A 72,089-nucleotide genomic window follows, 5' to 3' on the forward strand; every position below is an offset into this window, starting at 1 on the left:
CAAGCTGGGTGATTTTCATAACCATGGTTACCCATGCAGTCTTCCCTTCTCTGAGGCCTCTCTACCTCAACTTTTCAGAGTGTCCTTCCTAGGACATGACTTCTAAACTCTTGTCCTGCCAATTTGCTCCTATTCAAAAAATTTGTATTCTCTTTAAAATACAAAAATTTTAAAAATATATCAATATCTCCCTCAAAATGCATAACCAGAAAAAAAAGAATAAGATTTATTCTAACAGAATCATAGCCAATAATACTGAAAACTATGGGAAATAATGTTACAAACAAATGGGGTTATTAACAACCGCATGCAGGTTTCCTTTTTGTTGCTAATTATTACTAATTATCCCAAAGTACACTTCCTGTATTGCATTTCTTGGAGGTGTTCAGGAATGGAGACGATGCAGGTTTCTTTTTCTAGTCAAAGATTTCTGTGCTGAAGATTAGTTAAGTTTTTTTAATTATGAAAAATATTTATGAAGATATCTGGAGACAGGATTGAGGAATTATGAAAGAGGTCTTAGAATTTGATGACGTGGGGGCTGTGGACAGCAAAGGAGGGGGCTGAAGAGCAAGTATAAGATGCTGGCTGCATGTGAGGCAGGTTCAGTGGGGAAGTCAGTGGGAATCCTGGTGAGAAAATGCCACAGGACAAGGGCACCGCAGGAGTGGAAGGAAGTGGTCAGGGGCAGGCAAACGCATCTGCCTAAGGTGAGGGAGCACATCACAGGTGTGTGACTTCATTACAGACCCATGTGAGAGAAGAGAACAAGCTGAAAATAAAGCTCAGAGACAGCTGCCGCTGAGACAGAGCACCTGCCAGAGTGGAGCAAGAAAAAGGCACAGCGTCAGGGCAGCCCAGGAAGGAGGAGGGATTGGCAAGAGTGCTGAGTGCTTCAAAGGGGTCAGAGAGGGGAAAGTCTAAGCAGAAATCACTAGGTGTGGCCTGTGTTAGCTCAGTGACAACCTTCACCCTAGATGAATTGGGTAGAACCCAGTGGTGACCTTCACATTATCTCAGGTAAAAATATGGTTGGACAGAGTAACAGAGACAAACAAGAATGGCCAAAGCTGTTAACATTTATGTCACATGGAGTGTGCATATGGTGAGCACTTACTGTGTGCTTGACATCCATGAAATGTGCTTTATACTATTTCTCCAAAAATGCCTTGATCTATTTGTTAATATGTCCACTGAGCAGAAGAGCACACAGGATTTAAAATCAGAGCACACTGATTTCCTAAAGACGGAAAGGTGCTTGCATTTCCAGGCAGCAAAAAGTAATGCTTCACTGTCTCTCTGGGTCCCTTTTTATACCTCAGTTCCAGGCCTCTCCCTCTGTCATACAGCCAAAGAAAAGATGTTTTAATGTTCTGCTGAGCCACCATCATGACCTGTATAGATCTGGGAATCAATAGGAAAATAAACTGGACTCCCCTATTTCCTCTTGTGTGAGCTTTCAAGTTATCTCCTGGCCCTGTTATGTCTATAGTATGCAGCTGGATCTTAGGTTATAGTTCCTTGTAGATATGCTGATTCCACATCCACACTCCAGTCCAGAAAGTAAATACTCCTGCTGTGGAACCAGACTTGTCAGGTGTTTCTTCTGTGCACATCTCCACCCTCCTTGGCTCAGGACAAAGACTTGTAAATGAGCCTCCCCCAACTCCCTTTAATTGTATTTCAGAAGCACTTACCCCAAGCTGTGCAAGTGGTGAGACAGGCCAAGACCAGAGCATAAAGCCACATCATGGAAGGACAGCAGCTCAAGGGTCAATGTGCTTTCCTCACTGTTCCAAGGGAATGCACAGTCCTGCCTGAGAGCTGGAGACCTGTCCCAGAACCCCACCTGCCTAATCTAAATAAATAGACTAAAATGACAAAAAGAAAGAAAGATTTTCCTCTTCCAAAGACCTCACCAGGCATCTCTTAAAACCCCCAAGCCACACCTACTAAGAGCTTATCCCCTCTTATTTGAATAGTCCATACCCAACTCTCAGATTACAGCCACAAATTCAGCCAAAAACTTGTTACATAAGATCTTTCTGTAGTACTTTAACTTCAGTGAACTTTGAGCTTCTCAAAGGTGGGCCCAGCTGGCAGATGCCTTCAGAGTGGAGAAAGATTTGGTGTTGAGAACAAGAGAGAAAGTTGTGTTTCTATGTTGAGGTTTTCATAACTGTTGGAGTGACTCCTGCTTTCACTATTGTGTGAGAGAATTCCCAGTAAGAATTCTTCTCTTGACAATCGGTCATGGGATCCATTTATTTTGTGGTGTTGATAAATCCAGTTGATCTCAATACTATAGCTTCTCTGGGACTTCTTTGGCTATTATAAGTGGCTTTTAATGCAAAATAATATATTGGAAAGTAAGGACCAACTTTCTCTGTAGGTCTTGTAAGATTGTGATCCTTCTGGTAGTTCAAAGTGGGTTTGGTTTAAACAGTGTATTATGTGGGAGATGAAAGTGCCTATAATGTAGAAGGGATTTCCTCAGACTACTGATATTGGCTCTGTTACTTGGAACAACTTTGCTGTTAGCTCTTTTGATAGGCCAGGACCTTTTATCCTTTTATCCTTTTATTAAGCACTAGTGTAGCTGCAGTTCTTTCATGGAAAGTGACGGGGCAGAGATCATAGATCTATGATGTGAAGTATGAGCATTTTCAGCTATGTATGATCTGATACCTTTTGGGAGCAAACAATGCTGAGATCCCTTATAGAAGTAGAGCCCACAAAATTTATGTTATTTCTGTTTGCTCTTCAGGGAGGGTAAGTGTCCAGGTGGATTTCAGGGCATCCTCCCCCACCCCATTTTTATGTCTGCTTTAGAAGAGGATGTCAACTGGAGCATGCCCCCATTTATATGCCGACTATCCTGCAAAAATTCAAGAGGAAGTATATCATGTGTGGAGCAAGATGTGATACCACTCAGATGTACTGGGAGTGCAGCCCAACATGTGAATACTCAAGATGATTAAAGGCTCAGTCCATAGCATCTTAAACAGAGAACGTGAAAAAAAGAAAGGAAAAAAGCAGACCAGATGAAGAAATAAAGTAATGACTAAACAAAAATAACTGTAACACTACCAATATCTCAAACAAAAGCAGAAAAATAATCTAGAATAAAATACAAAGTGAAAAAATAAAAATAAAATTTATAAAGAGAAAAACATGTAAGAATGTGAGAGAAGGGAATAAGAAAAGAATGTTATAGATATCAAGAAGAGGAGAAAAGACACATAAAAACAGCAACAACAAAAATGTATTAATGAAAATTTCCTTTCTGCAATGGTCCCCAAATTAGCAGGCAAGTGTTGATATTCATAGTCTTTGGCAATCAAAACAGAATAATAGGCATAGGCAAAGATTTCATAAATAAGACTCCAATAACATAGGAAATAATAGCAAGAATCAACAAATGGGAGTATATTAGAGCTTCTCAACAGCAGAGGAAAACAATTAAAAAGACAGCATACAGAATGGGAGAAATTCTTTGCCAATTGTTCTTCTGTTGGAAGTTTATTATCCAGAACATAGTTTTTAAACACAGGGCTGGGGATTTAGCTCAGCGGCAAAGCGCCTGCCTGGCAAGCGCATGGTCCTGAGTTCGGTTCCTGATACCGGAAAAAAAAAAAAAAAACACAAAAAAATGAACACTGAAGTTAAACTCCATGAACAAATTGGGCAAATGAATGTATACTTTTTCAAAAGAACAAATGATCAGTAAGTATATTTTAAAAATTATCAGCATCTTAGATGTCAGGGAAATGCAAATTAAAACTACTTTGAGATTACCTCTCCCCTAGTCAGACTGGCCAATTTTAAGAATATATAGGAGATCCAGTGCACCCTGCACCCCAGTGTAACAGGCCTAGTGCACCCAATGCCCCAATCCCCAGTGAAGCAGGCCCAGAACATGGCAGGACACCATTTCCCCAGAAGTCCCACAGAACCAGCAGTTGGTGAGTGAGGTGAGGGGTTCTGGCAAACCTCAGCAGCAGAACGGTCCTGGATTGCTTCACTGCCAATGTCCAGAAATGGAAGAATGGAAAAGCCTTCCAGGCACAATGGACTGCTAGAAGCTGGGAAGCAGACTAGGGGGAGTTCTGCTGACATGTAGGAGCTGGTACCACCCAGACACCTCTCTGGTGGTTGCCTTGACCCAGCAGCACAAGTAAGAAAGCAGACAAGCAGCCTTGGTCTGTGGAGGGACAAGGGTACTGCCCCGACCCTATGACCAGCAGGTCAAAGGAGCTAGTGGTGTGAAAAAGAGGAAATTGTGGAAAGTCTGGAAAGAGTCAGATGTACACAGGTCTGGGAGCAACCCTAGCTTCTTCCTAAGCAAGGGTGCCACTGCAACTGGGAGAGTGCCATAGAGATGATCACAATAAGGAGAAATGGACATTCAAAATGTTGTCAGCTGAAAACCAGTCCGAGCCCTCACATCCAGAGGCTAAGATCAGCTCCATACCCAGCACAAATCCTACTGCAAAATTGGAAGGATTGCACATCTCTGGGACCCAACATGGAAACTACCACAGAATTGTGAACATCAGAAGAAATTTATTATTTTTCCTTTTCTTTGTTTGTTTGACTGGTTTTCCTTTTTTAATCTTGTTGGGGTGTTTTGTTTTTGCCTTTGCTTGTATGTTTGGTTTGGTTTGGTTTGGTTTGTTATTTTTTTACTTTTTAGGCTTCTTACCTGGATTTTTGTTTTGTTCTGTTTGTCCTCTTTCTTACCTCAACAATCTGTCTTGATTTATGATACTTTTATGTGCATCAAAACAGTCTCTTCTCTTTCTATTTGCTTCAATATTCTTTTGCTTTCTCTTTCATTCTTTCTCTCCTGTGCTCCCCTTCAGTTTCCCAACACATGGGAAACATCCTTTGCCTTACAGCTTGCTTCTTCTATATTTCTCCTCATTCATCTCTCTGTTTGATCTCTTATCCCTGTTAAATATCCCAAAATCAGGATAAAATTAATCTACCAATGGGAAACTCATTCCATGTAATTTCCTGATATATGTTGAATTTTGTTATATAACTGGAGAGCTTGCTCCTTCAGTTTAAGGTGCCAAATTAACAGTTACCACAGTTTCTCAGTTGCTAAGCTGTGCTTGATGCTATTATGATTGCTAATTGTACTACTTTACCCAATATGTAATACACGTTGCAATCAGTTTTTCTCCTATGTATGACAACACTGTGATCATCTGGGGTGATAGCCATCATCATACTCTATCATCAAGGTTGGGATACTGAGGTAGCAACTTCTCATACTTAATAAATTGGGAAGGCAGGATCTTGCTATAGACACAAAAATCAAGAAACACTTACACATTTAAGACATCTCTGAGGAAGAGATATTTCCAAGGGAAGCATTGATATTAGTGATAAAGTTATGTATCATAAGAAATCTATAAGCAACAACATGGAAAACAAAAAAATTAAGACTAGAAAATACAAAATGACAAGATGTGGAAGCAAAATGCAACCTCAAACCTCCAGGCCACCTAGTACAACACCAGAGCACAACAAGATAGAAGAAATGAGAAGTCATACCTTGGAACTTTCTGATAGCAGCAGAAGTGAAAAAACAAATATAGGTAGCTATAGAAAAAATAATCTCCCAGGTTAAAAAAAAAAAATGATGATCAAAATGAAACACAATGAAGTTAGAATAGAAGCAGATAAAAAATACAGGAGCTTAGAAAAATGATGGAAACCATGAATGCCCAACATAGGAAGGAAATGGAAGCTATGAAATAGATCCAAACGTATAGCCAGGAGATTAAATATTCAAATTGAAAGTATATGCAAGAAACTGGATGAAGGTGAAGAGAGAATATCAGATCTAGAAGACAAGAATGCAGTTAATGACCAAAAAGGAAAGACATCTTAAATATAGCTAGGGAATATGACAAATCAATCCAATAGCTGCAATATGAAATAAAAAACAAGACTGCTTGGAGTCAATGAGAAAGCAGGAGGCAGCACAAAAGCCATAAAAAACCTCTTCACATAGGTTGCAACAGCAAGCAGAAACACAAAATGACATCCAGAATTTGGAGGCAGATTTATTTATGTTGATGAGCACTGATTGGGATCATGCCCAAAATATCAGGCCCTGATCTCTGGTAATCTAGGATTTATATAGGATGAGCAAGCAGGAAGTACAGAGGCAGAATGGCTTATCAATTGGGGATTGGTTTATACAATGTGCATCATGACCAGCTACCCATCACAGTTATCAGCCATTTCTAAAGTACAGAAGCATCTGGAACTAGAACAGGAACTATTACCTGGGCACCTAAGAAACTGAAGAATACTGGTAGAAAACTTCCCAAACATAAAAAATTTAACAGACAAATAAGTGAGGCACATAGAAATCCAAATAGCAATGACCAAAATAAACCTACATCAAGGCATATAATAATCAAAATTCCAGAAATGCAGCAGAAGAATAGAGGCAGCACATTAAAAGCAGTTAGACAAATCACCTATAAAAAGAAACTAATCAGAATCACAACAAATTTCTCAACACAAACCCTCAAGTCAAGGATATCTTAGAGTGAAGTATTTCAAGTGCTAAAAGAAAACAACTACCAACCCAAATTGATATACTCTGCAAAATTATCTTTCAAAATTAATGGAGAAATAAGATATTTCCATGACAAAGAACAACTAAAGAAGTTCATGACCACATAATCAGCTCTCCAAAATAATTTGAAGGATAATTTTACAAAAAGATAATGAAAACTACAGTTTCAAAAACAGCAATAGAAAAGAAGCCACCAGGCAAGGCAAGCAATTAAACAGAGGGAAAAGACAGAGTACCACCAAGAAGAAAATAATGTGAGAAGGATAAGCCAATGCATATGTTATAACCATCAATGTAAAGGTCTCAATTTACCAATAAAAAGAAGCAGACTGGAAGAATGGATCAATAAACAAGATCCACAAAATGATGCATACAAGAAACAAATTTAACTGAAAAAGAAATTAATTCATAGACTGAAAGTCAAAGGATGGGAAAACAATATGTGATGGCACAGGAACCCAGAAAAAAAAGCAGGGGTAGTTTTTCCATTTGTAGACAATATGAACTTCAAGCCAAGATTGATCAAAAGAGACAAAGAAGATCATTACATACTTATTAAGGGAAAACTTTAAGATGAGATAACAATCATAAATACATAGGCACCAAATTCTGGTGCAGCCAACTACATAAAACAAATATTAATGGACATTAAAAAATCAAATAAGCATTAACACAATTGTAATGGGGGACCTTAATACACAATGTCACAAATACACATATCACCTAGACATAAAGTCAACTAATAAATATCAGAACTAGATGAAACCTTTGAATAAACATACTTAGTAGATAGTTTCAGAGTGTTCCACCCCACAACATCAGAATACACATCTTCTCAACTACACATGGGATGTTCTCCAAAACAGAACACATATTAGTGCATAGAAGATGCTTAAATAAATACAAAGGAATTGAAATTATCCCATACATATTATCTGACCATAGTGCAAGAAAATTAGAACTCAACAAAAGAAACCACAAAAAAATACATAATCAACTACATAAAATTAAATAACACCTATCTGGACAACCAATGGGTCATATGTGAAATTAAAGAAGAAATTAAACAATATCTACATTTAAATGAAAGTGCCAGTACAATATATTGGAAATTATGGGACACAATGAAGGCAGTATTAACAGAGAAATTCAGGGATTCAGAAAAGCAGAATAGGCTCAAATAAATGGACACATCAGAAAAGCAGAATAGGTTCAAATAAACTTCTAGAAAAAGAAGAACAAATCAAACGAAAAACTTGAACAAAGGAGGAAATTGTAAAGATAAGAGCAGAAATTGATGCAATTGAGACTAACAAAACAATACAAAGAATCAAGGAATTAAAGAGTTGGTTCTTTGAAAGATTAAATAAAAGTAATAAACACTTACCCAACCTTATCAAAAAGAGGAAAGAAAAGACTCAAATTCAGGCAATTAGGAACAAAAAAGGTGAAATCACAATAGATAATGTGGAAATCCAGGAGATCATCAATACCTGCTTCAAGAATCTGTACTCTAATAAAATGGAAAACACAGAAGAAATGGGCAGACTCCCAAATACATCTGAATTGCCAACACTGAAGCAAGAAGATATAAAAATCCTAAATAAACCAGTATCAGTCAATTAAATTGAAAATGTAATTTAAAACTTTCCACCCAAAAAAACCAAGTCCTGATGGATTCACTGCTAAATTCCATAAGAAATTTAGAGGACATCTAATGCCAATGGCCTTCAAAGTTTTTAACAAAATTGAAAGGGAGGTAATACTACCAAAGTCATTCCTGGAAGCAAGTGTTATCTAGATAACAAAACAGGAGAAGAACCTAACTAAAAAAGGGAACTGCAGGACAACCTCCCTAATGAACATAGAAGCAAAAATCCCCAATAAGATACTGGCAAAAAGAATGCAGCAAATCATCAAGTAGATTATTCACTATGACCAAGTAGGATTCACCCAGGGATGCGGGAATTGTTCAACATACACAAATCAATAAATGTAATATACCATATCAACAGAGCCAAAGACAAAAATCACATGATCATCTCAATAGATGTAGAAAAAGAGTTTTACAAAGTCCAATACCCATTCATGAAAAAATTTCCTACAGAAAATTGGAACAGATGGTCTTTATCACAATCTGATAAAACCACCTATGACAAAATAACAGCCAACATCATATTAAATGGACAAAACCTGAAAGTTTTCACTCTAAAATCAGGAAAAACACAAATGTGTCCACTGTCACCACTGTTATTCAATATAGTCCTGGAAAAATTAGCCAGAGCAATTAGACAAGAGCAAGAAATAAAAGGAATGAGGATAGGAAAGAAAAAAGTTATCATTAGTTGCAGATGACATGATACTCTACATAGAAGACCTAAAAAACACCAAAAGACTTGAAGACGTTATAACTGAATTAAGTAGCGTAACTGGATACAAAGTCAATCCTGAAAAATCAGCAGCATTCCTGTACACAAACAACATCACACTGAAAAAAAAATTAAGGAAACAACACCTTTCACAATAGCATCAATAAAATAAAATAAAATACTTAGGAGTCAAGCTAACAAGGGAAATGAAAGATCTACATCAATAATTATTGTACTCTGAAAAACGAGGTTGAAGAGGATATCAGAAAATGGAAAGATATCCATTGTTCATGGGTGGGAAGAACCAACACAGTGAAAATGTCCATACCCCTAAAATTAATATACAGATTTAATGCAATCCCAATCAAAATACCATTAAACATACCTCACAGAACTAGAAGAAATATTCCTAAAATTCACTTGGAACAAGAAGATACCTAGAATAGCAATCCTAGGGAACAAAGGCAAGGCAGGGATTTCAGAATCTCTGAATTGAAATTATAATACAAAGCTACTACAATAATAACAGCATGGTACTGGGGGGAAAACAGACCTCAAGATCAATAGAACATGTTAGAACATGCAGACACAACTACAAAAACACTCAATCACCTTATCTTTGACAAAGGAACTAAGCATGCTCACTGGAAGAAAGATAGCCTCTTTAATCAATGGTGATGGAAAAACTGGCTTGCCATATGCTGAAGACTAAAATTAGACCTGTGTCAATCACTATGCATCAAACTAAAATCAAAATGCTTTAAAGATATAAACATTAAAACAGAAACACTAATTCTACTAGAAGAGACAATAGGTAGAACTTTTAAAGACATAGGTATAGGCAAAGATATCATTAAAAAAACCTCTGATCATACAGGAAATAATACAAAGAATCAACAACTGGGATCTCTTAAAAAGCTTTTGAACAGCAAAATAAATTACCCATAGAGTGAAAAGACAACCCACAGGGTAGGAAAAAATTGATCCAGTTGTCTCTAAGACAGGGACTAATATTTAGAACATATGAAGAATTGAAAAAAACCAGACCCCCCAAATTCAAAGACCCAATCCAAAAATGGGCATCAGCTATCCAATTCTCAGAGAAAGGAATTCAATCAACAAATAAATATATGAAATCATATTCAACATCACTAGTCATTTCATAAATACAAATTAAAACAACACTAAGATTTCATTTCACTCCAGAAAGAAAATGGCTATTATTAAGAAGTCACTCAATAACAAATGGTGGAGGGACTACTGGGGAAAAAGAGAGATTAGACTGGTTCAACCACTATGGAAATCATCGTGGAGGTTTCTCAAAAAAAAAATAATAATAAGATTGGGGTACCGTTTGATCCAGGTATTTCCCTTCTGGGTAGCTTCCTAGAAGAATTAACAACATCACACTACAGTGATATATATTCACCCATGTTTATAACAACACTGTTTGGAATAGCTAAATCTTGCAAACAACCCAAATGCCCATCAACTGAAGAATGAAAAAAAAGATATGTTTTTTAATACAATAGAATACTACTTTGCATAAAGAAGGATAAACTTGGGACATTTCTAGGTAAATAAATGCATTTTGACACCATATTCTTAAGTGAAATAAAACAGTCAGACCTGTGTAAATATAATCTTATTCCTCTGGTGTGAGAAACCTTAAGTGTAATTAAGGACCAACGTGTATAATAAGTATTGTGAAATAGTAATAAATGGTTCAGAAGAAAGGGGAACTAGGGAGGGGGAAGAGAAAGGAAGGAAGGAAAAAGAAAAATAATAAAGAAGGATAAAATGGAAACAAAGCTTTATAAATAAGGAGAGGAAGAGGGGTTGAATGTAAGGGAGGGGGTTGGGAAAAAGAAAGAAATCAAGATATATCATATATAGGTACAAATTCTCTATGAAGAATATGATCATTATATATTTCTAAATTGTGCCAATAAACTTAATAAAAAGAATACAAAGATAATTAGCATTGCTAAGAAAGTGTACCATTAGAATAAATGTGTATACTTTTAAAGTACATATCATCACTGCTAATGGTTTTAAATAAATTGATAGCCTTTCTTGACATAAATCAGAATTATGAAGTCTTTGGTATACTGTTTCTTTCAACCTTTTCCTACCACCATACTGAAATGCCAGTAAAAGTTTGAATTATGTTCTTTAAAAAACTATTAGCCAGTTATTTGGGGATATGCACAGTCGTAGAAAATGCCGAATTGAAATTCATGTTTGGTTGCTAAGATTTTCCTTATTTAAAAGTACATTTAAATAATTTCATTTTGTACCTTCTTGCTTTAATACATATAATTACTGCTGTTCAAAAACTAATTCAACATCTCTTCCATAGCTACTTCAGCAAACCTTAGTTTGGGCTTTCATTTTTGTATGTGGGATAAAATATACTTTTATCATTTCTGTTTCATTTTTTATAGCAGCCTTCCACATACCAAGGTTTCCATCAAAATGTAAAATTTCTATACTATATTAACCAAGGTTTTACAGAGTTTCAAGTGTAAAATGTGGTATGAATCCCTAGTAAATCTATAAAATTATGCTAGTACCGCCCAAAAAAAGAAGTTTAATTTTCATAACTTTATTTGTACTACGTACTTATCACTTCACTTATTTTGTGCCAGAAGAATACTTATGTCATAATTTTTTAAAAGAATAAAAAGAAACCATAAATACTAGGAAAGATGCAAGAAAAAAGTAACTGCTCTACATTGTTGATGAGCACGTAAATCAGTACTGGTATTAAGGAAATCACTATGGAGGTTCCTCAAACAACTAAAAATAGACATACCATTTGATCCACTGTAGGTATATTATAAAAATAGTTAAGATTAGCATAATATTATTAGCATAATATTTATTGCAGCACAATTCACAACAGCTACACTATGGAAACAACCCTTCAACAGATCAGTTGATAAAGAAAATCTAGCATTCAAAAATGCAGTATCTTTTAGTCAAAATGAAATCATGTCATGATAAGACTGGAGATGAACATGTTAAGTGAAATTAGCCAAGCTGAGAACATCAAGTCTCACAGGTTTATTCTCATCCAAAAAGCCTATAAAAAATTTTAAAGAGGGATGACATGAAAGTAGAAGTGAGATTATTAGACAAGAGGAGGACAATCAGGGGAGGGGAAACAAAAGGAGTAATAAATAGCGGATGGTGATGATTAAAATATGTTACATGAATGTACAAATATGCCAAAAGGAAACACTAGTCTGTTCAACTAATATACACTAAAAAACTATAAAAACAAAACAAAACCAAAGCAAACAAACAATAATTTCTTAGCCCTTTAGTACTAACACCCAGGTTGTCTCTCTTACTCTGTTAGTACTATCAACTAGGTTGTCTTTGGATCTAGTTCTATTGATTGCATTATATCTCATTAATGAGATGTTCTTTTCTTTATATATCTTTGTATTTAATAGGTGACATAATGTGTAGGATATTAGAAACTGAAACAGATAGTATTTAAATGTGAAAATAGGTGCAATTTTTCTTCTGTGAAACTGACAGAATCAAACAGTGGTGGAGAGATTAAATCAGTCTTCTATAGAAGGAGAGCAGGGGTTGGGTTTTGTTGTTGCTTTGAGCACGTTAATGTCTTGTTTGCATAAAAAATTACTGAAGTGTTGCATTGTGCTTGTGGTTATTCTACTGTGCTTGTTTCTGGTTCTGAAAGATTTTCTTAATGTCTTATTCTATCCTCTTTTACACCTGTTTTACTCAAACTGCCCCTCAGAAAATATCTCTCTGCATTTCAACAGTGTCTGTTGTGATGTCACCATTTTCATTTCTAATTGTATTCATGTGAATCTTTGCTCTCTTTTTTTGGTGAGTCTGGCTAAGGGCTTATTTATGTAACCATTCCTTAAGACAATTGTAAACTATGTGCTCTGTAAACATGTACAAATAAAATTTTTTAAATGTTTACAAAGAAAATGTTTATCTGTACATTTTCACTCTCCTCCTATTACAATTCTGGTAGTTAATATCCTGTATCTGCTGAGTTAAAACTGACATTCAGATTGGTTTAGTCTTTAGTCTAGTTCTCTGGTCTATTTTCAACCTTAAGAGGACCCTATATTCTTTAGTCTTATAGATGGTGATTCCTCAGTGATGTCACTATTCCTCAAGGGTAAAAGATCTCTCAGTGATCCCAACCAATGGCAGCTCCATAGCTCTCTCCCAAAGGCACAGATTTTTACATTTTTACTTTCCTTAAGCCTCCATAGGTAATCTCCAAGGTCCTGAGAGAACAATTACTGTTTTTCTTTTTCCCCAACAGTTGAAGGACATGGTTCAACAAGAAGAGAAGAGCCTGAACGAGGCATCATGCCCATACTGCTAGTACTTCTCTGGTGTTAAAACCTGCCCCCAATATCTCTCAAGAGTAACCAGTAGAGATCCACAGAGAAATCTGTGCTGGACATTAAGTTCTTCTTGGGTCTGTGATCCCCAGGGATTTTGTACTCTCACAATGGACCACACTTGGTCTCCAACAACTGAGTAAACTCTTTGAAAGTATTCTCTTCATGTTCATAGTGACATCTCTTACATGTAGGAGGAAGATGAGCCAATGTTCTTGTCCCGCCTCTCCTCCAACATGATTTTCTCCCCTTTGATGGCAGGATAATCATTCACCAAGCCATCCTTACAGAGGCATCTTCCTCCCCTGGTACTTTTCTCTTTATACTTCTCTCTCATAAGAAGACGGATTCCCCTCCAACCCAAGTCATACATAAATTTTATCTCCAAAAGGACATTTATTCTCAATATTGAGGCTGCAGGGACAGACATTACCCATCCCTGGCCTCTACTTACCCCCACCACATAATTCTCCAGCATCTGCATTAAAATCTCTCCTTAGTCCACAAAAAATCTTCTTTAGAATAGCCCTCACTCCTTCTATGAAGGTTGATAGAGCTCCTTCTAGAAGGTTGATAGCTTATAAGGTTGACTGAGCTCCCCATTCAGAGCTAACTATTGTTTCTCTGGGGTAAATTTTTGCTGCTTCCTTATCCCTAATCTCACACCAGAAAGTCAGTCTTTTGTTTTTCAGCTTCTGCTTGCCTGTGTGGTGGCACCAATCTGCAAGTACCCTTCCTCCTCCTGGTTGTACTCTGGCCAATGGGGCAGTCCCTCTCCATGGGAGTTCCTGAGAACAGAATCAAAGAGCAATCACCCACCCTCAGATTTGCAGGTATCCTGTGGTTCATCTATTCAAAGAGAATCATAATCCTTTTGACATATGAAGCACTCCATCTCCTGGGAGAACCTGTGTCATTGTCACAATATTGTTGTCACAGGTCACAGCTCTTGAACAGTCGAAGGATAGAAGCCACTCCTTCTCAATAGGTGTTCCACACCCCACCTCACCTACCACTGCTGCTTCACTTCTGCCACCAGCCTCAACCATTCCAAGAAAAAATTGGTCCAGAATTCTATTACCATCTTGCTGAAGTTGATCTCCTCCTCTGAAGCACCTTGTGTTGGGAAGAGGGAAAAACACTTTTCTACTCAAAGTGTCAGGTCTGAAACAGCATCATAATCTGGGAGCTTATTGGAAATGCAGTCTTTCCTTTTAACCCAAACCTACTATTTGCTTTGGATCTAAAACTGCCTCCTAAAAGTCTTATGGATGGGGAAGTAACAAAAATGTGGCTTTAGGGAGATGACTGTTAAATCATCAGAGCTGACTGTTAAATAGTTTATCATTGATAAACTATACTCATCAGTGAACTAAGCCTTTGATGAGTTTATTAGCTGAGTGCATTGTCAGTAGAAGAGCCTAGTTGGAGGAATGCCGTCGCTGTGGGCATGCCTCTAAAGGATACATTTCTTTTTGGACTCTTTCCAGCCTTCTCTGTCATCTAGCTGCCATGAGGTGAGCAGCATTTCACTGCTGTGTCCTTTTGCCATATTTCTGCCTTGCAGCCAGCTGACCATGAACTGGAACCTCTCAAACTGAACCTAAATAAACCTCCTCTCCTCCAAGATGTATTTTTTCCCAGCAACAGAAAGCTTACTACTTACATGGGCCCTATTTTGAGTGCTTTAGAAACAATAACCCATTTCATTTTCACAATAGTTGGAGGAGTTAGGTAATATTATGTTTCCTATTTTAGATATGGGGTGACCCAGACACAGCAAGTTTAAGTACCATGCTCAGAAACAAAACAGTTAAGAACTGTTGAGCTGGAATTCGGACCTTCACTCTGGCCCCAAGTTATCGACTGTAATATTGTCCTAAACCTCTTTGCATGGTCTGGGCATATCTGGATTAATAATTAAGGAGAAAATAACTATCTCTGTTAATTCTTTAGATTTTGGGCATGAGGTTAGATCATTGGTTTTTTGTGCCAGTTATGTGCTACTGGATCTCAGCATGTTTATTCTTTCCAAGGTCTCAGTGTGTTCAGTCCTAGGGCTGGCTGGTCTTCCACGCTCCAAGTCCAAGTCCAAGTCCAAGTCCAGACGGTAAGCACCGAGGTTGAACTAGACCTATCATGCCCTTGTTCTATATACATGTCTGCTCACTTCTTTCAAAATTTATCCATCACCCCGATATTTATATTTCAGAAGAAATCATCCTATGTTGTGCAAGGGGTGAGAGAAAACAAGACCTGACAAAGCCATATTATGGAAGGATATTAGCTTGGGATCCAGTGAGGTCTCTGTGCTGCTCCAAAGGTATGCACTTGTCCAGGCCCAAAAATCTAAATGGGCCCCTGAGACTCACCTACCCAGCTAAGGTTCATGATGTAAAATAACAGCACATCTCTTCCAAACAGCCCCCAGGATTTCATTTGAATCTTCTATGCCATATCCATCCACTTTATGTCCTTTATCCAAACACCCCGAATTTACCTACTCTTTTATGTGAACAGTCTAGTCCATATATTCAGATTACAAATGGCCACAAACTAGTCCAACAGCTGCTTACATATGGGCCTTCCTCTTGTAGGCCTCTAGTCACAGTGCACTGTGAGTTTCCTAAAGGCATTATCAGGAAAATAGCTTAAGGCACAGGGAAGCTTTTGTCTGGGGTTCACAGAACAAGCTCATAATTTTAGAGAAGCTCACAGACCCAGAGCTGCTTAGCTAGGAGGTTAGGACCATCTCTTGGCTTCTTATGGCTGTTATCTCCTAAAGTCCTAAGCTCTAAAGTTTGGAAGGAACTTTAAATTTAAGCCAGGCTCTTTGCTGATGCCAAAATTGGTTTTGCAATGTTCCTGCTACATATTCCATCGTCCTGTCCTATACAGCCAGGATAAAGGAGCTCGCTATCATTCAGAGCTGGAAGTTGGGGCTGGGGATTTAGCTCAGTGGCAAAGTGCCTGCCTGGCAAGTGCAAGGTCATGAGTTCAATCCCTGGTACCGGAAGAAAAACAAAAGAAAAAACAAAAAAAACAAACAAACAGAGCTGGAAGTTAGAGATAGAATATTCTTATAGTAAATGAACTCCATTTCTACAAAATCCTTGACTGTAATCATTCCACTCATCCATTTATTTATTCATTCTTGAAACATTTACTAAAATGTCTGGCACTTGCCTTGTGTTGTAGACAAAAATGAATTCAATATATGGTCCCTCTTCTCAAAAAGCTCACCTTGTACTAGACAAGACAAATGTGTGTATGCATACGTGCACCACAGTGCATATGTGAAAGCACCAAATTAGAAGGATTCAAAGTCCTATGGTCACTCCTGGAAAATTTGCTTACAAACATCAAGAGACACAAGGTAGATATTCAAAGTCTTTTTCATAGGATCATTAAGTCCACCATAGTGATTTACACAAATGCACTTGAATAGAGCTGGCTGAACAGATAATAGTTATCCATTCAACATAATGATGTACATCTCCATGGATGGGCAAAGAAAGATAATGGGTGATCTACTGTGAACAGATAAAAAAACAAGTTATAAAACTATCAAGGCTTCTTTGGGAAGATAATTTGTTAGTTTCTGTAAGAGTTAAACACAGAGTTCTCATATGGTTTATATCAATTCTGATCCAAGGTTTATAACCATGAAAGCACAACCCATGTAGAAACTTGAACACAAATAGTTCTATCATTTGTAATAGCCAAAAAGTGGAAGCAGCCCAAATATTTCCCAACTGAAGGATAAGTAAATAAAAGGTAGTCTGTCCATATGTATACTATTATCAGCCATGAGAACACAATGGTACAGTGTGGATGAAATTTGAATACAGTGTGCTAAATGAAGGAAGTCAATCACAAAGGGCTGTAGGTTGCATAATTTCATTTACATGAAATTTCCAGAATCAGTAAATCCATACGTCCACACAAAGATTAGTGCCTGCTAGGGCAGAGGGAAGGAAGAATGATGGGAATGACAAATGACTGTTAGTGGGTGTGAAGTTTCTTTCTGGAGTGATGAGTCTACCCTGGGATTAGATAGTGGTAATGCCTGCACATATTTTTGGTTATACTATAAACTCTTGAAATGCACAGTCTAAAAACTTTTATCTTTAAATCTAATTGTAATCTCACTTTAATAATAATACATATCTTTATTTACATATGAAAATTTTGCAAAGTTTAGACCTAGTTATTATTATAACAACTATCTCTTGCTTGTAATACTGTTTTTACTTATTTGCATTTTCCACTTTTATTCATTCATACAAATATATCTTGAGAGGTTGCTGTGTGATAACTGTGTGGTTAGTGATCTGTATGCAGGATGTCTGTTCTGAGAATAACCTAGTGAGGTTGATGGTTCCTGAGGTTCAGTGTGGTTGAAGAACTGACCCAAGGTCACACATCCATCAGAGGAAGAATGGAGTATAGAACAAAACCAGTCCAACCATAAGGTCTATACTCTTTACCATTGCTGAGAAGTCAAAGTCTCTTGAAAAACCAGCATTGGGGGTACTCTAAGCACACCACTAATTGCCTGTAGGAGATTTGATGAGGCCTCCCCTCCTCTGAAATCTCCTCCATCTTCACCTTGTAGAGTGCCCAGATCTTCCTGGTGATTCCTTCTGGGCACTCCAGGCAGCCAGGATTGATGGGTACTAGCTATTGTGTGAAGCTATGGAGAAAGGAATAAGTAATTGGAAACAAGATCTCTGTGGCCCCACAGAAAGGCAGTAGCTAGGTGGCAGAGGTACTTTCTGACCACTCAAGCTTCATGCTTGTTTCTGAGAAGGATTCCCAGCCAGGTCCCATGACCTCAACACTCTGGTACTTACCTGGAGTCACTGCTAATGGAGTGGCAGTGATATGTCAGATTGTCTCCAGACCAACACAGTGAGGACACAAAAGACCCATCTCCAAACTACCTTCTGCCCTATAATCAGCCTGAGTAAAAGGCTATGAGGCTCTAAGGGATAAGAAATGTGCAAGACTGTGGGAGTCTGAGTCCCTGATCTGTACTTGGACACATTTGCTCTCTGATAGAATTTATATGAGCAAGAAATAAATTTCTGTTGTGTTTAAGCCACTGTACCAATTTGAGAAGACTGACAAATGTAAGAATAGTGCAAATAATTTGTAATCAATGTCATAACAACTCTGGCAATTTGGCCTCTATTCCTCCTGCGCAGGTGTGTGCACATTCACTCACATAGGCCCTTGCATAGAATGGGGAGCAAGAATGATACAGTACATGTTGTCAATGGCTGTCCATTCTCCATGGGCCTCACAAAGTCAGTGTTTTCTGATGACTTCCAACTGTCAGGAGCTCTTCTCTGCTGGAGTTCTATGAAGAGAAAATAGGCAGTTCTATGAAGAGAAATGTTATGGCTTGTATCTAATTGTGCCCCCAAAGCCTTATGTGCTCATAGAAGGGGCTGTTTGGAGCTGGCTTGATCCAACGTATGTGACAGTGGAATTAAAGATGTGTGGTACTAAATTACTCCACTGATTTAACAGAGTTCTGAGTGTGGGTAATGGGAAGGGTCACCTTGGGTGTAGGTAGTTCCAGCTAAAAGGCTTGTAGCCTGGATGAGATAAAAGTGAAGGGGAGGCTTGCTTTGGTGCTGCTGCTGCTGCTGCTGCTGTTACTTGCTGCTTGCTGCTTGCTGCTTGCTGCTTTGCAGCCTCCTACCTGCTCTAACATGGATTCTTTCTCCATTGTAATGCCCCTCTGCCATGTTGCCCTGCCTTAGAGTCAGCCAATGATGGACTGAAACCCCTGCAAACCATGAGCTGAAATAACCCTTTCCTCCTTTAAATTTGTGTGTTGGGTATTTTGTTTCAGAATAGAGAAAGTAACTAAGACAAGAAGTAATTCTATGGAATTCACACTCCTTCCATCCACTGGAGTATCTCAATGGAGGACTGACCAGAGTTGGTCTATAAAGAGCTCTTTAACTTCCCTGGTGGACTAACTTTTAAACACATATTCTTTTCCCAGTTTTTTGCTGGTATTAAGCTTCATTCACACAGTGTTAAATGACTTCCTAATGAACATTTTATTGGCTATTATCCCTAATCTGCCTCACATTCTCGCTGTCATTACTGTTTCCTGCTTCTCCCAAAATAAACTAACTATACTTAAGTCTTTGTCTCAGATCTGCTTCTGGGGAAACCCAAAGTAAGACAAAGATACTCAGTTCCTTTGTCAAATGATCCATGCAAATGGTTATGGGTTTTACCATTGTGAAAGTTATAATTCGAAGGTATACACTTGTGTTAGGTGTTAGAAATAATAAAATAAATAAAACAAGCAGATTATGAAGGAGGGGATCCCATACACGTATGCCTGCTAAGGAGGATTATCACAAAGACACTCCCAAAACCATGAATTTGCATAAGAACCACTGCAACTTTATACAAAGAATATTTCTGAGGATGTCACCTGGCCAGCATCTATTCAGCCTAGGACTGGGGCCACTCCTAATGCTGACGCTTGAAATCTCTGTTAGTAATTCACCTGGCTAAAGATTATTGCTTCAAAATAGCTTATGTAAACCTTTTCGTTAGTCCTTTAAAGTTCCACTTTACCAGCCCTGGTTTCCAGGCCATACTTCTTCCTCATTGCAGTGCTCCCTGTTTATTTCCAAGTAAGCATCATCATTCCTGTAAGGGCCTCTCACTGTGCTTTAATTTAAATGCTGACATCGTATTAGTATACCACATGGTGATTAGCAGTACTTTTTAAAATCTATGAACATTTTTATGATAACACACTCATTCAAAAGGAGATTTTTATCATTTCCATAAATTTGAGAACTATAAAACTTGCACTACATTGGAAGCCTAGAGAATGTGTCACTACATTTTTCATAGTTAAAATAATGGCAGAAAAGTAAGAAATTATAAGCCTGGTTTAGAAACTGTATACCCAAAAATAGATCTCTCAGTATGGAAAGTGAACATTGATTGATATCTAGTAACTTAAAGCCAGTGAGGACCTTGACCACAATCACAACCTCCAGTTAGACAGCAGGCAGTGGCTTTGTCAAGGATCACCGCTATCACTGCAGTCATTTCTTTGAACTTCACAGAATTTCTTGCTGTTGACATTCAGCTCATGAATGTACTACATCATGTTCACAACTTCCAAGGTATTTGACACTGGGCTGTAAATGGAGTCAGATTCCCTAGAGTCAATCCAGTACTGAGACTGACTGAGTCAGAGTGTCTGAGAGAAATGTTTGCCTATAGGTGAGTTCCATATGGAAGAACTGCCCTCCCCATAGACAAGTGGTCACGTTGAAGGATGCAGAGTCCTTGCATTCAGGCCATCACACTATGAAGTTACTCTGGGACTGCATTAGTAAGAGTGGGGTCAACAATGGCAGGAAATAGGCCCAGAATTTCAAAGGCTTATTTTTGTTATGTAAAACACTTGTGTTTTTTTATATCATCAGGGTGGCTGTTTTTCACATGGTCATCCATACATCTAAAATAGTGGTTTGCAAACCTTCTGTAAATACAGCTATAAAGAAAGATAAACTCAAGGCTTTTACAGGTAAATGGTCACAACTAGAGACCATACCCATAAGTGAAATAAACCAGACCTCCATGTGTAAGCAATGTATTGTCTCACTAGTGTAAGAATCTGAAAGAGTAAATAAAAATTAGGAGGTATGATAGACATTGTGAAATGAAAAGAAAATGCTCTAAAGAAAAGAGCAACTGGGGTGAGGGAAAAGAGAAAAAGAAGGGGAAATTATGTATGTATGTATATACAGGATAGCTAACATAGTTGTACTACCGACTTCTATCACTTTACAGAAAGGAACAGTTAATGATTATTTATTTGATCAATCTTGCATGTCTCTATTTGTTTTCCTGAGAAACCACTTTGAAGATATCAACACATAATACAACAACCATTCATTTCCTACCACTTTGTCTGTAACTCTGTATTATTTGTATTGTTTTTGTGCTATCTTGTAAATGGATGTCTGTTTGTTAGTATGTTTTCCTTCTTTTACTTTTAAAATAAATTTTAAAAAATACTACATAGTAGATATATTAAGGTTTGCCAATTATGGAGTTTCTTTTGTAATTAGGCAACTCCACTGTTGTGGTGAAATGTGCCACAGACAATACATGAGCAAATGAGCATGACTGTGTTTCAAGAAAAGTATATTTCTAAGTGTACATAGTAGGTCAGATCTGACTCTTGGACCACTGATCAGGACTATGGTGGTTTTGTCATTCTTAATTTAGGGTTTCTTTTTTTTTTTTTTTTTTTTGTCTTTTTGAGGCAGAGTCTCACTATGCAGCTCAGACTTGCCTTGAGCTCACTTCGTAGCCCAGGCAGATCTCGAACTCGCAGTGATCCTCCTGCCTCAGCCTCCTGAGTGCTGGGATTACAGGCATGCACCACCACACCTGGCTTAATTTAGGGTTTCTAAAGTTATCAGGGCTGTTGATTTCAGTTGGTGAGAATGGGGAGGACCACAGAGAAGTGACCATGAGGGTTTTCAGTGTCCAAGCTTGAGTGTAATTCTCCTCACTTCCAATGATATTGAACAGAAGGATTCAGTCACATAATCAATCTAATCACAAGGGAAACCAAGAAATTTGGTCTGCATGTGTGCAAAAGAAATTAGGACTTTTTTATGGTGTTGACACTATTGGTGATTCTTTTTCCTTTGGCAGTTTTATATTTATTTATTCATACATTTATTTACACACATTTTATTTTTATGCTTTTTGTTGTTGTTGTTGTACTGGGAACTGAAACCTGAACCTTCACACTGAGCTACAACATACCTCACATTTTTTTTTAATTTTTGGGGGGGCAAGAGTCTCACTAAGCTGCTACCTTGCCCATGCTAGGCTTGAATTTGCAACCTTCCTACCTCAGCTCCTAGAGTAGAATTCGGGTCATATTTTAATGAGATCCCAGCAATCCCTGCCACAAATAATGTCCAGTATATCATAAACCTTATTTTCTCCTTCAATTCTTCCATAAATATAAGAAAAGAAAGTTTTAAAGTTACAAACCAATACTGAAAAACAAATGAGGAAAATACAACATTTTATAAGCTGATCAACATATCAAAGTAAACTGCTTTTAGAGGAGAGATTGGAAGTCAGTGAAATGGAAGGTGAACAATATCAAACAAATATGCTTAAAAATGGAAATAACAAAGATTCTCTGGGTTGACAGGTAGTAGATATTCATGAAAATTGGGTGCAAATATCTCCTACTTACAGTCATGAGGAGTGCAGCTCTCACCTATAACATCCACCTCCCAGAAAAATTTCCTACATTTTCTCTGCACTCCAATATTAGAATTGGAATGACTTCTGGGACTCGGATCACCAGTTTAAACCTGAGTATCAGTGAGTGCTCAGCAGGGATCTACATAATATGATTTCTGTCTGGAGATCTGAGTGGCAGAAGGAAGAAGTTTCCTGAGGTCCAGGGATCTGGTGCAGTAATGATGCTCATGGTGGAGTCCATGACTGGCCACCTAATTAGTGGCAATGGTGGTTGACAAGGTTGTCTTGGATCTTGATCTTTTCTTCCTTGAGTGATCTTTCTGGGGATATACCCTCTCTAAATGAATTGCTGCATAAAATAAAGCTAATCAAGGATTTTTCCAGTCATGAATAAGAAGCAAAAGGCCCCAGTCTTTTTGAAAATGCTAAGTGTTGACAACAATGTGAAGCAATGGACTCCTTACTCTACATATAAGATTGAAAGTTTATACAACTGTGTTCTACAATGGTTAAAATGTGGAATCCCTGTGACTCATCAAAAAACTCTTAAGTATGTATCCAAAAGTAATGCATGCATGTGGTCATTAAAATATATGCACATTCTAGAATATTCATAACATTTGTAATAACCCCAACCTAAAAACTATCTGTAAAAGACTGAATTATTGCCTTTCCTCCCATTCTTATGCTGAACACTTAACCTCCAAAGTGATTTTCTTAATCAGAACATTTGTGAAGATTATAAGGGTTAAAAAATTCATAAAGATGAAGCCTTAGTCAAGTAGAATTGGTGTCCTTATAGGAACAAGAGACACAAGTCTCTCTCTCTCTGTCTCTCTCTCTCTCTCTCTCTCTCTCTCTCTCTGTCTCTTCCTCCCTTTCTCCCTCCCTCCCCACCTCTCTCTGTCTCTCTCTACATATACAGAAGAAAGTCCATATGAGAATAGAAGAAGGCAACCATCTACAAGCCAGGAAAAGAACCTTTATCATGAACTGAATCAACCACCACTTTAATCGGGAAACCTTAGTCTCCAGAACTATGCTAAGATGAACTTCTTTTTTTCAGAAAATGCAGTCTATGATTGCTATGGTAGTTTGGGGTAGCCTTCTGTTACCTCAGCAAAATAGCTAATACCAACTTAAAAGAAGAAAGATTTATTTTGGCTCTCAGATTCACAGGTTTCAGTCCATGGTCACTTGATTCTGTGGTTTCCGAGTTTGAGTGAGGCAGAACATCATGGCAAGGAGTGTGTGGAGGAGCCAAGCTTCTCACTGTACAATGACAGGATAGGAAAAGGAGAGAGAGGAAAGAACCAGGGACAAATATCTTCTTAAAGTCATACCCAATGTGATTTACATATTCTCTCTAGGCCACTAGGAAGCCTAGGAACCCTAGGAAGATTTCTTCCACCTTGCAGTATCATCTCAAGCTATGAATTTATCAGTGAATTAATGCACTAATCAGTCAGGGCCTTTATGATTGAATCATCTCTCAAAGTCCCCACCTCTGAACTGTGGTATTAGAGACCAAGGCTTCAATACAACAGATTTTTGATTTTTCAAACCATAACATTTTGTGAACAAATTAATGCACTAACCAAATATTCTATAACAGTAGGAGGGGTAAATGGCTGCAATTTTCTACCTCTGTATTGCCAAGTACCTTAGAATGTGACTGTACTTTGAACATGTTTACACTTGAGTGAATCCATTTTGATGGACCCTAATCCAATATATTTGTTATCTAAATAAAAAAGCATGGTCATGTAGAGAGATATCAAGGGTACATGTGCAGAGACGTTCCATAGTGTGTAGAGGTAAGAAGGTTTCTACAAGACAAGGAAGAAGGCCTCAGAGAACACCAACCCTGATGGCACATTGATCTGGAATTTCACCCTCCAGAATCGTAAAAAAATTCCTATTGTTTAAGCCACCCAGTGTATGCTATATTGTTTTGGCAACAAAAGCAGACTAATATATGATACCAATCCCAATTCTATTCTTCTTGCCCAGAGAAAATTAATCTCCAAAGATGAGAAAGTATTGGCTGAGGGCACATTCCAACTCCATGTCTAAATTAGGATAAGAATTTGAGGTTTGTACCTCTACTACACGGTGGCTAACAATCATTATTTATGCTCAATAGAGCAGGAAGATATTTTAAACACAAACTTTAAAATAAAGCCAACTACCTTTATTTTGTACGTAAGTGTATTATCAGTTCATTGATCTAGGATAAGGAAGGAAGGTCTGAAGGGTTAGGAAAGGTCAGAGGAAGAGGTGAGTACCTCATGCAATGTATTCTATTCCCCCACAATCAATAGGCAAGACTACCTTTGCCCAGAATAGACTAATATTGACATCAAAGAAGATTGGGCAACCAGCAACCACAATACACATGACATTCTGAAAGAAGGTCATGAGTTCTTGCACAAGAGCACAGTCTTTCACTGAAAATAAGATTCTAGACATCCAAATTCACAAAGGGATGTTCACTGCCACTTATCCTAGCCACTGATTTTGTGACAGCACTAGAATCAGTCTCCAAAGAAGATCAGATCATACAGAGCTTGACAGAGATTGGGGTTCCTCTCTTTCTTTTATCTAGGAGAGAAAAAGAGTTGATAGAGAGCACCCTAGTAACACCCTAGTAAAGGTCCTCCCTTTCTAGCCACATAGGATAATCTAGTTGGCCTGCCTAACTAGACAACAAGGTCGTTTCCTACTTTCATTAGACTACACACATACATATGCACACACACACACACACACACACACAAACCTGTTAGTCATATTGCTTTTTGCTTTATCCAGCTGCCAATTGAAACTTGTCATACAGAACTGCCTCTCAGCCTAGAAAACTGTTTGGTGCATTCTTAGAAAAGCATAAAAGATAGAAATGAATTATTATTCTCAATCAACTGTGGTATTACACACCAACTAACTCTGCAAACATTGGCAGCCATGCCTGACCTTGCCTGGAACTACTATAGTTATACCCTCTGAAGCTCATTCCTAACTCACAATGATTCTGCAAAAATGAGTCAAGCTGGAGTCTGATAAGCCTCACCCCAAACTTCAAGGTTGATAATGTGTCTAATTGCCCAATGTCATTTTAGCTGTAGATGATAACACCTCTTTCTGTTTAAGAAGTAATTGACTGGGATTATTGCTTTCCATTGGAGAGTACAAGAAATGTTCCTATATGGAATTATATTATCTGCAGAGTGAAATTCTAGCAAATGGTCTTAATCTTAACAAACTGAGCAGAACTTAGGAGAGTAAGTGTCCACAGCAGCTCCAAATGAACACCCAAGAACCTACACATTCGTTAACTTATTCACCAGATACATAGAGTACACATTAGAAAAGCTATTAGAGAAGAGTAAGGCCATGTCTACTTACCCCTTCTCTCAGCTTTGGGATTCATAGGTGACACTGTGGTGGAAAGTGAGACACTAAGATACTGGAAGTCTGGAGATCTACGAGGTGACGTTTGGGATTCATTTGTGAAAAAAGAAGCTTAGAGGAGGGTTACTCTGGATGAGGTGCTCTCTCATATGTCATTCACTAAACTCCTGCTGGTAAGTCTACAGTCCTATGACATTTTCCAGTGCAGCCTGGACAAAGGCCATGTTTCTGGAACCCTCCTTGTTCTCACACTAACATCACATTTTGCCACTGTGAAAGTTGCTAGTGTCCCGGTGGAGTGTCTTTCATGTCTTAATGAAAATAAAATAAATAGAGCCGGGTTGCTGTGAAGAAAAAGGATCTCCTGGGTGTATACTTGAGAAGGGAACTGTAACAAAAGACTGGTAAAGGCCATCACAACCTCATATAAATAATACTTCTCTGAGGTTGGCATCTGGCAACAGTCCAGCCTTAGACTAGTGCCCCCTTGCTATGGAGTCTTCAAACACCTGGTACTAATCCTTGTGGCCAATATTGTTTGGGAATGGTTTATATACTCTTTACAACACCTTTAAATTTCCTTATGTAGTCTTTGAATACACCTACAACATTGTATCAGCATACTATCTATGTGCTCTATGGATTGTCTCTTTTTATTTTACCTTACCTATTCAAAAAGAAATTTATATCATTTCCATAAATTAAAGACCTATATGACCTATAATAAATTAAAGGTAAGCATGGAAAATATGCTACTATATTTTCTGTAAGTTAAAATAACATGAAAAATAAAAGGTAAATGCAATAATAACTGATCCAGTTTCTAAAATTGTATACCCAAAAGTAAATCACTCAGTGTTGAAAGTGAACTGTTGCTTGACAGATATTTAGTGATATGAAGACAGTAACAACTTTGACCACCATCACAACAACCATTTAGATTATGGACATCAGCTTTTTCTCATCCACAGTCCACTGGAGCAGTGGAATAGGGTGCCAAGATACTGAAGAAAAACCTTATAAATCATAGTAAGCCAGATTTGGCCCTTGAGTGTTAGTTTGTTAACTCCTGATCTGGACTAGGATCACTTTTTCATATCTAACTTACAATTTCTAAAGTTATCATAGATGTTGACCGGTCAGCTGGAGGATGGGGGATGCAGGAGGGGCCATGGAAGTTTTCAGGGTCCAGCCTGAATGTGATTTCTTTACTCTCACTGACATTCTACTGGAGGGAACTTAGTCACAGGATCAATGTAGTCACAAGGAATCCTGAAAAATATGGGCTGCATATGCTCCCATGTAATTAGGACGGCTCTAGTGAATTCCCAGCAATCTCAATCACTAACGCTATCCATTAAATCATGGATTTTATATTAAGGATTATTTTTCTAATATACAACAAAAATACACAACCTTCATTGAATGATTTAAACTTTGGTTTTGTTCATCTAAAACGACACTGTATAATCCTAAGAACACATCCACTCTACACTGAGCTTTTGTATTTCTTTGATTCAAATCACGAGAACCTGATTGTAAAATCTCTGTTACCTTAGGCTGCTCATAAATTTTTTCTTCAGCCTTTTAATATAAAATAAAATATATACATAACCCTATGTACATGATTTAAATACTTGTGCACCAGCTACAAAGAACTTACATAGTACTACACTTTGATGGGTGCTGAATTTTTGCATTTATTTGATTTAAATAAGAAAATGCTGATTATTAAATCAGTCTCTCCTCATTGGGGCTACTTTTTAAGTTTTCTTCAGCATTTCCATACAAAGGAAAAATTACAGTGTGGACACATGCAAAAAATTTAGGCCCATAAAAGTTGATGTTGAATTATATACTGGAAAATGTTCATCAAAATCAAACTGTAGATGATATTACATACATCTTGGTGAATAGAATGGCCTCAATATAGAAAATGGTTGCCTGTGCTTTCTTGGACAGAGAATAATCAGGCCAGAATTGTCCATGATATCTTCTGATGATCTAGGGGAAAGAGATGAACAGAATTGAGAGAATGTGAAAAGGGAAGACATTAGCAGTGATTAGCTCACACTGCCTCTTGCTTCCCAAGGAAACCACATTAATGCCTCTGCTCGCATTGCCTACCCCCACTGCCTCATGAATGACCCATGTTTCCTCATGTGACCTCTCAGCCCACATACATAGAGTATCCTCTTTTCTTCGTGAATGTAACAATCTTTATTCAACTGTAGTCACCTCCTGATCTGTTGGCCTTGCAACATCTAAATGATGATAAAACTTGTATCTGATACTAAGATCCTTCAGGAATGAGTCCTAGTGAGCTCAAAAATATTTACATCATACTTTCACCTCAATAAATTGACAAAAGTAAAACATCAAGAATTACCCACAATAGTAAATGGTTGAATCCTCTATTGAGTAACCACATTAAGGGATGCAAGATAGTTGTCAAAATGTAGGGAAGTATTATGTTGAAATGTTTACATTTTTTGAAATAAATTCACCATTTCCTGTGGAAGAAAGGTATTCAGGCAACTTTTATTTTCTCTCCCAAATTCTGCTCAAAGGAAAGAAAATAAACTTTTAAAGGCACAAAATACCATGGGTAAACAGGTGGAAGGTCAACAGAGTAATGAGAAATGTCTTTTGAACTAAAAATGGAAGTCAGTGAGTGGGAAAGAAGATGACCCCAAGGAAATATGAGTGCACAATGTAGGCAAAAAAAGACTCTTGGATTAAGAAGTAATAAAAATGATGTGCAAATATCCTCCACTTATGACCAAAAGGAGTTTAAATCTACTGCCTGAGGCCAACTTTCAGGCTAAAATTCCTCAAAGCTCTCTGCCTCTCCAATCCTACAACTGAAATGACCCTTGGGACTCTGACCGCCTAATTACATCTGAGAATCAGAAGGTCCTCAGCAGGACCTTCACATAATGTGATTTCTATGCAAAGATTTGAGCATCTGAAGGAAGAGCTTTCCTGAGGTTAAAGGATATAGCTGTAGTAACAGTGACTCTTGATGGAGTCTATCCCTGGTCACCTAATTAGTGGTGATGACCATGAGCAAGTTTGTCCTGGACATTATGGTACCAATCAACAATCAGTGGTGCTCTTTTCCACACAGAGTGGCATAATCTAAGGAAAGCACTTCTGTAAATCAAGTGTTGTATACAGTGAAATTTATAAATTAAATCTACAGTCATGAATAACAACCAATCCTGAGATAGTCCTTCTGAAAACACCAAATATTGACAACAATGTGAAGCAACACCTAATTTACAGGTAGGCAAGCAAATTGGTGCAGCTATGCTCTACTGCAGTTAAAACATGGAACCTCTAAAACTCAGCAAAGCTACTCTTGGGTATGTATCAAGAGAAACCTGCAGAAGTATGTAGTTATTAAAAGATATACCCTGGTTTATTTATGACAATAATATTTTAATGACCTTAGTATCTGTAATAGACTGAACTGTACTCGCTCCTCAATTTCACTATTGAAGACTTGACCTCCAAAGTGACTGTGTTTGGACACAGAGCACTTATGGGGCTAAGTCTATGTTGTTCATTAGAACGGGTCCTAATATAGTGGAATTGTTCTTATTGAGGAAGGGACATCAGAGTGTCCATTCATGTCTCTGGCTCCCTGGGAAAAAGTTCATATGAGAACACAGTGAGATGGCAGCTGTCTACACTTAAGGAAGAGAGGCCTCACTAGGAATTAAATCCTCCAGCACTTTCATCTGGAACCACTAGATCACAGAACTATGATAATATGTATTTCTCTTGTTCTCACCAGGCAGTCTAGGATATTTTTCTATGGCAGCCTGTTAGTCAGCTTTTAATCTCTATGACAAAATAACTGAGGAAGTTAACTTAAGAAGAAATGCTCATTTTTGGCTCATAATTTCAGAGATTTCTGTCCATGGTCACTTGGCTTCGATGAGTCTGGGCCTAAATGAGACAGAATGTCATGACCAGAAGTGTGTGCAGCTTACAGCGCCTGGGTAGCAAAGGTGCCAGGGACAGAATATTCTCTTCGATGACATGTTTCTCATGACGTACTTCCTGCAACTAGGGTCTGCCTCCAGAAGTTCCCACCACCACCCAGTAACTCATCAAGCTCTGAATTCATCAATTAATTAATCTATTGATGAGGTCAAAGCTCTCATGATCTAGTTATCTCCCAAAGGACCTACCCATGAACTGTTGTACTGGAGACAAAGCCTTCCACACAAGAGATGCAGGGGGCACATTCCAGACCCAAACTATAATGTCAAGAATAAATTAATATGATATCCAAATGTCCAGCCACAGTAGGTGGATATATGATAGCACATTCACATCATGAGTGCCACTGTAGAACTGATAATGAGCAAACTAAAACCTTCGATATCTAATTAATACATGCTGCTAGAATTAGCACAGTGGTTATTGTGGTGGGTGGATGAGCAAGGAGGGGTAATGAGCAGGGCCTGGAATTGAGTTAAGACAGTTTCTTGGATTCTGATAATATTCTGTTTCTTACCAGTGGATCAGTTTTTGAAACCTTGTCAAATAAATTTCTTTCAATACATGAGAAGTTCAGAAGGTAAATAAAGCTTCAAGTATAAATATATGAGGGATATATATATAAAAAAAATCATAAAAGATTATATATATATATAATCTTGTATTACATTTTCCTGCTAAAGTTTGGTTCAGATGTGGTTTGAATGTGCTCCCCATAGGTTGATGTGCTAAAGATTTGATCCCAGTGTGACTTTTTTGAGGAGTCAGTGAAACCTTGAAGAGATGGGCCTGGTGGGAGGTCATTGTGAGTATCATTCTTAGGATACCAGAATGTCATTCTCACAAGACTGTGCAGGTTCCTGTAAGAGTGAATTGTTATTAAAAATTAATTAATTAATTAATTAATTCAGCCCTTCTGAGATCTGGTTTCCTGTTGCATCATGTGTTTTTAATGCACGTAACCCTACCATTGCAATGACATCCTCATCAAAACCAAGAACATGGTAACTCCGTGTTCTTAAACCTATAGAAATGTGACTTAAAACTTCTTTTATTATAAAGTACCTAGTCTTGGCTATTTTGCTATAGCAACAGAAACTGGGCTGATATGATTCTTCTGTATAAAAAGAAGTTTTTCCTGCAGGCCAAGATATAAATTTGTCACCCTAGGCCCCCAAAGTGAGCCAAAACACCCTTATGAACATTATCCTTCTTTCCAGTTGGACTGGCCTCTTGCCAACTTGCTCCTTTGTGGCCATGTTTGCACTATACCATTGCTGGTTGCTCCCCTTCCTACCCATTTCTTCAGTCCAGAATTGAGCTCCAACCCATCCAGAGTGTACATGGAGCACTTCAATAAATCTTGTGTTTGTATTTTGAAACAAGCCAGTGGCAAGGTAGAATTTCCTTTTCATGTCCTTTTTTCCCGAGGGAATGAATGAGGCTTACTCTTAACAGATACTTTAGCATAACTCCAGGACTCTGACTAAATGGGCACAATCCCAGCTGTGGGAAGGGAGGTTCATCTGAGGCTGAGTCACCTGAGACAGCCCCAGGCAGGTTAGGCTCCAGGTGCAAGGCCTGAGTTCAATTCTCCTCCTTCCTCACCTCTGCTGGGAGGAAACTGGATGGTAGTGGAAACTTGCAGCTCAGGCTAAATCTAGGAGAGAAGAGAGCTGGACTTCAGAACTGAGCAAAAGATCCAGAACCCACAGGACCATCAAGGGAAGAAAAGGAACAGGAGCCCTGGGAGGAGGTACTCCTTTATGCCTTTACCCAAGGCTCTTTATGAACATGACCAGAAAGTATAAAGATTAAAAAGGAAAAAATTGCAGGCCCAAGGCCCCAGGCAGGAATCTCTCTAGGTAACCCCTGCTTTTATCTTCCAGCTTCAGGAAGATATAAGCAGGGCAGGAGCCCATCTGGTAGATCAAGCTGCAGCAAGCCCACTGTGCATTTAGCTCCTCCTCAGCTTGAGTAGTACAGACAGTGGTTTCTTCTGCCAAGAAAAAAACTACAAAGTGTTCATCAGATCAGGGCTTCGTCCATGCCAGCTACAACCTTGGGAAGTTCAAATCAGCCCCTTTTCAAACTCCAGTTTCTGAGTTTCCTTTCCTAGGCAGGTGCCATGGAAGGGAGATCCTGGCTGAGAAAGGCACAGGCAGAGGGATCAGGTTCTAACTCCAGTGATAGACATGGGAGGTCAGTGCAGAACAGGCATTAGCTGTCTTAGACTGTTCTATGTTCATCCTACCAACGAAGTGGCTCAGCCAGCAACCTATTGAGGGGTTCTGTTCACATTGTTCAAGTGGCAAATTTGGGGGCTAGGGCAACCTAAGTCTCTTTCAGACACTGCCATAGACCTGTATTTCTTGGGAACCATTTTGATGGCTTCTCTGTTTCATCCTTTGCCAGGTTGGTCATGAAAGCATCCACACAGATCCACCTGGATGGTAGCTTCTGCTCTTCAGCCTTTTCTGGGGTGATGATAGAAACATCACCAGAGGCACAGTAGCTGCCAACCTGGCCCTATGTCTTCCTGTGCCAGACATATGGGCTCTCCACATTGTTGGTGTAGACATGGTAGTGACCAGGTGGAGGTGAAGCTGTGAGTGGCACTGTTGCTTGAAAGAAAAATGGCTGATTAGTCACTTCTGCTTAATAAATTCTGATTCCAGGACATCCTTATCACATGTACCATCCTGGATGAAGCCCTTCTACTGATTTATCAGTTCAAATTCAGACTTGGCCTGTTACTTCTGCAGGTCCACTAGGAAGAGACGGTCACTGTAATGACCCATGGTTTTCTTAAAAACAGCAGCAGCAATAGACCAGAACAGCTATGTCCCAATCCCACAGAGAACAAGAGAACCTAAAATAATTTAAAACAGGACCACCTCAGGCTCTGGGTACAAAGATTAGAATCAAAGTTATTCCTCCTACCAACTCAAGTTCCTGGAATGTTCTTCCTCTAGCTGTCTAGTCTGTAGAGAATTTTGTTTGTCTTTAGGTTTTCTGATCAGCTATATGACACCACTCTTTCTCCAGTATTGAGCAGTTTAGATGGGAATCTTTCTGAAGGGGGACACATGTGTGTCTCAAGGACAGGATAGTAAAGATGTGTGCATCTCAAGAGGTCCCTGTGATGTCTTCAGTGGCTCTTCATAATCTTCCCCACTTATCACTTCACAGGAAAACACACTTGAAGGGAAGCATGTTTCTCAGATTGATTCTTAATTTGTTATCCAGGCTTGTTTCAAACTCCTGAGATGAAATGATACTCCAGCTTAAACCTCCTAAACCACTGGAACTATAGACATTATGAACTGTACCACGGTAAGAAATATCTTATAACTCAAAGGGAAGCACTCAAATTGATAACCACTAGGGTTTTCCTAAACCTTTGCCCAGAGTGTATGTGTTCCTTGCCTTCATAGTGAGCAGAAACTCTCTGGGTCCCTGATTCAGGACCAGTTTATTACTCTTTCTTATGGATACTGGAGGTGTGGTGAAAGGATAAGACATATTATGCCTACTGATGTTGAGTGTACATTCAAGGCTCTTGTACAAATGCCTGGCCCGGGCTTACCTGCTATACTGCCTGCTTGAGGATAGATGACAAGTTAGCCTGAATACAGAAGATCAAGTCAGACACTCTCTTCTAGTTCAGCAAACAAACATATCTGGGAGAGAAATGGTGGGGCATTTCCCTATGTTTGCCTGTGTGCCTAGGGTAGCCTCAATTTAAAGGGACTCTGTGTTCCTGATGCATGGGTATAGGGCTTTCTCAGTGATCCTGTCTTTCACCCAGAGTAAAAGATTTCCAATAACTTTGACCCAGAACAATTTCTTTTATCATTCAAAGGGGTAAAGAATATAAATTTTTGCTTTTCTTCAACCCCAACAAGTCTTCACCAGGACCCTGAGAGAGAGGTGTTTTGCTGTTCTTCCCCTCAAACTTTGTAGGATTTTGATCTTTCATGGGAAAAGGTCTGAGGAGGGCTCTGTGCCTGCACTGTTGGAGACAGGCATTCTCCAGTCTTACCACTTGATCCCACACTTTCTCACGAACACCTGAAAGATTTCCATAAAGAGGAATCTGTCAGGCGCTGGGGATTTAGCTCAGCGGCAAAGCGCCTGCCTGGCAAGCGCAAGGTGTGAGTTCGGTTCCCGGTACCGGAGGGGGGGAAAAAAAAAAAAAAGAGGTATCTGTCATGGGTATAAACTCCCCCTCATGGCTCTTGTCCCCAGGGATTTTACACCCTTATCCTTGTTCAAAAAACACCATCATCCACTTGTAAGAGCAAGCTGAGCCAAGGTTCATACTCACCTCTCCTCCAGTGAGCTTATTTTCCCTCAGATCAGGATAATTAATCACCAAACCATACCTGCAGGGACATTGTGCTCTGATATTGCCTCTGTCTTCATCCTTTCTCTGAGGAAAATAGATTTGTCTCCATCTCCAACTCAAGAAACAGACAGACGCGGTCTCCAAACAAATATTTATTCTGACACCAGAAGTACACCATCCCCCTCCTTGACCCTTGCACACCCCCAGCACACAATTCTCCATCCTCCACAAAAAGGTGCCTCTGTGGCAGAAAAACCCCTGTTGTAGAATACGTCTGTGTTGGCTGCTCCAGCCTCCTGAGGCCAGCTGGTAGTCTCATTCACTATTGGTCTGTGCTCTCTAAGACACCTTCTTTGCTGCCTCCTGAGCCCAAAGCTCAGTCCAGAAAACCACTTCCTTGGCTTTCAGCCCCTGGGCATCCTTGGTAGTGGCACCAATCTTCAGATACCTTTCTTCCTGGTCATATTTTGGCCAGTATGGAAGCCCTTCCCCATTGGGGTTCCTGGAAAAAAAATCAAATAGAAATTCCTAAAGGTTGCTGGATAGTACCCACATTTCTCAGAGATTTATAGGGGTCCACTGGCTAATCTCTGTCAAGGGGCTCAGTCATCTCTACAGACATGGAGCTCTCCCTCTCTGGGGCACTTCTGGCTTTGTAGAGAGATCTCATTATCAAAGTACTACTGTCACAAGGCCAGGGCTTTGATCACTCAAGCTATCAAAGCCGCTCCTTCCCAACAGGTATGCAATGTCCTTTCCCAGCTTGTCTTTCAACCCTGCTCCATATTTACCAACCGCCTTACCCATTCCAAGCAAAGTTGGCCCAGAATTTCATCACCATCTTGCTGAGATTGGTCTCTTCTTCTGAGGCACCTTCTATAAAGAAGAATGAAAAACTTGGTGACTTAAAATATGGTTCGTGGACCTGCAACAGCAGCAGCACCTTTGCACGGCCAGTTTTAGCCCTTAGTCTATGCCTACTGAGTGAAAACCTGTATTTTAAGGAAATTCCAGTTAATTAAGGTATTCTTTCACTTGAGAATGACTGATCTAGGACTCAGCAATAGGCATCCAATCTATGTGTGAGGTACTTAATTTTTATCTTCTATGTCCACCTGCCGCCACCTACCCTCACACTGTCACAATGCCACACCAAGAATTTCCTCTGCACTGCAGGATTGCTGGCTTTGGGGGATTTTTTTCTCAACCTCTAAACACACCTGCATACTCATACAGTCTGAAAATTATCAGACCTGCAAAGGTGTTAAGGAGTCGCCCAACTGGGAGATGTCCAGACGCACTCAGGGGCCATGAGCAGCCATAAGGTGGGTCACAAGTCACAGGCAACAGTTGGACAGGGAAGACACTGAAGTATTTCTGAATGGTTTCCTTTAAATATTATGTCTAAGTAAATTATGAAAAACTATATAAGTTTTACATACACAGATCAAATGACAGGTGAAGTGATACAGGTAACATTCAATTTGAGGATACCGAGAATTCAGATGTGCCCTTTATTCACATTCTGCTAGACTCTGGTGAGTAGGACATCAAGCACAGGCATTCTTGTCCCTGAGCCAGGCACTGCAGGTGACCAACCACCTCTCTTACTGATGTCGCAGGTCAGTATTCTGAGACAGTCCATGACTGGGGACACATGAATACACCTTAACCTTCATGAAGTTAGAACAGGGGAAAAGTTGAGAACTGCCCTATATAGCTAAGCCATGTGACAGCAAAACTAAACCAAGACTGGGAGAGAAGATAAAATGTACTCAAGGCCAGCAAACTCAGACTGGTTTCCCTGCCTCCTCACTTCAAGTTCATAGCCAGCAAAGAGCTATTACCTTTCAAAAATGGAGCACCAAATACTGAGAAAATCTCATCCCCGTGGTCTCCTACCACATTACTAGGTTTCATGGCTGATGAGAAGCTTGGGCGATACTGGAACTCATACATGTAGGTGGGGGCTCCAGCATCTGTGAAGACATGGGCCATGCACAAATCATGTAACCAGATGCACCCAGGACCATAGCAAAGTCTTCATCTGTTCAAAAAGCCCCTAGTTATCATCAGGGAACAGAAACAGAGTTTTAGGGAAGCTCCTTGCCTAGGTTAGGACCACATAGCTTGTTGAAATGGAATTAGGTTTAGACCAAACATTTATTGAATGACAGAATGGAGGAGCACGATGCACTAGATGCATGAATACACTAGATGTATATCATTGGCAGCACGCTAGTGGTCATGCTGTGAAGAATATCTTCAACCTAGTAGGTGTCTTTGACTCAATGTAGTTGTGAACTTCTCCCATTCTTTTCTCAGCCTTTCAGAGAACTTGAGGAAAATGCTAGCTGCTTATTAAAAAGAAGCATATTGAAATACAAGCATATGTAGAGAGGATACACTCTGTCTCCTGCATTTTAGGAAACAAAAGTCTTAGAGTTTAATATTTTTGTCACTTCACATATAGCACTTCTTGCTTATTTCAGGGAGTCTTAAGACAATAAGGTAACACAGTGAGGTAACAAAGTGAAGGGGCAAGGAAGGATATCTCTTTCCTACCTCCCTTTTCCTGTCTGCTATGCTATCATCACTAAGGGCAACTTGTCAAAAGACCAACAAGATGCTGCTTTTCTTGCTGACAAGATCATCAGAACCACCAAGTCCTGCTTCTTTAAGACTAACTTGTGGACCCAGCCCAGGGAACTCAGGGCTTTGCATGGGTCCTACTGCCACAGAGAGATCAGTCTACAAAAGGAGAGATAAGGCTCCAAATCACACTGATGAAGAATTTTACATTTCCCACCACACATGAGACTTATTTTAAGATGGTGTTCTGCTCCTGCCCAACACTTGGGACTCACCTCTGTGTCCACGGGCAGTAATCACAGATGGGACCCCAAATACCACATCTGCAATCAAGTCCATGAAGCGTTCATGCTTTTCGGCAGAGTCGTTTGTCCCTCCTATGTACTTCTCAAAGACCACCGGCATCACATCCCCAGAGAAGTTCTAAAATGCATCAAGAGAATGACCACCCCTGCTTTGTGAGTAATGTGGTTTCTCTAGCCCGTTAAGAGGCTTTGTTGACCATGAACTTCTTTTGCCCCAGGAAAAACCCTCCCGGGGATATTGAGATGAGAAAAAGAAAAACTAGGTCAGAACTGCCAATCCCAATCTTTTTTTCTGCCATTGAATTAGTTTGTAATTTGAGACAAATCTTTTCCTCTTGTTTTTTAATCCATTACCATAACTTTCCAGCCTCTCTCAAGAAAGTGTTTGAACTTCCCTGGGAAGGACATGCCTGTCTTCTGGTCCAAAATGTCTTCAGAGGAGGAATTGTCCATAATCTGTTTAAAATATTGGTTAAGCATTTGTGAATTCTCAAAAATTTAAAGTACAAACCAAACAGAATAACAATTAAACAAATGCTAAATGAAGTTTCATTTGGGGCCATTGAGAGTACTTTCATCAATTTGAAGAAGAAAAAAAAAAAACAAAGAAATAAATGGACTCTGAAATAGAAGAGCAAGGAGCCAAACAGGGTGAAATATATATATATATGTGTATATATATATATATATATATATATATATATATATATATATATATATGGCTCATGGCAGTGGTTATCCAGGCAATGAGAAAACATTTAGGCCAGGGCAGTGTTGAAGCAGAGGGCTCAGCAACAATGGGAACAGGCCATACTCCACAGCCTCTGATGACTAAGTCAAAATCAACCACTGTGGCTTCGATTCTTTGAAAACCTCTGAAATCCTTTTGAAGTGAGAACTGTAGAACTTTCAGCATATGATGCCCTGTCCAAACTTCTGCATTAACACACTTGACCCAACTTTTGCCTGGCTTCTAGTAACTAGAGACCATGTGCTACAGTAACTCCAGACCCCTGAAATGCCTGCCTAAGAACACTCACTGATTTCATGTGTGAAATATCTATTATCTCGAGCTTAACCTTGATGCACACAGACAGAACTATGAACTCTCTCTTGGAGCACGTACCTTATAAACTTGCAATTATCAATCCTTTCTCTGCCCTTTGAGATGAGAATCTCACACCCAAAATTGGTTCCTCAAAGACCTAGAGTAATTTTTTTGCAAATGTTTTGAAACCCCTTGGAAATGTAAACATTTGAGGTACCTCTTGACCATCTCCTGCACAATATCTATGGATCAACCAAGGCCTGAATTCAACAGAAGCGTCACTTCAACTTACACCTCCGCTTCAGGAGATACAGGTCTGCTTCTCAAGGAGATGATTGAACAAATCCCTTGGTCTGGCCACGTGGACTCACTCTTTACATACACAGTACATCCCTGTGCTCACCCAGCCTGGAAACACTGGCAACCTTTGGTGTTGGGAATGTGAGCTCTTGTTATGCTTTATCTTTTCCCTATTGTCATCCCATTTCTGAATAACTGCCCTAATGCTTTAACTGAGTATCTCTGTTTAACCTACTATTTTTTTTGAACAAAAATCCTTCCATCGCTATTTGAAGCCAATTTTAACTCAAGCAGAAGAGACCTTCTCTAAATCTTCCCAATGAGGGTCTGGATGGTGTGTGTGGAGGTCAATAGGAACCAAGAGCCCTGTCACAAAGTAGAGGACGTTGTGCCTTAGCCTGATTTTCATGGACTTCTAATTCTTTCTCTTTAGAGGCCCTTCCATCTGTACTATCATTCTCTACATATACAACAGCCAGGATGCTTCAGTATTCTTTAATGGGAAGTCAATCAATGTCTGGACAAATGGTTCCCTGGTGTGTACCACTCTAGGGACAGCTGGACTATCCTGGAGAAGATTTCTAGGGAAGTGTCCACTCATGCCAATAATATACCTGCCCTGGGCTCAGATGGGGTTTGGAGAGGGAGGAACCATATGAACAGAGGCTGGAGGGATGATGATAGGGAAGGATGCATCTGTCTTAAGGGTCCATATATTCTCATCATTGGAATCAACCAGCCAAACTCTTTTTTGTTGATTTCCACAATAAATGGGGTAGTGCTGAAATTTGGGGCACAGAAGTGCACCTGTCTGAATGCCAGTACATTCTCACCATTGGAATGAGCCAGCCAAATTCTTGCTTGTTGATTCCCAAAATGTAGGGGACGGTGCTGAAATTCTTTTCAGCCAGCATGTCTTCTGGTGCCTTGGGCAGGAGCACTCCATCAATCACAGTGGTCATAGGCAAATAGGGCTAGAGAAGTAGAAGGCAATGTGTTGTCTTTGGTTTGCCTCCCAATTGGCACTCATGTCTCTGCTCTGGATGACTGAGGGCAAGGGTGGGGCCACAGACTCCCCTGGTGATTGGCAGTGACCACAGATGCTTAGAGTCCAAATGATGGGACTAAATATGGAAATACCAAGGACAGAATTTTGAGTAGCATCTTGTGATAAGGTGATGGTGGCAGTGAAGAACAGGTGGTCCTCGCTCAAATTAAAATGCATATGTCATTATAATACATATTCAGTATGAACGCATGTGTACCTGTGTGTGTGTGTGTGTGTGTGTGTGTGTGTGTGTATGTGTGTGTGTCTTTGAGAAAGCAGATAACTATGGAAGCATTTTAACAAGAATTTTAAACATCTCAGAAGGATGGTCTGGGATCCTAAGTTCTCTGAGTTTCTCAAGATTACCAACAATTCCTGTATAAGTGAGGACGTTTTGCAACACATGGAGAAAAGCTTAAACATTGTTCTTTTTCCAGGTGTCAGTAAACATCTGGGTGTTAATCTTTTAAAAACTTTGGTTACTTTATTTGAGGCAGATGAATCAGAACCCAAGGCTCAAAACAACATTGGACCTAATATATGGACATTCAGGCAGAACAAACTGCTAGAGACCTGCCTTGAGTGTCCAGGAGAATCCTCCAGGGTCCAGGACCCAGAGAGAGAAGCCAGGTCCTCAAGTGGCCACTGAGCTCACAATCAAAGGATGAGTTCTGGCTACTCTTTTCTCAAGAAGTTTTTCTTATTGAACTTCTCTGTGATGACAGACTGGCATAAGCAACCATCAATCTTCTCAGTCACTTTCCCTGAGGAGCACTTCTGCTGGCCATTATGAATGCATCCTCTCTCTGTACTTCTGCACACGTGGCCCACTAATATACCTGTATTTTTTTCTTGGATTTTGCCTTTACAACAGGTATACTGTTCATTTCAGGTGTGCAACACCTGATGTCTCTTCTGACATCACCCTCCATTTAACTATCATGCAGGGAGAGAGAGAGTGACAAACAGAATGAGAAAGAGATGATCCCTCATAGACAGAAGAGTATGTGGATGGTGATGGTCAATGCATGGAATATTGGTGAATTGTATGCACACATGAATAAAAGAATAAAAATAAGCACAGAGGTAATTGTGTCATTGCTTCTGGAGAACTGTGTGATGGAATGTACACATATGTTGACTGAATGATTCATGGACGATGGACCAATTGAAAATACATTGATAGTAGGTGGATGAAAGAACATAAGTGATTGAGATAGATAGATAGATAGATAGATAGATAGATAGATAGATAGATAGATAATAGATAGATAGATAGATAGATAGATAGATAGATGGTGGAGGGTAGATGGAAGGACAGGTAGGTGAATGATAGATGAATGAATTGGTAGAAATATGGCTATATTTGAATCCTAATGAGAAAATTCTTAGAATATCTAGATAATTGGCCACTATTACGTTACAATTTAGATAGTTTCTAAATTGTAGACACCTTAGATAAATTGTGACAACTTTCTAAATAACTAGATGCTTAATATCCCCATTCTTAAAATTCAGGATGGTAGTTACTTTTGGAATACACAATGTATTCCAAAATACATTGTATAATTTTTATTATTTCATTCTAATTCTACAGAACACTGAGTTTTATTTCTGACTTTATAGCTGAATGCAACGTCAAAATATTAAGTTTTTAAAGAAGGAGAGTATTGTAATCCAGTTTTCCTTGTATTATTATCAGATTTTTTTTATATTTAACACACTTCACAATAAAAAAAGAGAAAAATAAAATTCCCAGTTTGGTTCAGAAGGATATATTGAACTAGAAGCTGACCAATTGATTGTCCACATAAGTGAACAGCTGAACCAATAGTATGGAGTCATATACACAGGGTAGGACAATTACAACGGGTGCACCTACTATTTTCTGGCTGATCTCTAAGAGCTCATCCTCTGTCTTCTGGCGCAGACAATGAATGATGACAGCAGATGTGGTTGTTTCACACCCAGCAGCAGCTGCAATTTTCTGCAGAGATCACAGCCAACAGCAGAGTTTAAGAGAAGCTTTATCCTCCATCTGTATATACAGAATAGTTCTATCCTGAGCCCAATCAAACAGGACACCTGAATATCCTATAGACCACAGTGGGTTCTGGATCCCAGAGCATGTTGTCTGTGTTATTATTTGGAATTGTAACCTGAGCCACATACATAATATCTATATGTATATTGCCTTATCTCTTTTAAAGTGGGCTCAGTTTTCTCAAATGTGAATGTCTCAAGAGACCCTGTGAAGATGGCAGTGGTGAAAAACATGGAGTTCAGAACTATGTTGTCTGAACTGAATACTACATTCTTAAATTTACCAGCCCCTGGGCCTCAGAGTCCCCACTATGCATGAGTGTAATGATTGCAGCTATCTTATAATACATGTGACAAAGTTATAAGCGCATTATGCCTCGCACACACTAAAACTAGTGTATAATGCATGAGGCCTAGAAAAGGTGATTCACATGGAAGCACTTCAGAATGTACAGAATACGCTTTAAGTGTGAGACGAAGGAGTCCTTCCTGCTTGGCCACCCTCCCCTCAATGTCTTTAGAGAATCCAAGCTGACTCCCAAACAAAAACACTATATCGTTCTAATAGAGCCAAAGAAAGGGTAGGAGAGCTGTCCAGCACGAGACTTACCTCAGCTATGGCCTTGACATTGTTCCTAACTACATGAAGACACAAGGCCACGCCACTCTCAGAAATAGCCCTGTGGAAGAGGTTCTTGGCCAGTGGAGATAACACCTGGCAGAGGAATGGAGAAGGCATTTGATGCTCACAGATAGCGGGTCAGTGACTCATATGCTTTTAAGGCTCCTTCCCCCTACTTCTCTGGCATTCACTTGGAGTCTCTGGTGCTCGATGGACATGAGAAGTCCTCATCTGTCCCATTTGTATCCAAGCCTATCCCCCATCCTAGATCCTCAGCAGGATAGAGGCACAGCCCAGAGCCAGAGACAAAATAAGAATTATGTGCTATTTGCTCAATGTGACAATCAAATCTGTTAGAAAGTGATTTTAGGCATTCCTAGCCATAAGTTATGCCTCAAATTTTAATTATTCATAATTGATCTTCATAAAAATTGACAATGCATCTGAAAAGTTTGTCTGTAGCTCCATCTCTTAGGCTACACTGCTGACTTGATATGCCCAAAGGCCTGGAATTGATTCTCAAAACCACAAAAGAAATATCAAGTTCAAGAAAAACATCCCTATGGAGGCACATTCAAAATATATCTAATAATGCACATGTTCTTACTTTTTTATAATATCAAAAATTGGAGAAAACTGAAGATTCCAATATGAGGAGATTGGGTAAATGAACATGTTTTTCATTACTATCATGGAATATTATACAATTGCAAAGGATAAAGAGTTCAACATTTAGGCAAATATTAATTACTCTACAATAATAAGGGAAGGTATTCTTCTGTCTTTACAAAAAGATCTTTAAAAAGTATAACAGAGAGACCAACTCTGTGTGGAGAGATTATAGATGTTAGATAGATAGATAGATAGATAGATAGATAGATAGATAGATAGATCTGCTCTGCAGTGACCATCTTGGGTAGTGAGATTCTGAATGATTTTTCATTCTTTGGATGCCTTTGTACTTTGCTTTTTCCTTTTTTCTGTACTTTAAGAAATACAAGAATATTTTCTTCTGAGGATTCAACTATAAAACCAATACATGTTTAAAAGTTACAGCAGTAGATATGTCCCTTTGCTCAATTCTGAGGTAAGTGGGGTTAGAACTTTTCAGTTTCTCTAAGTGTGCCCCATCAATTTTTCCAAACAGCAAGACCTATAACACCCATGGGTTGTGTCTGTGATCCACATCACCTGATCCATCCCTCCCTCCCCATTCATCTTTACTGAATTGTTCCTCTCATTTAGCTCCCTGCCGCCCTTCATCTTGGACATGGACTAAACAGTGGGCCACCTCAGAGGACCGTCCATCTGTTCTCAGCGCTCTAGTTCCCCCAAAGAACAAGTCCGCCTTGGGGCCAAATAATGACACTTCATCCAACTCATGTCCTCACTATTTCCTAGCATCTGTGCTTTACGTCACCCCTACATTCCAAGAGAAGCAACATGAGCCTTAGTGTTAAAATGATTAGTAAAGTGAAAAAGCACACAACCAAGTGTGAGGAGGAGGAGGGGGTGCCTTAGGAACTCCTCCTCAGGAATGCAGGATGTACCTAAAGATTCTTACGGTTCCAGGATATTGAGCTGAGCTCTGAAACTTCTTCAGGCCAAGGAGCATTGAGCCTTGACACTCCACCCTCTGATGCTGTGCACTGAATAGTATCAGCACTGAACCCGGGTGTTATAAGCAAAGAGACCAGGGCTGGATTGTCTGGTCTCCAAAGGCTCACATCAACAGTCACATCAAGCCTAGGAAGAGGCCTGACAACAAGAATACTTACAAGAACAGAGACACTTGAACTTCCTGCTGACTCGCCAAAGATGGTCACAGAGCCTGGGTTCCCTCCAAAGCTGGCGATGTTGTCCTGGACCCAGCGCAGTGCAGCCACTTGGTCCAAGAAACCCCAGTTTCCTCGGCCATGTTCATCCCCTGTGCTGCAATAGAACTGGGTCAGTGTGGGCTGAGACCCCCTGATCTGGCCTGCAGGATCCCAGATGGGTGGGGTTTCTTGCTGAGACTTCCACAGTAAGGTTTGACTTTCCCATTCCTGATCAAAGGGTCTTCATCTGCCTGTCATTCATTATGGCAGTGATCAATGGAGAAGGAAAGTTCTGCGTTCTTTCTTCCAGCTTCTGCACTAAGCATCAGCGTCTATCACTATGAATCCAACACTGCCCTAAAAGCTAAAGTGCACCTGTAATTAAAAGAAGCCATGTCTCCGACAAAACTCAGCTCACACTGCAGGCCATGAAGAGGTGAAAAGAAAATATACTGTCAGCCAATGGGGAAAACAGAATCATGTGAAAAAAAAATCATGTAAAAAAAAGAGGCACATTTGGGCCATGGTTGATATGTTAGAGGTCATGAACAAGGAATGATCCTTGAGGCAGTGACATTTGGTATAAACCTGAATAAAATGAGTATATGGGTCTTGTAATACTCCAAAAAAAAAGGCAGTTCTTAGGAGAAACAGAATATGTACAGGCCCCAGGACCAAAAGAAGAAATGTGGGGTACAACATGAGAGAGGCAGGCAGCAAGGGTGCAGTGGGAGGGGGTAAGAACTTCACAAGAATAAATGATTCTATCAGTAATATAGTCCTGACACTGAGCTTTGCTTAGGAATAATCAAGGAGTGGGTGACAAGTTGGTGGATTCTGAACATATTTCAAATGTAGAATGAAGAAGTCTTGCTGACCAACAGGATGTGTGGTGTGAGAATAAGAGAAAAGTTCAGAATATCAACAAGGCCTTTATCCCAAGCAACAGGGAAGGAGCTTCCAGTAGTGGCACCAGGTGCCTCGTGGGAAAAGATGAAGTTCTTCATCAGGGAGGAGGAGTAGCAGTCAAGGTCTGAGTATGTCCCCGGGAAAAGGAAGTGCAACGGAGACATCTAAGCGAAACAATAAAAGATAGCTAAAGATGGCCTCTGGGGCTCCAAGGGGAAGTGAGAGCTACAAACGGGGAGATGTGAAAGTGCTGCTGGGCACATGCAGGAAATTAGTGGAGATAGGGGAGACACAGACATAGAAGCAGGGGCTTTCCTGATGAACAGGAGTGTGACAAGTGGACTGGGCATTCCAGGTAAAGAAAGGAACAGATGCAAATGTCACGAGACAGTGGACAAGTGTAGCTGAGGAATAAGAAGGTGGGTAAGTCCAATAATGAATGTCCTTGATACATGGAATGCAGGAACTTAACAAAGGTTCGCATGAGGGATGGATGACATGGCAATAACTGGGTCATAGCGTTGGTGGTTTAGAAGTGTTTTGTCCTCCAAGTTCATGGCGGTCCTTGGTCCTCTTTGTGGTAGTATTAAGTGGTAGGAAATACTGTTATGATACAAGGCCTAGTATAAGATGATCCTTCAGTGGCACAACCCTTGAAAGGATTAATGTAGTTCTAATAGGAACATGAGATGTCCTACGGAGTGAGCTTTTAAAAAATAAAATAAATAAAAGCACTATCGCATCCCTCTTTGTTGTCTGGCTTTCTTTCTGGCCCAATGAAAGTGTTCTGCATGTCATAAATTTTATTGCCATTTCTCTACCATGTACAGATAAGGGCTCTTCACTGGAGGCCAGTCCCATGAAGGCACTTGATCCTGCACTTTAAGCTTTCCAAACATGAGATTTAAATAAATGTCATTTCTTTATAGCTGCGGAGCCTCAGATATTTTCTTATATCAACAGAAAACAGGATAATGCAGTGGAAGGAAAGCGAGCCCAGGACCTTACCTGAAGAACCCCCAGAAGCCCAGGCGATACTGAATGGTCACCACCACCACCTTCTCATGGGCAGAGAGGGCAAGTCCATCGTAGGTTGATGCCCCACCAATCGACAGACCACCTCCATGGATCCACACCATCACCTGCACACACACACACACAAAAAAAAAAAAACACAGCCATACTGATTACAGGGAACAGGATGGGGAAGGACCTCACTGCTATGCCTGACTCAATGAGGCCATTACCCAAAGATCACCAGTGCCCAAAAGGCTACAAAAGGCAATTTATCTGTTTCTCTATTCCCTGGCTATATTCTAGGATATGCTTCAACTCTATTCCCATTGGGTACCCCTGGCATTGATCAGGTCTGTGTACAATGTCCCCAAAGGGCTCTTCAAAATGAGAATATCATCATGGGAGCAGCAAAGGCTCAGATGTCCAGTTTGTCCCAACTTTCCATCATCTTCATGCCCACATCATTCAAGCACCAAAACATAACTATACAGCGGCCTTTGTATTTCAGAGTCATCTCAGTTAATGCTTCAGCGATGAAATAAACTTCCCTGTATTATCTCAAACACAATGACATTCTCACTGATGCTCCTTTCAAAAAGTGCCTCCCCCCATCTCCTCTACAGCCCCAATCCTACCCACCCGCCTAAGCCTAGCTACCAACTCCTCCTTCAGGAAGCCTAATCACCTGACTGACATTACCTAATAGCCTACTACATGCAGCTATTTCCCTTCTGGATATTTTTCCAGAAGAAATGAAAACATCATGCCACAGCAATATATGTGCACCTATGTTTATAGCAGCACAATTTGTCATAGCTAAATCTTGGAAACAACCCAAATACCCATCAACTGAGGAATGGACAAAAACGATGTGGTATTTTTATTCAGTGGAGTACTACTCAATATAAAGAAAGATAAATTAGAGGCTTTTATAGGTAAATGGATGCAACTAGAGACCATACTCATCAGTGAAATAAATCAGACTCACATGTGTAAGTGTCGTAGGGCAAGTATCGTATCTTGCCCTTCTCCCTAGGGCAAGACACTGAAAGAGTAAAGAAGATTCAAAAGGTACAATAGATATTTTGAAAGGGAAAGAAACTGCTCAAAAAGAAAGAAGAACAGGGATGGGAGAAAGGAGAAACAAACAAAGGAAAAGTTTTTTAAATTTTATATATGCACATACAAGATAGCTAGGATAATTGTACTACTAATTTCTATTAGTTCAGTGAATGGCATAGTTAGTGGTTATATTGTTTGATCAAACTTACATATCTATATCTGCTAATGTGAGCAACTACTTTGAAGATAACAATATGCAATATAATAACCATTGTTAATTTCCTGTCACCTTGTTTTGAAATTATGTATCATTTTTATTGTTTTTTTCTCTTTAAAATAAAATTTTAAAAAAGAATTGAGGATGAGAATGGATGCAGTATGTGATTATTGTTTCTTGCATTGAAAAAACTCACATTGCAAGTAAATACAGACATTTAACAAAATAATAATACTGTTAAATGAAAGGGGGAAATTTGTGAAAATTATGCACCACATTCTAGTCTAAACAATATAAACTACACTATCCACAAGGTAGGCACTAATAATTGTCCCATATGAAAGGAAAACTAAGGCACCTCTACCTAAGATCTCACAAGTAAGTATTAGCAGCAGGATTTGACCAGGCAATCTGGCCCCAGAGTTCACCTGCTGAGCCGCCCACTGACTGCAGCCATTGGCCACAGCACATTAAGCTGGCCTTTATGGAGGAGGAAGATCCTCCTGCTGCTCTACCTAGTGTGTCATCAGTGCTGGCTCTGTGTACTCAGTGAGGACTGAGATAAAACTTAACAGTCATCACTGAATATTCATATGTGATTATCCCATTTGAGGAAGCAGAGGATGAACGAACCACAGAAATTATCCAAGGCTCTCTGTTAGTCAAAGGCAGATCCAACATTTAAACTCATACCTTGTAGTTTTAAATCTATGTCCGTAGCTGGGGGTTTCCTGTTTTCAGATTCCTAAGGCTCCTGTTTCTCTTCTACTTTTGATCCTTACCTCTGTGACTGAAGGCGGAGCCACAGGATGGGTGAGAAATGATATGCTGAAAAAGTGAGGAGGTCTCTGTGCAGCCAGCAACAAAATTCATAAAGGCAGGAGCAATGTGATCATGTAAGATCATTCCATGGTCCTACAATCCCTAACCGTAAGACTAACTATGTGCTTGGGGGCACTGAGTGTACATAGACATGTAAAGGAGTGAATGAATGAGAGATACAGGTATTTTGTTCCAACCTTCTTGTTTCTTGTACTGTATGCATAGGAACAACTTCCAGTCACAAATTCATACTCCCCAACTCCTGAGCTCCATCTTTGGTGGGAATAGGACACAAACTAGACTGAGAAACACTTTCCTTTCTACTTCTGGGGCCCCTTCTTTTCCAGCACACCTTTTTCCACCTTCCAGTCTTTAACTAGCTTCCTACCCACCAATGACCAGTTATTTTGCAGACTAACTCAGTGAATCATCAGCATACACCCGTCACAATAAGGGAGGAAACGGAACTACAATGAACTCTTAAATGTGTTTGTATCACTAGCATTGCCAAAACCCCAACTATTCAGGCGGCTAAGCCAGGAGGATTCTAAGTTTAAGTTCTACCTGGGAAACTTAGCAAGACACAGTATCAAAATAAAAAATAAAAAGGGATTAAACCTGTAGTACTGGGGAGGAGGAAAATGTCAAATGTTGGGCTCAAACCAAAGGAAAATCACTATGAGATTTTCCCAGTCATCATCCAACACATTTCTGTCATTAGACAGTGAAAGGCTACACACATGGTTGCTTTACAGGTCCATGTCAGAGACACTGATTTCAAATTCAGAAGATCTGAGCTTTTGTCACATCAACACTAATGTGTGACATCAATTTCCCCGTCTTTGTCCTTGTTGGTTAAAATGATTCTTCCAACTCTAAATTTGTTAGAAAGTAGGTCTTTGAGGCTCTCGGATCAGCTTCTTAATCTGCTAACTATGAGTAATCATTTTTTACCTCCTTCTAATGTGAGAGAAATTGAAAAATTAAGATGTGCTTTTCAGAAATACAGTATCCTCCTACAAAGGCCTGGGGTCACTAGGGCAACTGGGTTAGGGTTATGTGTATTCCCTGTGGTGAAATGAAGCTCTGGTTCCCAAACTCAGTTATGACCCTGGGATCCCTCCCCCTAATGTAACGTCTCCCTCCTTCCCATGTGCAGCAGGAAATCTCGACCAGTGGTGCCGATACTCACAGGTAGGCTGCTGTTCTTTGTCAAGTCGGCAGGAGTATAAATATTTAGGTACAGACAATCTTCGGCAAATGTAAGGGGAATTTTCTCCTTTCTATTGGTAAATAGGTCTGACAGCACTTTTCCCCCAGCTGCATCTTGAGTGCACCTGGAAGGAGAGAGAGAACATCTGCGCTTCAAACAGGTATAAGCTGGAAACGTCACCTGAGGCTGGACTTGCACCAGGAAGATAATGCCTGTAGGTGGAGTTGCTGCCACTGAACTGATCATTGCAAAGGTTTGAGTTTGCCTGGTAACCCTCATTGGGACCTAAGGACTCTCTAATGCACGGATGTCCAACCTTTACCTTGTCTGGGCCATATTTATAGTATATATAACATGTATAATACAACATATATAACATGTATAATATAACATCTATGATGTATAGCATGTGTACTATATATGACACATAATATAGTTAAGGTAAATAAATAATAAAGCTTCTTTTATTTGTTTTTATTATAACATTAAAATAAGACAGCAAATAAGACATAAAACTAGTGAAATATTTGCTTTTGTGTATTGCATCAATATCTGGTTCAATGAAAGTGGCTGGAATTCTTACTAAGTTCTCAAAGTGCCTGTTAGAAATTTTTTTATCTAATTTTCCTCCTTGTGTGTCACATTGTTATAAACGGTTGCTCACAAATGTACGGACTGTCAAAAAGGCACGCCATGAATAAATCTCCATTGTGAAGCTAGAAATGTATTTCTCTATCAAGACCGGTCTTATAAAAGTTTGGTAAAGAGACATGGTCAAGGTTAGCTGAGTGGCTGATTGCATCTCTATATAGTCTTGTTATGGTTTATATCTGGAATAGCCCCAGAACTCTCAAGAGTTCAGAGGTGGGGCTTTTGAAAGGTGGCTAGGTCCTGCAGGAGCTGTACTCATTGTGGATCAATCCACAGATGAACCCATAGCTAAATGTTCTGTTACAAGGTGTGGCTGTTCAGAAGGGATGGTACGCCAGAGGTGAGTCCTGGAAGGGCACATCTCCTCCACAGCGCCTCTCTACTCTGTCTGCTTTGAGGCCACCATCACACGAGCCTCTTTCCTCTGCCAGGCATTTTCACCAGGCTGTTTCTGCCTTTGAACCAGCAGCGAGGGGCTGTAACCACGGGCAAATTTAACCTCTGCTCCTTTAAATAATGGGTATTGAGTACTGTGGGTCACAAAGAGAAATGACTAAGGGAATTTCAAAAATTAATGAACAAATAAATAAACATTTTTCTAATAGTGCAATACTATACACATAATTATAGCAATATCATGAGCAAAAAGTTATTTGATACATTTTGTATTTCCTATGCCACAACTATGAAAAAGAATTTCATTTATTATATTTTTTCACCAAATAACTCAATAATCTTAAGTTTAATAATTACATGGAAAACTTACATCTGCTTAACATCTGCTTAACAGCTGTAATAACTGTCTCCACAAGTACACACATATGTAGGTTGAAATGCTATTATCAGTAATGTTGGGTTTTACTCAGCAAATCAACAAAACCCAGGCAACGTCTGATATATCTATTTTGATAGGACTGACTGAGTGTAGCAGGGAGATGAAAGAGTCAGTACTACATTCCCTTCTGCCCGCCCCCACAGTTTTCTATTGTAGCTTGTGCAGTCTTCACTGAAGCTTCCCACAGTAGAGTCATAAATATGTTGCTAAACTCACATAATAAAAGTAAGAGTTTACCATGCTGGGGACCACATTATTAGCTGTCTAGGGCCACATGCAGCCTGAGGTAGGACACCCATGCTCTAGAGTCTCCCAGACTACGTAGAGGGAGAACCTGGCACCTCCCCTTTCTGGTGCCTTTGCAATATCCTGGGCCAAGGAAGGGAGGCTGCCCGTGCTCTGACCTGCCAAGGGAGATGACATTTCTCGCCTCTGCTCTCTGTTCTGTGGGTGGCAGGGTGACCATATGCCTCCTCCAGGGAACCATGTTCTAATGAGGGGGCCCTTCAACAGGAGAATTGCTTCAGTGACTGATTTTCAGCCTGCAGCTGGTCAGGGTGACATCTTTGTGGGACCACAGAAGCAAAATTCCATTCCAGTCCTGCCTCAACCACTGATGTGCTGGTGACTTTTGGATGAATTCTGTTCCTTTCCTGAGCCCCCATCTGCCAGGTTCATGGGTCAGGTGTTTTCTGTAAAGGTCTTGCAGCCGTAGCATATCAAGATGGTATCATCAACCTGTCCTTGGAAATCACTGTCAGCTGCCCTAATACCAGGTCTCAAAGATGCAGCAAAAATTGGAATAAATAATATGTTCTGAATTCTTCCAGTATAACAGGCACTGACTGAAATTCTCCTGAGGAACAACTCACTGTAGCCTCAGATCAACTTCACACATGGGTTCTGCTATTATCACCATTTTACAAATGAGATAACTGAGCCACAGAGAGATTAGAGATACTGGCCAAGGTCAACCAAGAAGATTTATGCTATTTATTGTGCATATTTACAAGCACATTAGAAGCAACATTCCCAGATGGCAATGAAATCAGTGGTAGGCATTGCTGCCCCAGGATATGGAAGAATTAATTGAGGTTCCCAGGTGCCAGGATGACAGCTGTCAAGTGGCAGAGGTGGAGACAGTAGACAAGACTGCTATATTTCCATGCTGGCAATTTCCCATACATCATCAAGACTTGGGGGCATAATATTCTTTAAAAAGAAACTCAAATGTCAAAACAGAAAAAAGAATTCAACTTCACGTGTATTTAGGTAATTCCAAAATAAAGAGCAAAATTATATTTATGACCATTGTGTTATTTAGTTTGTACAGTAGCCAAAAGTCATTCTTTAAATAAACTCAAACATCAGCAAGTCCTCTGAACCTAAGTTTTTATGTAAGAATTAAAGGAATGTACACAGTTGAAATATGTCTGGAGAAAAATTACACAAAAATGAAATGTCATTATTCCTGAATATGTATGCTGATTTAGCTAAAATGTTTCAACATAATGTTATTCAAAGTTGGGAGAACTTTAAAAGCTACCTAATGACCTTAAGTAAGAGATGGAGCAAATATTCATAAATAACATTTCAATACCTACACTAATGTGACTACTAAATGTCCAGCTGTGATATTTAATGGCATAGAATGACATTGCTGTCACACTGATCAATGATAAAGTAGTCATCCAAACTCTAATCATGACCTGTTTTCAAAGGAGGGAAAAGTACAAGAAACTGGAAAGTATAGTCTCAAATACTAACAGCAACTACCCTTTAGTGGTGGACTTATGCCTGGTTTTATTTCTTTCACATTTGCTTCTCTACATTATCCGGGTTTTCTGCAATATATTTGTATTGTTTTTGTAGTTAGCAAGTAAGAACAATGGCTATTATTTTTAAAAGAAAGGAAAGTAGCCAGAAGCAGGAACCAGGGAATCTGCAGAGGTAACCTGCAGGGGTAATCTGCTGAGGAGAATAGTTTCTGCACTGACACTGTTTGTATCTGGGGTACACTGGGAGTAGCTGCGAGACCATCTGGAAAGTCAGGGTTTTCCCTCTCAGGGAGTCAGTGTGTCTAGGAATTGAGATGCAATGGGGAGTCTGAACTGGACAAATCAACACTCTTTATATTCCATAGCTCCTCACCCATCCGGTCCCAGCCATGCCAAGGCCCCAGACAGGAGAATAGACAGAGTGATTACTTGTCTTCTTCCTCATGTGGCCCACTGCTTATTTTCAACACTTTTAGCATATTCTCCATAGTACCCAATCCAAGTATTAATATACATATTGTTCATTATCTCTTTCCCCCAGTAGGATGCAAGATCAAGGAAGACAAGGATATTTGCTTTGCTTATTTATGGATTCTCAGCACTTAGATCATGCCTAGAATATATCAAGTGCTCAATAAATGTGTGCTCAATGATGGCCTCTAGAAAGTTGTTATATTGCCAGAACATTTTCAAGAGTCTACAGTATTCTAGAGAATTCCCAAAAAAAAGATAAACCAATTAGAAGGTTGTCTTCACTCCTTCCTGTCTCATTTTGAGGAGAAAAACATCATCAGAGAGAGATGCCAAAGGTCTCCACACCGGCTTACATGGGAGGGTAAGAGGTGGCGTTCTTCACATCATCCCATGGTTCGACAAGTTGTGGAGGTGCAAACCTCAGGGATCCAAGAGGGGGCTTGGCAAAGGGGACTCCCAGGAAGACGGCTACAGGCTGTGCAAATCCTTCTAGGCTAACGTACTTCCCCAGGATTTTGCCATTCACTGTATCTACCACAGGTGGTGAAGGTAGATGTTCTGCTGGACAAGAAGAGGAAAGGAGGATCCGTCAGAGGACAAAGGTGATAAAACCCACATCCATTTTCCAGGAAGAGGACCTCAAATAAGTCACCTCCATCCTCTGGGCTTCAGCTTCTTAGGTAAAATATGAATGAGAAACAATGTCCTTCCTCCCTCAGGGGGTTACTTTAATGAATAAATTGAAATGGGAGATATGAATGTACACAGGCTCAAACAAACACAAAAAGGAGAAGCTTCACCTGGAATGGAAGAGATCTTTTGTTTCCCTATCACAAGCTTCTGTATGCATATGTCCATTTGTGTCTGGGTGCTGAGCTTCTTGCTCAATGACAAGATGAGTGGTGACTCAAGTTCTGCAGGGAGGTGACCTTTCAGGGAGAAGAAATCACACACGTACTAGATCTAAAGCCAAGAAGTAGGAGCTTCTGTCTTTCCAGAAACAGAAAGATGTTAAAGAAGTTGGAGGAGGCAGTGAAGCCTGATTGGCATCAATACAGAGGAGGAAAGGTGAATAAGGAATGGTGGGAAGGGAGTTAAAGAAGAAAGAGGATATGAAAAGGCACAAAGACAGCAAACCTAGGACCAGGTTGGAAAAGAGCAAATGATTCCTAAAGATGGCCAGATGGAGTCTATGGGGAGTGGAAGATAATCCTGAAATAAAGAGGTGCCTGCCAGGTTGGGCCTTAAATGCCTTAAAACAAAGTTTGTTTGTTTAACCAATAAGGAGCAGGGACAGTTTTGTCCTAAAGTACACAGTGAGCTTCTAGAATATTCTGGCAGTTCTCAGTATGGTTATCCAGAGGAGAGAGAGACTGGGTGTCAGTTTTCTGTCTGAAACTTTCGCTCTGTTTGAGGGGAGCACATAACTGTTTCTCATCTCTCTGCAGCTTTCTCATCAATCATGGTTCACCAAGCTTTGGGGCCAGAGTAAACTAGTCTGATCCTCCTAAAAGAGGAAGGTATATTGTGAGACTCCTGACCATGACTACCCATGGATCTTTTCTTTCCTGGCCTTCATAACTTAAATATATCAAAGCACTGCACATACTACATGATTTGTATTCATTCATCCACCCACTGCCCCCTTTAGAATAAAACAATATATCAACACTCCCCTAAAGTGACTGACCAGGAAAGAAAAGGATAATCTAGATTTGGTCTGATAGAGGAATAGTCAATGACATTGAAAACTCTATCATGAAACATGTTACAAACAGTACATGTCTCATGTTATCAACGCAGACATTCCTTATTTAATGACCTACCTATTTAACAGTTGTTTGGGCTTACATCCAAGGTATGCTTTTTCAGTTTATAACTTGCTGCTCTGATATACAACTCATTTTTTTTGTTCAGTTCCATGCATCTTGTTTGTAGAGCCTCAATACCTTTTTTGTACAGTACCTCTTGCTTATACAGTACTATAATTTTTGCTGATTGGACTGTACAGTACTATAATTTTATGTTCTGTTATACATTATAATACTGCATGTAAGAGTTATGCAAAATAAGCGTAGTCATCAAGTTGCAGTTGCCTTTGACCATTTCTTTATTGTGAATATTATATATAACACCTCATTTAACAACCAACTCATTTAAAGACCTAGTTGTTGGACTAGAACTTGGTCATGAAATGAAGAATGTCTGTAGTCATTTTCATAATGTAGACAGTTATAGTCTATTGTTGTTTATTGTCATGATTATGCTGTTGTTATTGCTAATTGTTATAAATAACAACAAGATAAAACTTCAGGAGACATCTACAGACAGTCCTGAATTTATGGTGTTTTAATTTGTGACTTTTCAACTTTTAAAAAATGAGTTTATCAAGATATTTGTTTATTGTAAGTTGAGGAACATCTGTATAGTAAGAATAGCCAATAACCAGAAACTCTTTATGGAAACCTGGGTATAAACACACGCCCATACCTCATTTTATTAAAACCATTTTCCATAGTTCTTCCCTTCTGTCCTTATTGCTAATTATTACCAGAGATGTCCTGTCTGGGAAGAATATGGATTGAGATGTCTTTGGGTTCCAATACTGGAGGTTACCTTCTTTATACATTTCAAGATTTCTGCACTGAAAGTAGATCCACCTTAGAGATAATGAAGCGATAGGGAGACGTAAATGAGGAATTGTGAAGGAGGACTTGATTCTCCTTGCCAGGTATGGAAACTGTGAAAGTGAAAGGGAAAGACTGCAAAACAGATATGTGATATAGGCTCCATGTCAGACAGGGGGAGTCAGTGAGACTGCTGGTAAGAAAATTCCATGGGATGCGGGCACCACAGGACTGAGAAGAAGTGGTAAGGGGCAAGTACAGTCATCTTCCTGAAGGGGAGGGTACACAACAGACCCATGTGAGAGAACAGAACAAGCTGAGAATAAAGCACAGGTACAGATGCAAATGAGGCTGAAAGCACCCACTAGAGTGGTGGCCAAAGAACGGCAGAGCATCAGGGCAGCCCCGGGAAAGGAGCAGTTGGCAGGAGTGCTGAGGGAGAGTAATGTGTGGACTTCAAAGAGGTGAGGGAGGGTAATGTGTGGACAAAAATGGCTTGTTTTCAAGTCAGCTCAGTGATGACTTTCAACCTAGAATGAGTGGAGAGAAGCCAGATTGCCCAACATAAAAATATGGTGTAGAAGAGTGAGATCTATAAATAAAAATACTGTATAGCAGTTACCACTGCTTTGTCATATGGAATGTGTCCATATGGAGCACTTACTGTGTGTGCCATACACATCCAGCTCCTCAGGGAAGCTGTTCTGTGTTAGTGTTACTATGCCCACCTAACAGATGAGCAAACAGGCTTTGGAAACACCCAGTGTGAACGTTGTAAACATGGAAAAATCCGAGTATGGGCTCTGGATTCAGGAGGTAAAATTAGACTGTTCTTGTTTTTCTAGGTGGGATATTACAGGTCCCCCAAGTCTCAGTGCATCTGTCCCCTATGCTATGGATGTTTGTTGAGGTCACTCATTGCACAACTATTTCAACATGGATTAATTTTCTGTATTTGATGATTTGAGGTGTGAGGCTTTGATGGCCGTGGAGGTACTGTTGCCCCCTGGATCTAAGTAAACCAAAGTCCACACCTTCATTTGCAGGGTCTCATATCCTGGTACACCATCCATATACCTTAATGTCCCAGAGCCAGGCTCCAGAACACTAGAAACAGGTCCTACACCCCTCAACCCAAGAAGCCAACCTACACCAGCTTTTTCTCTTTCTTCTCTTCCGTTCAGGGGAAATCACAGTGAAGCCACATGTCCAGAGTCCACCCTCTCCCTCTGCTTGCTGACTGATCCTGCGGCTTCCCCTTGTGGCCCTATCACAATGACGAGGGTCCTCCTTGGGAACTCTTAATAGCATATTACATTTTCAGGGCCATTAGGCCTTGATGTGTGAACTTGACTGTACCTTAAATTTCCTATTAACACCCTGCAGTTTAAGTCAAGCCCTTTATTTATTCATCCTTTTCCCCTGCTTCCTATTGTACAAGCTCTATGCTAAGTGCTTTAGAAGTAGCCACCTACTTCATCCTCACAGGAGCTCTCTAAGGTAGGTACTGTTGTCATCCCCTTCTAGAAATAGGGTGACCCTGACAAAGCAGACACAAGTACTTTACAAGGAACACCCAGCCTGGAAGTGCTGGGATGAGATTCAGATCCTCACTCTGGCTCCTGAATCCATGCTTTGTTATTATTCTACCAGGCCACACTCCACGATCTGCCCAGATCAGGACTATGAATCAAAGAGAAGATAAAATGAATGCTCTTAAATCTTCATAGGAGAGACATCAATTTGGCTTTAGCTAAATTTAGCTGTCCTAATCCTAGTGCCTACAGCTGGAGTATGCATCTTCCCCTGCTCCTGGGAAAGCCTGGTCTGCATAGGCTGTTATTCTAAGTTCAATTCAAAATACAGAGAAAAATACCACAGTACATCAGAACCTGTTCCTGTTCCTTTGTTCTAAATCCATGCTTGCCAGCCTCTTTCTAGGACAAAGACATCTAATTCATCCCATTGTCATTTATATTTCAAAAGGACTCACCACAGGCTATGAAAGCAACAAGAGAAGCCATTACCACTGAGGAAAGCCACATTGTGGAAGGACAGCAGCTCCTGGGCCAGTGAGGTCTCTGGGCTGTTTAGAGAAAATGCATAGTCCTGCCCCAGATCACAGATCTGCCCCTCTATCCCTGCCAAGTCTCACCTACCAAGTCAATTACATAATTTAAAACAACAGAAAAGCTGTCCCTCTTCCAAAAAACCTCCCCATGTGTCCCTGGAGCCCTCAAACCACACCCACCCAGACTTTACCCTCTTTTATCTGAGCAGTTCTTATCCAAATATCAGACTACACAGTCCCAAATTAACACAACAGTTTCTTGTGTAAGATTTCTCTCATGTGTGACTACAACTTCAGGGCAATATATGCTTCCCAAAGGAAGCCCAGCAAGCAGATATCAGAGACTGCCCAAAGATTTGGTCTGGGATCAATGGAAATAGCTAGTAAATTTTAGAGTCTCTCAGCACCAAAGCTGCCAGCCAGGTTTTGAGGACACATCTCTTGGTTTCACTGGACTTCTATCTCCTAGAGGTCTAACTAAGTTCTCAAGTTCAGAAACAATCTTGTATTTCATCCAGTCCCTTTCTGGGGCCATACTCAGCTTTACAATATTCCTGCCATATTGACTGGCCTATTGCAGCATAGCTCTAGGCCCAGAGAACACACTACATTTTGGACAGATTCTCTTAGAATAAAACAACATCATCTCCATAAAAGCCCTAGTTCTAATCACCTATGCAAGTATTTACCCATTTATTCTCCAAATATTTACCAAAATTACTGGCCCTTGCATAGCTGCTATGGAAATAAAAGTGAATTCAAGACATATTCCTTTCTCAAGAAGCTTTCTATGTAACCCACAAGACAAATGAGGTTGGGGGGCACTGCGCAATGCATGTAAAGATCACCATTATGGTACATACAATGTACTCTGAGTATACCTATGAAGTTTTGTTTACAAAGTGCTGGGGACACAAGAAAGCCACTCTAGGTCATTTTCACACAATCATTTAGTGCCCAACAGAAGAGATTTATATAAATGCACTCTGGTACAGCTGACTAGGTATGAAAGAAGAAGAACTGAGCATTAGGCTAGACCTGTGTGATTATTCTGACTGCATTTTTAACCACTCTGCTCTGTTGTCAAATATTTTGACAAGCCAACTTTCTGGGTACAGTTGATTAACCTCAGGGAAATCTGTATAGGACCCATCTTTGTGGACCTCTTACATCTGTACCCATTTAATGTACCTGAACATCCCACTGATTTCTCCTTTATCCTTGAGTGTGCCAGAGAGGTTGGGTATAGGGAGCCCTTCCCAGTCCTCATCACTGCCCAGGAAGTTTATATTTGTAATCCCATGAAAAGTTATTGGAATTCTAGCGAGTTAATTCCAATCTACCACTTCCAGTGCAGCCCATGGCAAGAATAAAGACACTAAGGCATATTTGTAGTTATGGGGAGCCAAGGGGATCCTAAGTCCAGCCATGAGGATGGCCATCAGGAACAAAGGTGTATAGCCAGGACCGAACCCCGATTATATTCACTTGTAAAAAAGGGAGCGGCTTGAGGATGAGTGACTGTGAGAGTGGTGGGAAATACATGAGTGCCATGAGCTGGGCTGGGTAGGAGGCCTGAAATCACCTCTGTAAATGCAGAAAGAAGGATATGCAGAAAGAGTAATCTGTATAACACAATTGAGATAGCGTCTAATGTTTTGGGGTGAGTGCTTCAGCTCTGATGTGTAATCTTTGAAGCCCCAGTCATAGCCTCTATTCCCAAGGCTCAATCCCCACCAACAGAATGGAGCACTGGCTCACACATCCCACCTCATCCTGGCTCACTCATGGGAACAACAGGGGTCTGGGGAACATGTCTACCATCTCCAAAGATTACCATCAGCATCTCGGCTAGACCCATATGCATTGCTTAAAGCCAGTTGAAGGGGTAAGGAAAAGTCCTAGCCAGCTCTAAACATATCAGTACATGGAAATAGGGTCAGGCTCAGCCAAAATGGAGGCAACTGCCCCTCTTTTAAGAAGAGTCACCTAGGTCCACAGATGGCCACTGGCTGCTCTTTGATGCTATTCAAAGGAGGATCGTTTGTGGAAACAAAAACCCCAAGTTCTTGGGAGAGAAAATGAATGAGTGGCAGAGATGATTACTAACCACTTGAACTTTATACTCTTCCACTGTCAGTGTAGACCTCTTCCTGGAAAAGCATTGGCCTACCAGGAATCACATGGCCCTATCTGACTTGTATTTACCTGGAATCATGAAATGAGCAACTACTAACATAGTAACAGTGACATCAGGCAAGATCGTCTCCAGGCTAGCACAGTACGGACATAATCAAACCTTCACATTTGCTCTTTGCCCTGCAATAAGCTGGAAAAGCTGGAATGCCCAAGGGCAGTGGTGGCAACCCTATGGCATGAGTGTTATTTGTTTTTCTTTTAAGACAAAAGAAGTTAATCTATGAGTTCTTTTTTCTAAATTAAAACCTCAGTATTCAGGTTTAATTGCAATGTTGACACTTTGCAATAAATAAGTAGGTTTGGAGTTGCAGTCTGAGCACTCATTTCTAAAAAGTTAGCCATAATTGCCTAGGGGACCAGGAATCTTGAACATTAGAAGTCCCTGGCATGTTCACAGATAACAGCTATTTTCTAGTCTGCAATCGGGCTTTGGATTTTATGTCAGCAAGGAATAAATTTCTGTTTAAGTCAATTTACAGATTTAGGAAGAGGACTCTGACAAATACAGGAAGATTGCAAATAATTTGTAATGACTAACATTTGGATATAATCCATTTGGTCTCTATTCTTTCCCCAGAGCAAGTATATACATAGTTACCTACCACTTTCACTGAAATCAAATTAGAAGTTGTCTAGTTATTTTTCTCATTGCTGGGACAAAATACCTGAAACCCACAAGTTAAAGTAGGAAAGATTTATTTTAATTCACTGTCTGCAGGTTTCAGTCTATTGTTAACTGGCTCCAGTGTAGGGTAGGGTGGCAGAGGGGAATAGCAAAGGAGAAACACTTCATGGCATGATAAGCAGGAGGTAGTCCCTCAGCTCTGTGAGGGACTACCTTTGAATCCGATATTCAAGACCAACAATTTTCTCCTGGTTTTAAACTCTAGTCACTACAGTGGTGGTTAGCTGCAAAGTAAATTTTTTATTGGCTCTTTTACCTTCACCACCTCTCTTTCTCATTTCCACCACTGTTTTTTGCATCTTCCAAACTAACTCTTACACTGGAATAATTGCCTCAGGTCTGTATCCTGAGAAACCCAAAGTAAGACAAAGGGTCCTTAGCTCCTAGTCAAAAGGTTCATATACACCATTATGAGTTGAATTGCGTACCATTACAATTCATATGTTGAAACTATTGCCAAGACCTCAGAATGTGACTGTATTAGTATATATGGTCATTAAACAGGTGATTGGACTAAAATAAAGCCATTACAGTGAGCCCTCATCGAACAAGTTTTGTATCATCAAAAGAAAGGAATGTGGTTATAGAAACAGACACCATGGGCACTGAGGCCACACCTTTTATAGAAGCAAAAGTGAACAGCCTTCCACAAACCAAGGAAGAAAACCACAGATTAAACCAAACCCTGCTGGCACCTTGACCTTGGACTTCAAGCCTCTCAGCCATAGGAAACTAAATTTTTATTTTAAGCCGCATGGTCTGTGATATATTGCTATGTCAGCAAAAACAGATTAATCCGTGAATCCAATCCAATTGTTCTATTCTTACCTAGAGGAAACTAAAGCCAAGAAATGAGGTGGGGTTACCTAAGGCCACAATGTCAGGAAAAGAATTTGAGGGTTTTTACTTCTACAACATAGTAGCTAGCACATATTTCTCTGACTTAATACATCAAGGAGGTACTCTGATGGTCAGTGTTGTCTCAAGACAAAATACCTTGATTTTGTAAGCAATTGCATTGTCAGTGCTTTGGGCAAAGAAGAAGAGTGGAGGGATGAGTGGGTAAGAGAGGCCAGAGGAGGAGGCAGATACCTGAGGAAATGGGTTCTGTTTTCCTAAGTTCACTGAGCAAGCCTGCCCTAACCCAGACTCCTTTAGCTCAGCCTTCCAAATGCTAGCATTACTGACATGGGCCACTGTGCCTGGCTCTACTTCAGTGTCTTTGCTCACGTACTTCCCACAGGGTTCTCTATATCTAGCACCTCGCATGACTACTTTCTAACCTGTATTAAAACATCCCCTTCTCAAAGAAGCCTTTCTTCAGTACAGAGTGCAACATAACATCCTTCATAACTTTAAAGGAGAATGTTTTATGTCTCTTTAGGGAGATAATAATAACCTAAGTATATATTTTTGTAGTGCTTAAGATTTACTCAAAAAAAAAAGATTTACTCCACCCAGATCCTGAAACTGTATTTTTATCTCATCCTTTATTTAGTGGGTGCTTTCAGGAGAGGAGCCTCAAATTTTTCATTAAGTAATGTATCTCAAGCAAGTTGTACAGTGGATGATATGTACTGGGTGCTCAATGAATACTCATTAAGTAAGTGGACACATAGACGTGTGGGCTCATAAGTAGTCCAGGAACTTCTTAGTCCTACTCCTGTATTACACACACACACACAAACACAAACACACAAACAAAGACACAGAAGCAGTCAGTAGACTCATTTTATTTTTTGTGCCACAAGGCGTTGAACACAAGGCCTCAATACTGCCAAGCATACGCTCTTCCTCTGAGCCATTCCCCAAGCCCAAACCTCTGCACTGCTTAAATAACTCCCCTGCATCTGGTCTCCACTTGTCCTGGCATTACTGAAGACATCATACCATTAGAAAGTGATTATAAGGATCACTTCTAAAGCCAGAAGGCAAGAGCAGAGCAGGTCCTCCATATAAGAATTTATTTCAAGGGAACAGGAAGGTCTGAAAATTCACCTTTTAGAAGTTGGATTTCCAGTCAAAAACTATTATGGAAAATCATTTTCATAATTATTAGGAACCCAGTCTGTCCCATGAAAGAATCGGATAGAAGGAGCCTGTAAGCATCAAAGAGTGCTACTGTATTTTCTCCATGACATTTCTGCTCCAGGTAACTGGTCTCCCTTGAGCCATTATTCTGTCTCTGGGACCCTATGCAGGATTCTACCTGCAAAGTCCCTGCTTCCTTCTTCAAGCTTCAGGAAAACTGAGCCCTTCCACTTTGTTCTGGTTGTTGGCAGCAATGACACAGCAGGAGAGCATCTTCTACCTCAAGCTCCAGCAATGCCTTCTGCAAGTGGCTTCTAATTGGCTTTTTCAATGCAGACTTAATGGTTCTGCCCAAGAAAAGACTGCACATATCAAACAGGGAAATGTTAGGACTTCTCTGAGGCCAGCATCAGCACTGCAATGTCAAAGCAGCCTCTCATTTCACACTCAGTTTCTGGAACTCCTTTCCCACATGGAGTTCACATGGAAAAGGCTTCTGGCTGAGGAAGGTTCAGGCAAAGGGCTCAGAGTCTATCTCCTGTGATGGGCAGTAGCTATCACTGCATAAGATGCATTACCTCTCTTAAGATGTTCAATATTCACTCCATAAGCAGAATGACTCATCCAGGAAGGTACTACAGCTTCCTGTCACCATGGTTCAAATGAACAATTTTCAGATTAGAGCAAGTTAGGTCTTTGTCAGACTCATACGCAGTTGGATGTTTCTTGGGCATCTGCCTGGAAGCTCCTTCTCTGTTTCAGCCCTTGCTGGGATAGTGATAGAAGCATCCCCAGAGATATGGTATCTCCCAACCAAGCAATATATCCCCCCATCCCATCTCACCACATTATAGGACATGGTAGTAACCAGCTGGAGGAGGAGCTGTGAATGATACTGCTGCTAGAATGAAAACAAGAAGTGGTCAATACTTTCTGCTTAATACACTATGTGGCCAGGACCTCCTTCTTTCATGTTCATTATGGGCTGAAGCCCTATTATCTACTTGGCATTTCAAACACCAACTAAGTCTGTCACTTCTATGTGCCTCCCGGAAGGGGCTGTTCACAGTAAAAGCATTTGATTTCTGTAGAGCAAATGTAATAGCAGGAGACTAGAACATTGTTCTCAATTCCTACAGAGATAAGAACCTAAAAATTATAGAAATCAGGGCTGCTATAATCTCTCCGTACCAAGGTTAGGCTCAATGACATTTTTCACATCTGTGAGACTTCTTGGATGCTTTGTCCTCAGATCTCTAATCTATTAGTAGTTTATCTTTCTATGGGCTTTCCTGCCCCAGCTTTACGACACCATTTTCACTAACTCTCAACAGCTCAGACTAGTATGTAACTGATGGAGCCCAAGTTTATGCCTGCATGACACCAAGGTAATGTTTCAGAGTCTTATGGTGAGTTTCATAAGTGGTCTTTGACAGCTCCTTCTCAAACTTCTCTAGCTATTCCTTGACAATGAAGCTACACTTGCCTTTTCCTAAGTGCCTAATCAAGAAAGACTCTGAAAAAGCATCATTTAATGAGATTTCAGTACATTGGCACAGTTTGACATGAAAGCCTGAGATGAGTGATCCTGTGCCTCAACCTCCTGAATAATTGAGATTAACTAAGTGCTTCTCTGCAACCAGCTCTGATGGAAGCCTCATGTTGCATAAAGACAGGCTACATTGTTAAACTGTTACCCAGAAAAAAAATGTCTCTTTTTTTACCAGTTACCATGAACACTGTCAATCTCAGGGTCAGTCCAAGTCTCTTGGTCCAAAGGACCATGTGATGGCCCATGAGGTTGTATTTATACCATAGCCTCTCAAGACAGCCAGCCTTCTGGCTGTAGTGCCCTCCCCACAGACAGATGACAAGTTAGAAAATCTGGTCATACACTCTCTTCCAGGTCATCAGTTAGCCTGGTGTCTGGTAGAGAGCTAACAAAAAAGTTCCTACATTTGCGTGGTTCTGCTGCCAGGGAAATAGGGACTCCTATTATGTCATCACCCAGTGAGGTCACACACAGAATCTTGAATGAGTGAACAGGATTTGGACCCTCAAAATATCATTAAGGACAGCAAGGACAATGCAGAGCATTTAATGCAGGCCTGAAGTTCTGCATGGACTTCCTATTCGTCCTCCCTACTCTGCCTCATCAAGTACTTACTCCCTGTGAGTGGGCACAGCACACTGACTTCAGGATGGCAAAAGAATCCCAAATTCTCACATGGAAAAGAGAGCCTAACTGGCAAGTTGTATGGCTCTGATACAAAACATTTAAATGTAGGAGAGGAAGAGATTTTGGTGGATTAGAGGACTTTTAAAAAGCTCCTAGGAGGTGACCCCGAAGCATAAGTGATATTTGAACAAGTACAGAAAAAGATCTAGTTGGAATGAATGATATAATGATATCAAAGATAGACTATCCTTGACTTTGATATGCCTTATATGTACCTTCATATAGCCTTCATGTTTTTATAGCTAAGGTAGCAACAAACCTAGAAGGCCTATCCAAGGTATCACAGATAGTTGAAAAGAGTTCCGTCCAAGAGTAGGACTCGATGTTGTGCATTTTGGGGCTACAGATTCATAGCTGATAGCAATTTGAGAACAAGCTCATCAATTTGAAGGTCACATACAGTTGAAAGGAAGTTCAAGATGCTTCAACAAATGGCAGTTTCCAAAGTCTTTACGGAGTAGAAGTTGTAGTGCCCTCCCTGGAGACAGATCACAAGTTAGAAAACCTGGCCATACATTCTCTTCCAGGTCATCAGTTAGACTTGTGTCTAGTAGAGAACTAACAAAAAAGTTCCTACATTTGTGTGGTTTTGCTGCCAAGGAAATTTACTGCTAAGTTGTTTATTTTAACATGAATTCAAAACAAATTCAGGCAAAATGACAACCATAACATTTTATTCCTCTCTAGTAAGAATGATAAAAAATAGGACTGGAAGTTGAGATCAGTAGAAGACTGCCTACACTGCTTGAGGTCCTGGGTTCAAGTCTACCACTTTGTTCCCCCAAAAATATAACTAGAAGAGTTTTTAACCTCAAAATAGTGGTGTTGGATGTGAATCTTCACAGTCCTACACTAAAGGCAATTATTATGAAGGTATCCCATGATAAACCCACGTGTTAGTAAAAGTCACTACATATTACAATGTCAGATTCTGAAATCCACTTTAGGTTTCATGTGTCCTGTGAAAGACTGACCTCAAGTGCTGACCAGCAGCTTCTCTATCACAGCCACTTTCAGTGCAGTAGGCCCTGGCTGAAGCAACAGGGGAGCCCAAACCCTCCTACTGACTCACCCAGCACACCAAGAAAGATCCTAACGCCAGCATGATTCATAAGTCCTTGAAAATCAGGTTTGTTAAGGCAGAGACTAGGGTACTAGTGATGGAAGCCTTTCCTTCAAGCAGCTGCCAGTTCTAACTTCTGACCTAGGATCAACACACTTGGTTGGGTCACAAATGTAATGGCAGTGCCTCCTGCTTGATGGTTGTAATCTTGCAGGGTAAATGGAAAATCATAACTGATTTCAGTGCTGTACAGGCCCAAAGAAGCTGTTTGTGTTCAGAGAAGTACTATATGTTTCACCAGACTTTCTGAAAGCACTGTAAGATACCAGCCCTCATGAATATTGGCATAAGTTTAAGTGCAGCTTAATTACTGGAAATTTTGGTCATCCAGGATGTATTTTCCTGGTTATCTGTGCACAAAATGGCCCAGATTATACTCAAACATGCCGTTATCCTGTCTTAGCATCCAAAGTGCTAGAATAACATACATGTGCTATTGCATCAGTTTCAGGCTCTCTTTTTCTTTGCTACTTTGTTTTATTTTATTTTATTTTATTTTATTTTACTTTATTTTATTTATTTTTTTTGGAGTCAAGATCTGGCTATGTAGCCCAGGCTGGCTTGGAACTTAGCTGCCTTAGTGTTCTGAGTGTTGGGATTACAACCATGTGCCATGATGCCTGGACCTACCTCAGAGTCTTTACAGATATATTTCCTTCAGGAACACTCTCCCTCCAGATTTCACATGATTTACTCACTCCTGCCACTATTACCGTGTTCTCTCTTCAAAGAAACCTTACCTGAATACCTGGTGTAATGTAGCAGCTCATGTCACTCTGTCTTTCTATAGTCTTATTTGTGTTATTACAATAAACTGTGTGTGTGCATGTGTGTGTGTGTGTGTCTACTGATTTAAACAAGGTCATGCATATGAGACAATCTCCCACTTTGATACAACCTCAACACTTGAAAATGTATTTTTATTTCATCCTTCATTTTGGTTGGTTTGAGGACAGGAACTTCAGTTCTCCCATTGAACAGTTTAACCAAAATCACTGATACAGCATCTGAAATTAGCAGTTGTTGCAGGAGTAGTTGATGTATGAGTGGGGAGATCGATAAACAGACTAACAGATAGCCCAGCATCTTATAAGACTTTCTGCTATTATCATAACACAGTCATCACTACAATAAGCACAACACAACATACGAACATAAATGCTCTCAAAAACCCTTGTTCTTAATTTTTGTGTTGCTGGGCATTGAAAGTAGGATGTCATACAACCTAAGCACATACACTTCCACTGAGCTACCCGCCTAGCCCAAGATTCTCTTCATCTTAAAGGATTGGTCTATGTCTTGCCCTGAATAGCTCAGACTCATTGTATCAGTCCCAAAGAAATTTCACCCAATATCTCCCTTGAAGGCTGTAGGCCTTCGCTGGGCAGGTGCTCTGTGCAGGAATATACTTCAAGAGAATGGATAGTTTGAGGAATTACCTTGCATATGCTAGATTTTCAGACAAAATGTTACAGAAAATCATTTCACTCTTTTCAGAAGTAGTTATTTTATGTTTCAAGGTCTAAATTGCACAGTTGCCCAGGCTAGGCTGTAATAGATTCTTCTACAGTCTCAGCCCCGAGAGTGATGGCATTATGAGAGTATACCATCATGTGAGCTTCAGGGTTTGTTTTGTTTTGCTTTGCTTTGCTTTGCTTTGTTTTATCGTGTGTGTGTGTGTGATTTTTTTTTTTTTTGAGACATAGAATGGTTATGAAGCACAGGCTGTCCATGAACTTCTGATAATTCTCCTCCCTCAGCCTCCTGAGCCTTAGGGTTAATGAAATATGTCACAATGCCTGGCTTCACTTCAGGGTCTTTACTCCTGTATTTCCTTCAAGTATTCTCTTCCTCCAGCTTTCACATGATGTGCTTGCTCCCATCTCTACTGAACTATCCTTCCTGGAATACCTTGTGAAATGTTTTATCTATTTGTATGGCAATTACAATAAACTGAAATTTTTAAATGGTATTGTAACAGAAAAATAGACCTCCCCCAGCCAGTATATTTCAGTTTCTTAGTTGCCCAGGAAATAGTTCCTGTTCCAGTTCCGGTTACACCTGGTCTCTTAGAAATGGCTGGTCACTGTGATGCACAATGTATAAATCAATGCCCAACTGACAAGTCATTCTACCTATGTACTTCCTGCTTGCCTATCCAATGTAAGCCCTAGACAACTAGAAATCAGGGCCTGATATGCTGGAGATGATCCTGTTTAGTGCCTGTCAACACAAATAAATCTGCCTCCAAATCGGAGCTGTCATTTGGGTGTTTCTGCTCGCCACTGCAGTATGTTAGGTACTCCACCACTGAACTACAACCCTAGACACTGAAATTGCATTTTAGCTTCATTTGTTATTTGGTGAGTGTCAGGAGAGCAGCTTTAGTTGTCACATTCTCCAGTTTGTCACAAACAAGTAGCTGAAATGTACCAGGTGCTCAAAAAAAAATTGTTTTATGAGTAAAGAGATAGATGGGAAGAAGGGTAAATGGTCCAGCAACATCTGTATCTTATACATATTTTTATAACAAACACATACATGCACACATACACAGAGAAACTCTCAAGAGATGCTTATTTTTAATTTCCATAGTGCTTGCAATTAAACACACATGCTAAACACATGATCTTCCACTGAACTACATGACAACCCAAATTTCTCCATTTTGTAAAAGACTGGCTTTCATTTTGCCGTAATTCACTTAGTCTTGTTATTGCCATCACACCACGAGTAGCTGCACCCAAGGATCCTTCTTGAAGCAGAAAACTTTAGAAGAACAGATCCTCTATGTAGGAGTATACTTCTAGGGAACCAACAGTTTGAGGATTACCCTTGTACAAGCTGTATTTCCAGGCAAAAACTTTTAGAGAAAATTTATTTGATTGAGTAGTAGAAAACACACTGGAAACCAAAATGATCCTATAATGCTCAACAGCATTTTATTGATTTTTTTCCATGATAATCCTGCTCCAGATAGTAAGTCTCCCTTGGTCTCACTATCCTGCTCTTAGGACCCCATGCAAGAGACCCAATGCACAGCCCTTTCTTTCTTCTGGTTTGTGATGGTTGTTGATGGCAATGATTCAGGGAAGGAGCTTATCTTGCATCTTGCAGATCAAGCCCCAGCAAGGCCACATCTACATTCCCATATCCAGTTGGTATGAGAGGGCTCCTGGCTGAGAGAAGTTCAGGCAAAAGGGCTCAAGTTCTACCTTCAGTGATGGCCAGTAGTGATCACCATAGAGGATGCATTAGCTCTCTTAAGATGTTCATTGTTTATCCTGTAAACACAGTGACACAGCCAACAAGCTATTGTGTGGCCCTTTCACTATGGTTCATATGACAAATTTGGGTTTTTGTCAGACCCTGTCACAGCTCAGTGACCCTTCAGAATCAGCTGGAAAACTGGCTTCCCTGGTTTGGCCTTTGTTAGATTAACAATGGAAGCATCCCAGGGGCCTACATGACTGGTGGCTTAGCTGCTCTGGCCTTGTTGGAGTGATGATGGAATCATCCCAATATATCTCCCTGAGTCCTAGTCTCTCTTTCATGGATTTTACTGGGCTGGCACCTTACTGCATATTCAATTCTCTGATAAGCATAAGCATCTATACACATTAGTCAAAAGTATCTGTGATATAAGCATCTTCATAGATGTTCATGAGTGCTGGATTCTCTGTTCTGGACTTTATTATGGTGATGATTGAAGCATCCCCATAGTTCCTATAGGAAAAGAAACCAGACAGTACATCTCCCTATGCCAGCCTACAAGGGTTTCTCCACATCCTTGTGTAGGACATGGTAATAACCAGGTGGAAGGTGAGATTTTGAGAGCATTGCAGCTAGAAAGAAAATATAAATTGATCAGTCATTTCTTCTCAATATACGGAGCTGCAAGGACACCTCCCTATCTCTCATTCCTTATGGGTTGGAGACTTCCTATCTATTTAACATCTCAAACAGTCTAATCCTGTCACTTTTCTGGGTTGTTCAGGAAGCAACGCTTGTCATAAAAGCACTTGGATTCTGTGAAACCAATAGTATCAGGAGATGATGACATCTCTTCCCAATTCATAGAGAAAAGGAGAACCTCAAAAGAATTGAAATCAGGACCCTCTTACTGGATACTAGATTAGGCTCAAAGAACCCTCTCTCCCCAAAATAAATTCCTTGGGTACTTTTTCCTCCAATCTCTAATCTCAGTTGAACCTCATCTCTCTACAGTCTCACATGTGTGACACCACCCTTGTCCCAGTACTAAGCCACTTAGACTGGCATATATCTAAATTGTCCCCTGTGTATCTCCATGACAACAAAGTAAGGATGTATAAGCCTCAAGGTGAGGTTCTTGATAGACCGTCACAACCTCTTCCACAAACCACTGCTTTTATCCCTTGACACAACAACAGAAACATTTCTTTTCGTGAGTGTCCAATCAAGATAGGCTTAGAAGTGTTTTCTCCTTTTTTTTCTGAGTGTGGCCCAGGCTTACCAGTTGCATTGCCCTCCTAGGGAAGAGATAACAACTTATCCTCAATAGAGTATCTGGCCAGACATTATTTTCCAGGACACCAAATAGTCTGGTGTCTAACAGTTAACTGGTCTTTAGGGTATTTCCTTGTCATGTAAACCAAGAGGCTTGCAGTGTCACCACTACCCAATGCAATCACATATGGAACCTGTGAGCTTCTGGGCAGGCTTCAGGCTCCCCGAGTTTGGCTGAGCAAAGCAGTGAGAAAGCAGATAAGTACTGCCTGGACTTCTCATCTGACCACCACTCCCAGTGGAGCACACCTGTGGGTAGGCACAGTCCAATGACTACAAGAGGGCAAGAGAATCACACATTCTGAGATGAGACAGTTGTAATTTACTTATCTAGCATACAGGTTGTGTGGCTCCCACCCAAAGCATTCAACACTTGAAAGGAAGAGACTTGAGTGGACTGGGGTATCAGGAAAGGCTCACTAGACATGACCTGCAGCATAAGTCACAGCTGGACTTGTACAGAGGAAATATAACCTAGTTGAGACATATGTTAGCAAATTCCATCATTTCTTGACCTTCATCTGCCCCATTTTTATCTTATCAATCTCAAAACTGAAGTCTCAAGAATACAAGGAAGCCAACCCTAGGTCACACAGGAATTCTGCTCACCAGCAGTGCTTCATGTTGTTCTTGTTAAGGTTCCAGATCTATAGCTGATAGTAATGTGAGAACAATGTCATCAGGTATGAAAATGGTTATATTAGAAAGGAAGTTCAAGGTGCTCCAAGACAAATGAGGGTCTCTGATGAGTTTACAGTGTGAGGATGACAGATTCATTTTCATATAAAATTGCAAATTCATGAAAATATTATAATATAAAAGGATAATGTTATAATTTTATGACATTTTTATGTCATAATTTTATGACATGATTTTCCCCTCTAGTAAAAAATACAAACTATATAGTACTGGGATGTGGGGTCAGTATTACAGTGTCAGCCTACCATCCCTGAAGCCCTAGGTTCCTTGCCACCAAAATCCCCACCCCCAGAAATAGTCAACCCAAAGTTTCTTTGACCAACAAGTGGTTATTTATAGCATGATTTCTCAGCAAACCCTAAATCCTACCCCAGTGGTAATTATTATTCTGGGACCCTATGAAAATATCACTTACTATTAAAAATACTGTTATACCAATTCAAATTCCAAGATTCACTTTAGATTTCAAATGTCATGTTTACTCCCCTCCAACACTGGCCAGCAGTTTCTCTTTCAAAGCCACAAGCAGCCTACCAGGCACTGGAGGAGGTAACAAGGCAGCCTAAAGCCTCCTAGTGACAAGCAAGCTCACCCAACCAGGACTCTAAATAAGATCCCTGCTCCCACATTACATGCAAACCTGCCAAAATCAGCCTTGCTGAAAC

At 40.0% G+C, this 72,089-nt stretch overlaps 2 protein-coding genes across 4 annotated transcripts in view; both read right to left on the reverse strand.

Moving 5' to 3' along the window:
- Positions 1-1,937, reverse strand: part of LOC102011232 (liver carboxylesterase 1-like) — a 28,181-nt gene extending 26,244 nt beyond the window's left edge. For both annotated transcript variants that reach the window (XM_005388341.2, XM_005388340.2), the window contains exon 1: positions 1,698-1,937. In XM_005388341.2, the coding sequence (XP_005388398.1) occupies positions 1,698-1,752 (55 nt within the window). In that variant the 5' untranslated portion in view covers positions 1,753-1,937. The remainder of the gene's footprint in view (positions 1-1,697) is intronic.
- Positions 1,938-34,585: 32,648 nt separating this feature from the next.
- Positions 34,586-57,930, reverse strand: LOC102012015 (carboxylesterase 1D-like). Of its 2 annotated transcripts, none has more exons than XM_013516096.1 (13): positions 57,823-57,930; positions 53,556-53,760; positions 49,444-49,588; positions 46,142-46,275; positions 44,186-44,339; positions 42,396-42,500; positions 41,625-41,729; positions 39,528-39,668; positions 37,701-37,802; positions 37,317-37,464; positions 36,297-36,428; positions 35,253-35,325; positions 34,586-34,951 (listed from the first exon to the last, which is right to left on the reverse strand). In XM_013516096.1, exons 1-13 carry the CDS (start codon positions 57,872-57,874, stop codon positions 34,789-34,791), a joined length of 1,659 nt encoding a protein of 552 aa, XP_013371550.1. In that variant the 5' UTR covers positions 57,875-57,930; the 3' UTR covers positions 34,586-34,788. The 2 variants fall into 2 exon arrangements, with proteins under 2 accessions (XP_013371550.1, XP_013371549.1); XM_013516095.1 differs by having other exon boundaries at positions 53,556-53,763; positions 57,823-57,928.
- Between the last annotated feature and the right edge of the window lie 14,159 nt (positions 57,931-72,089).

The sequence above is a fragment of the Chinchilla lanigera genome, unplaced genomic scaffold, assembly GCF_000276665.1.
Source record: "Chinchilla lanigera isolate Chin_1 unplaced genomic scaffold, ChiLan1.0 scaffold00032, whole genome shotgun sequence".
Classification (NCBI taxonomy): domain Eukaryota; kingdom Metazoa; phylum Chordata; class Mammalia; order Rodentia; family Chinchillidae; genus Chinchilla; species Chinchilla lanigera.

What these genes read in the sequence shown, in the direction of transcription:
- LOC102012015 (XM_013516095.1), bottom strand. Translation starts at nt 57,874, where the DNA reads ATGTGGCTTTCCTCAGTGGTAATGGCTTCTCTTGTTGCTTTCATAGCC. An exon ending in TTGGCTGGCTCATTCCAATG is followed by an intron (nt 37,803 to 39,527) that starts GTGAGAATGTAC and finishes TATTTTAAACAG; the next exon opens with ATTATGGACAATTCCTCCTC. An exon ending in TACTGCCCGTGGACACAGAG is followed by an intron (nt 36,429 to 37,316) that starts GTGAGTCCCAAG and finishes ATGTCTTCACAG; the next exon opens with ATGCTGGAGCCCCCACCTAC.